General features: G+C 37.5%; 7 protein-coding genes and 1 non-coding gene across 10 annotated transcripts in view; 4 read left to right on the forward strand and 4 right to left on the reverse strand.

The window, feature by feature from the left end:
- The window catches only part of LOC112720293 (uncharacterized), a 7,147-nt gene extending 6,559 nt beyond the window's left edge, over window positions 1-588 (forward strand). Inside the window, exon 3 of the mRNA XM_025771182.2 lies at window positions 1-588. This exon is cut by the window's left edge and continues 40 nt beyond it. Coding sequence (XP_025626967.2) covers window positions 1-425 — 425 coding nt within the window. The 3' untranslated portion in view covers window positions 426-588.
- Window positions 589-13,829: 13,241 nt separating this feature from the next.
- Window positions 13,830-14,273, reverse strand: LOC112720993 (uncharacterized). Its single transcript, XM_025772085.1, has one exon. It carries the CDS (start codon window positions 14,271-14,273, stop codon window positions 13,830-13,832), a length of 444 nt encoding a protein of 147 aa, XP_025627870.1.
- A 2,190-nt stretch (window positions 14,274-16,463) lies between these two features.
- On the forward strand, window positions 16,464-17,314 carry LOC112720298 (uncharacterized). Its single transcript, XM_025771190.2, has 2 exons — window positions 16,464-16,801; window positions 16,923-17,314. Exons 1-2 carry the CDS (start codon window positions 16,604-16,606, stop codon window positions 17,226-17,228), a joined length of 504 nt encoding a protein of 167 aa, XP_025626975.1. The 5' UTR covers window positions 16,464-16,603; the 3' UTR covers window positions 17,229-17,314.
- A 107-nt stretch (window positions 17,315-17,421) lies between these two features.
- Window positions 17,422-22,228, reverse strand: LOC112720296 (uncharacterized). Its single transcript, XM_025771187.2, has 8 exons — window positions 22,091-22,228; window positions 21,752-21,929; window positions 20,801-21,653; window positions 20,640-20,708; window positions 19,491-20,554; window positions 18,500-19,393; window positions 18,206-18,394; window positions 17,422-18,128 (listed from the first exon to the last, which is right to left on the reverse strand). The coding sequence occupies exons 3-8, from the start codon at window positions 21,651-21,653 to the stop codon at window positions 17,664-17,666; spliced, it is 3,534 nt and encodes a 1,177-aa protein (XP_025626972.1). The 5' UTR covers window positions 21,752-21,929; window positions 22,091-22,228; the 3' UTR covers window positions 17,422-17,663.
- A 1,849-nt stretch (window positions 22,229-24,077) lies between these two features.
- Window positions 24,078-31,177, reverse strand: LOC112720299 (uncharacterized). 2 transcript variants are annotated; one of them, XR_003162112.3, is made up of 12 exons: window positions 30,716-31,177; window positions 30,599-30,629; window positions 30,487-30,500; window positions 30,308-30,358; window positions 29,877-29,946; window positions 29,623-29,692; window positions 29,437-29,504; window positions 28,605-28,710; window positions 27,449-27,488; window positions 26,774-26,841; window positions 24,600-24,684; window positions 24,222-24,426 (listed from the first exon to the last, which is right to left on the reverse strand). XR_003162112.3 is itself a non-coding variant. In XM_025771191.3 (11 exons), the coding sequence occupies exons 1-11, from the start codon at window positions 30,932-30,934 to the stop codon at window positions 24,414-24,416; spliced, it is 750 nt and encodes a 249-aa protein (XP_025626976.1). In that variant the 5' UTR covers window positions 30,935-31,177; the 3' UTR covers window positions 24,078-24,413. The 2 variants fall into 2 exon arrangements, 1 of the variants encoding a protein (XP_025626976.1); XM_025771191.3 differs by lacking the exon at window positions 24,600-24,684 and having other exon boundaries at window positions 24,078-24,426.
- Window positions 31,178-36,331: 5,154 nt separating this feature from the next.
- Window positions 36,332-36,437, reverse strand: LOC112725697 (small nucleolar RNA R71). Its single transcript, XR_003164787.1, has one exon. It is a non-coding gene; the product is annotated as a small nucleolar RNA R71 (small nucleolar RNA).
- An 18,744-nt stretch (window positions 36,438-55,181) lies between these two features.
- Window positions 55,182-56,156, forward strand: LOC140176031 (uncharacterized). Its single transcript, XM_072205876.1, has 2 exons — window positions 55,182-55,334; window positions 55,485-56,156. The coding sequence occupies exons 1-2, from the start codon at window positions 55,182-55,184 to the stop codon at window positions 56,154-56,156; spliced, it is 825 nt and encodes a 274-aa protein (XP_072061977.1).
- Window positions 56,157-69,333: 13,177 nt separating this feature from the next.
- LOC112720300 (mediator of RNA polymerase II transcription subunit 13) overlaps window positions 69,334-71,303 on the forward strand; it is a 15,586-nt gene continuing 13,616 nt past the window's right edge. For both annotated transcript variants that reach the window (XM_025771194.2, XM_072206483.1), the window contains exons 1-6: window positions 69,334-69,663; window positions 70,163-70,236; window positions 70,357-70,496; window positions 70,673-70,759; window positions 70,882-70,969; window positions 71,044-71,124. In XM_025771194.2, coding sequence (XP_025626979.1) covers window positions 69,640-69,663; window positions 70,163-70,236; window positions 70,357-70,496; window positions 70,673-70,759; window positions 70,882-70,969; window positions 71,044-71,124 — 494 coding nt within the window. In that variant the 5' untranslated portion in view covers window positions 69,334-69,639. The remainder of the gene's footprint in view (window positions 69,664-70,162; window positions 70,237-70,356; window positions 70,497-70,672; window positions 70,760-70,881; window positions 70,970-71,043; window positions 71,125-71,303) is intronic.

Genomic DNA, 71,303 nt, shown 5'->3' on the forward strand with positions numbered 1-71,303 from the left:
GGTGCGTTGGTGCTGATCAGCAAGAGGCTGTGAACAAGGTCTCTTCCATGGAGAAGTCATATACAGCTCGGATTGCTGATTTGGAGAAGGCTGTAAAGGAAAAGGAAGATGTTGCTACCAGTGCTGTGGCTAAAGCGAAAGAAGCTGAGGATGAGGTGGTTCGTTTAAGAGATCAAATCCGTTTGTTGCAGGCTGAAGTTATGGAGCACGACGTGGCCAAAGGTCGGCTTACTTCCCGTGTGCATGAGCTAGAGGAGGCTGGGATGGAGATGTTCTCTTATGATTTTGATCGTGCTGTGAGTCAGATTGCCCTGTTAGCTCCTAATTTTGATTGTGATAAGCTCGATATTACAAAGATAGTTGTAGGTGGAAAGTTAGTTGTGGATGGTACTGTGGAGGAGCACGATGAGAATGCTCCTTCTTAGTTTGTTTGTATTTGTGGCTTTTGTTTTGACTGTCTGAGCTCTAGACTGTTAGTTTTTTGAACTTTGTATGGTATTTGGCCGACGTTAGGCCGGTTTGACTATTAGGTGGTGGTATTTGGCCGATGTTTCAGGCCAGTTTGATAATATAATATATTTATATTAAGTGTTTTTGCTTTGTTATATTTTGTCATTGTCAGGCTTTATTTGAAAAGAATTTACCGCTTTTATTTGGATTCGGGGGGCGTCCGGCCTCATTAAAACCCTCCTTAGGCAAAACCCTTTAGTTGGGAAAAAAGCTCTAAGGGGAAAAAAGAGTACCTTCATTCGCATTTTGTACAAACTATGACATATACATTTTGAGTGATGAGATGTTCCAGTTTCCTGGGATGGCATTGCCTTGTAATGTTTGGAGTTGGTATGCCCCCTTGCCGAGCACTTGGGTAACACGGAAGGGGCCTTTCCAATTTGCGGCGAGTTTGCCATGAGCTGGAGGTCTTCTGGCTTCCTCTGTTCGTCTGAGCACAAGGTCGCCTTTGTTGAATATCCTCGGAATCACCTTCCTGTTGTATTTTCTTTCCATTATTCTTTTCTGGGCCCTTTGTTTGATAGCGGCGATTTCCCTGTCCTCTTCGGCTAGGTCAAGCTCGGCGCTCCTGGCCCTTAGGTTTTGTTGTTCATCGTACAACTCGGTTCTTAACGTCGGTAATCCGACCTCAATGGGGATCAGTGCTTCTGAGCCATAGACCAACTTGAAGGGTGTTTCGCCTGTAGTGTTATGTATTGTGGTGTTGTAACTCCACAGTACTTCGGGAATGAGCTCGGCCCATTCTCCTTTTGCATTGTCGAGCTTCTTCTTTATTGCCTGCAATACAACTCGGTTAGCAGCTTCGGCTTGCCCATTAGTTTGTGGGTGTTCTACCGAGCTAAAACGATGTTGAATATTGAAATTTTTTAGAAATAAACCGAGCTTATTGTCTGTGAATTGTCTACCATTGTCTGATATTATTTCCTTTGGTATCCCAAAGCGGCATATTATATTTCTCCAAATAAAAGATCGTACCTTTTCAGCTGTTATCTTTGCTAAGGGTTGCGCTTCTATCCATTTTGAGAAGTAGTCTATGGATACCAAAAGAAATTTTACCTGTCCTGGTGCTGTTGGGAAGGGGCCGAGGATGTTAAGTCCCCATCTGTAGAAGGGCCAGCTTACCTCCATGCTGTGTAGTACTTCGGCTGGCTTGGTTGAGATCACCTCGTGTTTCTGGCATTTGTCACATGTTTTGACTTTTGCTATGCAATCTCTCTTCATGGTCGGCCAATAGTATCCTGTTCGGATTATTTTTGCAGCGAGAGCTCGTCCTCCTATGTGGTTCCCACATACTCCTTCATGGACTTCGTTCATTACTTCTCTGGCCTGGTCTTGGTCTAGGCATCTTAGTAATGGTTGTGAGAAACCTCGTCTGTATAGCTCCCCTGATGTTCTCGTGTATAAGCTTGCCTTACGTTTAAATTGTTGAGGGTGGAGCTCGTCTCTGGGCACCGTACCTGTACATATGTATTCAAGGAAAGGTTTCCTCCAATCGTGGAAGTGGTTGATGTGTTCGATACACAATAGTTCAATGCTCGGTTTTGTGAGTGTGTGCTGTGATAGTGTTGATGTTTGCGTGTCCGCCCTGGTGGCGGCGAGTTTAGATAGTATGTCTGCCCTGACATTTTGTTCTCTATGCACGTGTAATATAGTGAATGAACTAAAATTTGAAATTAGATCCTTTGCTATGAGCCAGTATTGTTCTAGTAAGGGATCTTTTACCTGGAATTCTCCTCGGATCTGTTGGACCACTAGGAGGGAATCGCAATGTGCCGTTAAGTTCGTCGCTTTGTGGGTTAGGGCGAGCTTGAGTCCCGCTATGAAGGCTTCATATTCGGCCTGATTGTTGCTTGCCGAGAAGTGAAATTGGAGGGCTTGTTCGGCTATCACTTTATTTCCCTCTTTTAAGATTATGCCGGCCTCGCTCCCTTCTCGGCTTGACGCTCCATCTACGTGTAATTCCCATGTTTCAATGTGGTCGCCTGGGGTCATCTCCGTGATGAAATCGGCGAGGACTTGTGCCTTGAGGGCCGATCTGGTCTGAAACTGAATGTCGAACTCTGAGAGTTCAATTGACCATTTGGTCAACCGTCCTGCCAGCTCTGGTTTTGTTAATATTTGCCTCAATGGGTGATTTGTTCTTACTACTATTGTGTGGCTTTGGAAGTAGTGTCTTAGTCTTCTTGCCGTGACTACGAGTGCCAGGGCGAGCTGTTCTATCTTCGGGTACCTCTGTTCCGTTGGTTGCATTACTCTGCTGACGAAGTATACTGGCTGTTGGATCCTTCCTGTCTCAGTGACAAGGGCCGAGCTTATGGAATGATTGGAAATGGATAGGTATAGATATAGAGGCTTGCCGACCTCAGGTCTTTGTAGTACGGGAGGTGATGATAGAAGGGTCTTTAGCTCGGCGAACGCGGTTTCGCACTCTGGTGTCCATTGAAATCGTTTGTTTTTTAAGATCGTCTGGAAGAATGGATGTGACCGACTTGAGACCGCGGGTAGGAATCGGGAGAGGGCGGCTATCCGTCTTGCTAGCTGTTGTACTTCCTTTATCGTCCTGGGGCTTGTCATGTTGAGTATAGCCTTGCATTTCTCGGGGTTTGCTTCGATCCCTCTAGAAGTCAACATGAATCCTAGGAATTTCCCTCCTTGGACTCCAAAGGCGCACTTTTCTGGGTTTAATCTCATTTTGTATGCTCGGACCTGTTCAAATATTTCCTTGAGGTCGTCGCAGTGTGACCGATCTTCAGTGGACTTGGCGACCATATCGTCCACATAGATTTCAATGTTCCGACCTATTTGGTGTCGGAATACTTTGTCCATCAGACGCTGGTAGGTTGCACCTGCATTCTTAAGGCCAAATGGCATAACTCTATAACAGAAATTACCATGTTCAGTTATAAATGCTGTTTTGCTTTGGTCTTCTGGATGCATTAAAATCTGGTTGTACCCAGAGTATGCATCCATGAAGCTCAAGCTGTTAAAACCTGAGGCGTTGTCTACAAGTTTATCGATGCATGGCAGGGGATAAGCATCCTTGGGATACGCCTTGTTTAAATCTGTAAAGTCGACGCACATGCGCCATTTACCTGAGTTTTTTCTTACCATTACCACGTTTGAGAGCCATGTGGTGAAACGGATCTCTTTGATGAAGTTGGCTTTGAGGAGCTTTTCTGTTTCTTCTAAGGCCGCTTTTGACTTCTCTGTGCCGAGGTTTCGCTTTTTCTGGGCTATGGGTCGGCATGTCTTGTTAGTGGCTAGCTTGTGGCAGATGATGTCTGGGCTAATGCCAGGCATATCTGCCGGGGTCCAGGCGAACAAGTCAGCATAGTCTTGTAGTAACTTTATCAATTCCGATCTCTGTTGTCCTCTTAGTGCTTGGCCGATGTAAGTCACCTGTCCCGGGACTTGAGTTAGCTGGATCTTGTGCAGCTCATCTGCTGGTTGAGGTCTTTCCTGGGTATCTCCTCGAGGATCAAGCTCGGCCAAGGATAAGATTTCTGTGCCATTTATTGCAAGGACCTCCCTTTGTTTGTGGCTTATGTCCGATTTTTTTAAGCTAGCATTGTAGCATTGCCGAGCTTGTTGTCGATCAGAATGTATTGTCGCTATCTTGCTGTCTTGCGCCTGAAACTTAACACACAGATGATAAGTAGATACGACTGCCCTGAACATATTCAGGGCAGGTCGTCCGAGGATAATATTGTAGGGGTTGGGGCAATCAACTATTAGGTATTGTACGTCTAAGGTTTTTGATAATGGGTTGTTTCCCATCGTCGTCCTTAGCCATATGTAACCTTTGATTGGTACTCTCTCGCCAGAGAACCCTACTAATTCTCCGGACGAGGGCTGTATTAGTTTTTCGGATAGATTCATTTTTAAGAAAGTAGAATAAAAGAGAACATCTGCACTACTACCTGGGTCCAAAAGGACTTTCCTTACCAGAAGGTCGCCGGCTTGGATCGATATTACCACCGGGTCGTCCGAATTTGGAACAGCCGAGCATATGTCGGTTTGGTTAAACGTGATTTCTAAGTCAGGTATGTCCTTGTTGCTTGGTAGCGTTGTTCCTTCGATTGCTAACATGGCACGGTAGCTTCATTTCCTTGCTGAGATCGTCTCACCCCCTCATGTGAATCCTCCAGATATGCAGTTTATGATGCCTTTGGGGGGGTTATTGCTCGGCCACTTGTTGGTGTCTTTATTGGCCGAGGTTTGTTGTCGTTCTTCCTTGTTATTTTCTCTGTGTTTTCTACCCTCAATGTATTTGTCCAGGAGGCCCTGCCGCGCCAATCTCTCGAGGAGGTCTTTGGCTATCACACATTCGTCGGTCGTCTGTCCGATCCATGCACATAAATCCGAGCTGCCGCGAAATAGTCGATGAATGACCTGGCTAATTCCTCGAAAAAGGAGATTGATCCTGCAGACAGTTTCGAGAACACAATAGGGCAGCCCCATTGAGGTAAGTAGGGAAAGCTCTGCAAAGCACAGGGTCATTGTTAGGTCCGTTAAAAAACATCATGGATTGAAATTTCTTTAGGTGAGCCCGGGGGTCACCAATCCCCTTGTACGGCTCAAGAGAGGAAGGGAGAGTGAAATGTTTTGGCATTTGGTAGTTTGTGATCTCCTCTGAAAACGGGTTGTCCAAGGTCAGCTTTTCCTTGGGGGGTTAGCACAGATTAGATCGGCTCGACCTTGGGTTGGACCTTTGGAGTTGTTTTCCTCTTGCTTGCTGTTCTGCGTGGATAGCTCAGCTAATCTCTTGACTTCTGCTTGTAGTTCAGCCAGCTGGACCATGAGTTCGGCCTGACTGGGTTGAGGGACTCCATTGTCAGCCATGTCCTCAAATTAATGGGTCCTGCGTAAGAGAAGAAAAGAGAGTGGGAATAAAGTGGGGTTAGATCGGCCCCACGGTGGGCGCCAAATGTTCCGTCTGTGATGACCGAGGTTGGTGATCTCCGGCCGAGCACTTGGATGCGTGGCTGGATTATATGTTGTCCTCGAGTAGCAACGTGAGTTTAACCTCGGCCTTCTGAAACACGGCGGCGGGAGCACCTGCACAAAGCACTCCGACGCTCAAGTAAGTGGGAGAATAATTAATAAATAAAGAGTAAATAACTAGAAGTGAATGTGGAACCTGCCCCTTTCTGAATCAGGGGGGTAAGATTTATAGGCTCTTCGAGTTTGCTGGTGAGTTCCTGTTAGTTCCGATATTTCTGGTCAAGTGCCGTTATGGATATCTTGTGAAGAGACGTGATTGAGTGGTGTATTCAGTTTCGGAGGTGATTTATAAAGTTTGTTTGTTCTGTACTACTTGGTTCCGATTTTTAAGGTCAGTCTGCAACTGAACCTCCATGCCGATTATGGCGTGGTACGCATCAAAAAGTATACTTGACAATATAAGAGTAATATTAGAAATCTGTTTTTCAGTCCATATCAATTAATTTTTTAAATTATTTTGTTAATTTTAAATTCTAAATTCTATATCATAAATTTTAATAGTAAATTTTAAATTATAAATATAAACATTAATATTAGCTCACTAAAAATTAATTTTTTTATATTTTTATATAAAAAAAGCATTTATATAATTAAAATGGTTTAACTTTAAAATATTATATTTTAATTTTATGTTATATTTTCTAATAATGAATTTGTTCGGTGGATCGGTTTTCGGACGGTTCGGGTCAGGATCAGGGGTGAAGGAAGGGGCTCGTCTGGTCACAGTCTTCCAGTCCGAGGGCGCGAGGTCTCGAGCACTTCGTGTGAGGGGGGTGCCACCTGCAAAAACACTCCGACGCTCTTGTCAGAATACGTGCAGGCAGAATGAAGGTGGTGTAGGGATGTGACGTATCTCGGGGGAAGAGCCAGTCTTCCCCTTATATACATGTCAGTATTGGGTCCCTCTGGAGGGCAGGCCCATACTCCCAAGGACGCTGTCCCATAGCTGCGAGAGAGCCGTACGGGACGCGTGTCCGGGTCGGTTGAGAGGCGAGTAGTCGGGCCGGGTGGTCGTGAGGCGATCGGTGGTGCGTGATGTCCATGTTCGTGTGTTGTCGCCGAGTCGTCTGACCGTGGGAGAGGCGCGTTTCTTGTGCGCGTGTCCCTTGGTCTGCTGAGGTGTTCGTTCGCCGCTTCGTTCTTCGTGCTGAGCATTAAATGCTCATAATGGGTTAAAACTCCGTGCGTAAAGACCATTTTGCCCCTATCTCTTTTCGCACTCCTTGTGGTGGTTTTTAAACAGTTTCTTTCCCTTTTCCTCCTACCCTTGCCATTTTCACTTTCCTCTCTCCCTGATATCCAAAATTTCCTGTTCGAGCCCTCTCGTGCCTTCTTTTTCCTCTCAAGTTCCTGCAACCAATTCAGGTAATTTCTGCTTCCTCTTCTCTTGTGTTTATGCTATGTTTTACCGCTGCGTAGTTATTGTTTGTGATGGTTGCATGCTTGGTTTACTTTAGCCGAATGACCTTCCACTGGTGGGGTAGACGAATTAAGGGAGGGGTACCATTCCTGGGTAGGTTTTAGGTGATTTGCGTGATAGGCGTAGTTTTTAACTGTTCTTGGCCATGATCTGAGTTTGAAAAGGCGTAGTTTCTGGGTTTCTATGGACTCCCGACCTCATAGTCTAACGGAGTGGTACCCCGATGTAGGTATGCCTCGCATCGTTTCCCGGTCTTTTGGAACTGGCGCGGCCTACGACCCGTACGCCTAGGTGACCGACGATATAAGGAGCTCGCCCAACCAAATGGACCTGGAGGAGTTGACCGAGTTCCGGCAAACCGGCTACTTGTGTGGGGGGACTGACGAGGAGGCCAACTACGAGGCCATTGTCCCTGCCCCCCATGAGCGTATTTATGAGCTCAACTTCCACTCTCCTCGTGCCCCGATTGGATTTGGTTTTACAAGTCCATGTTCACACAAGTTGGCGTTCGGATACCGTTCTCCGACTTTCAAATGGCGCTGCTGAACCGGATATCCGTCCCCCCTTCTCAGCTTCATCCGAACAGCTGGGCTTCGATCCGCTGCTTCGAAATGGTTTGCGAGCACCTGGAGCTGCCGGTGTCGGTGGACGTCTTCCTCTTCTATTTCAACCTTACCAACCCTTCCAAACAGGGGAAGGCGAGGAAAGGGTTTCTCTCTTTCCGTTCCGCCCAAGGTAGGAGAATATTTGGCCTTTTTGAGGACTCCTATCATGGTTTTAAAGATAAGTACTTCAAAGTTCGTCCCGTCAAAGGTCGTCACCCCTTTTGGTTGTCGTTAGAGGGGGAGCGCCTTATCCAGACTTATTGGAGTTTTGGTGCGGGGTCGAATCCTTTCATCAAGGTGACGTACAAGAGGTTGTCGGCTGTAGATAAGCAAATAGCTGACGTACTTTTTGTCATTTTTGAAAAGAACCCCGTGAACCCTCATCTTCTTATGGGTGAACGGGAGGCCTCCAGGAGCTCTATTCGTGAGTTGTCTTCTTTGTTTGCCTATGTTTCTTTGTTGTTGTTTTTCTTTTCCCGATCTAACGACTAATGTGCCTGTTGTTTGTTGCAGTGGAAATGTCTGCCACCGTGACCGGTCTTGAAAATCTGATGAAGACCTTTTTTGAAGCAAGTGACGACGAGAATGCCGAAGAGAAGGATGCCGGTAAGTCGGAGGGTCCTTCAGGGGAGAAGGAGAATCAGGCTGTGCCTTCTCCCCAGGATGCCGACGTGTCGGGGAAACAGGCTGCAGGGGGCCAGGCTTCCCTTACTCGTGAGGAAGGGCCCGCTGAAGGGCACGCGTCTCTCACCCCCCAGCCGGATAGTGACGTGGAGCTCATCCATACTCCCAAGAAGCGAAAGATGTCTTCCAGCCCGGAAGGGGCCCTTACCATAATGGAAAGGAACTTTGATGCTACCAAATTTATTGACTCACAGTTGATACCCGGGACAGAGGAGCATTTTCACGAGACCGAACTGTCCGGGCAGGCGAGGTGGATGTATCGCACCTTGCTTCGTGGGGCCGTGATAGCTCGGAAGGCTGAATTCGAGTTATCGGGGATGGAGGCGCTCCGGAGGAAGCTTGAGTCCTCTGTTAAGGCGAACAATGACTTCAAGGCTCAAGTTGAACTCCTCCAGGGTCAGCTGTCCGAGATGGGGGGAAAGCTTAGCGCTGCTGAGGAGAAATCGTCGTTTGTTGCGGAGAGGTTGAAGGCGTCCGATGAGACCGTGGCCCGGCTTCTTGAGCGTGAGATGACCTTGGAGGGTCAGCTGAATGCCGCTCAGGGTCGGGTTGTCGCCTTGGAAAAAGAGCGGGAGCAGGCCGTCTCGGAGGCGAAAACCGCTAAAGCTGAAGCCGCTGAGCTTAAGAAGAAGCTTAAGGTGACCAAGGAGCAAGGGAAGAACGCCATCTCGATGACCGAAGATGCCCTGAAGGCTCAGCTAAGGATCGCAGCTCCTGATTTCGACACGTCGTCAATTGGCGTTTTCAAGACTATCCAGGACGGAAAGATTGTTGACATGCCGAGGAAGTGAGGTCTTGTAACTTAGGATATTTCGTAACGCGTTTGCTGAACAACTTATTGCTCGTTTTTTGTTTTGACTCTTTATAAGTTATACTTATTCAGTCGTTTGGCCGGGTTTCCGTTTGCTATATTTGTTGTCGTTGTTTCTTTCGGGGGTGGGCTCGCGCCCGTTTCCCCGTTTTATGTTTGTTATGGCTTGGATCGCCGTGGTCGTGTTGTCGTCGTAGTTGGCTTTGGCCATAAGGAAGATGGCCCCCGGGGTGATCAGTCCCGGTCTGCCGTTTTAGGGAGCGCTCGTGCGCGGCGCACGTAGGAAAGTAGTGGACAAGCACGAAAATTTTTGACAAGTATGAGTTAGTCGTTAGCTAAACAAATTAATCAATATGGCGAGCATTTGATAAAATAAAAAGACAGATCATCATGCGAACAAGGCGAATATTTACAATTTGTTTGGGTTCCCGGGTCGGCGAGTCGTCTGGTCATGAGTAGAACCTTCTTAGGCTACCCGTATTCCATGTTCTGGGTATTTTCTTGCCGTCGAGTCTCTCGAGCTTGTAAGCACCTTTGCCGAGTACCTCCCTTACCCTGTAGGGACCTTCCCAATTTACCGCCAGCTTGCCTTCCCCTAGGGTCGGGACGCCGATGTCGTTGCGTCGCAGGACGAGGTCCCTTTCCTCAAAATCTCGTTTGAGGACTTTTGCGTTGTAACGCAGGGCTATCCTTTGTTTCAGCGCCGTTTCTGATAGGTGAGCCATCTCCCTTGTTTCCTCAACCAGGTCCTTTTCGACCGCTTCGCTCATGCCCGCGAGTAGTAGTCGAGGGCTCGGTTCGCCGATTTCGACTGGTATTACCGCATCGGCCCCGTATGTTAGGCGAAAGGGAGTTTCCCCCGTAGCGCTTTGCTCAGTTGTCCGATAAGACCATAGAACGGAGGCGAGTTCGTCAGCCCATGTTCCTTTCTTATTGTCTAAGCGCTTCTTTAGACCAAGAAGGATGACCTTGTTTGTGGCTTCTACCTGCCCGTTTGTTTGGGGATGTTCTACCGAGGAGAACTTCTGCTTTATCCCTAGGCCAGAGAGGAACTCCATGAACTTCTTGTCCGTGAACTGGGTCCCGTTGTCTGAGATAACGACTTCCGGGATACCGAAACGGGTCATCACCTGCCTCCACATGAACTTCCGACAGTTGGAGGACGATATCGTAGCCAGCGGTTCAGCCTCCACCCATTTGGTGTAGTAGTCGATGGCGACAATGAGGTATTTGACTTGTCCTGGGCCGACCGGGAAAGGCCCCAGGAGGTCGACTCCCCATTGTGCGAAAGGTCGAGTAGTCGTCAGAGAGTTTAGCTCGGAGGCCGGTGCCTTGTGGAAGTTGGCGTTTTGTTGACACTTTATGCATTTTTTGATAAATTCCTTTGAGTCCTTCATCATTGTCGGCCAGTAGTATCCTGCTCGGATGAGCTTCCTTGCTAGGGCTTTACCCCCGATGTGGTGTCCGCAACACCCCTCGTGGACTTCTCTGAGCACGTAGTCCGTCTGGTCGGGGTGCAAACACTTCAATAGGGGCTGGCTGAGTCCCTTTTTGAATAGTTGTCCCTGTATGATTGCGTATTTGGCCGCCTCCCTTCTTAAGGCTTTGGCTGCTTTCTCATCTTCAGGCAACTTGCCGAGTTCCAGGAAGTTGGTGATGGGATCTAGCCATGAGGGGCTCGACTTCGTCAAGTGGAGGGCGACCGTCGGTTCCTTCACCATGCCTTGGATAAGGGACCGGTTACCCGACCCTGGCTTTGTGCTCGCCAGCTTAGACAGGAGGTCTGCTCGTGTGTTCCTTTCTCTTGGGACGTGTTGGACGATGACCTCCTGGAACTGACTCGTTATTTCTTTAACCTTTTCCAAGTATTTTTGCAGGATGGGGTCCCGGGCTTGGTAGCTTCCGTTCACCTGCGAGGTGACAACTTGTGAGTCGTTGCATACTTCGACCTTTGTCGCTCCGACTTCCCGAGCTAGTATTAGTCCGCCCAAGAAAGCTTCATATTCTGCTTGGTTGTTCGACACTGGAAACTCGAACTTAGTCGATTGCTCATAGATGACCCCTGCGGGGCTTTCTAATATGACCCCTGCTCCCCCGGACGTTTGGTTGGAGGCCCCGTCAACGTGGAGCCTCCACCGTGTGCCCGTTTCCTCGGGGGGGTCCCCCGTCACCTCTACCAGAAAGTCTGCCATTGCCTGGGCTTTGATTGCATGTCGGGGTTCATATTGTAGGTCGTATTGGGAGAGCTCGATGGCCCAGGTCATCATCCTACCGGCCAAGTCAGGTTTTTGCAGTACTTGGCGAATCGCCTTATCCGTCCTCACGACTATACGATGGCTCTGGAAGTATTCTCTTAACCTTCGGGAAGAGACTAGGAGCGCCAGCGCCAGTTTTTCCAGCTTGCTGTATTTCAATTCTGGTCCTTGGAGGACCGTGCTCACGAAGTAAACGGGTTGTTGGGTCTTCCCTTCTTCTCTAACGAGCACTGTGGCAAGTGCTTCCTCGGTTACTGATAAGTAGAGGTAGAGTGGTTCTTCGACCTTAGGTTTTCCGAGGACCGGTGGTGCCGCTAGGATCTGCTTGAAGTGGTTGAATGCCTCTTCACATGCTGGGGTCCATTCGAACGTCATTCCTTTTTTCATTAGATTGAAGAAAGGCAGAGCTCTTGCTGCTGACGCGCCGAGGAATCGGGATAAAGCCGTTAACCTCCCGGCAAGTCGTTGGACGTCTTTGATACAACCCGGGCTCTTCATCTGGAGAACTGCTCGACACTTCTCTGGGTTGGCTTCTACTCCTCTTTGAGTAATCATGAATCCCAGGAACTTTTCGGCCTCCGTGGCAAACGCGCACTTGAGCGGATTAAGCCTCATGCCGTGTTGCCGTAGGGAGGAAAAAACGCCATCAAGATCGCTCAGGAGGTCGTCGGGTCGTGTGGTCTTTGCGAGTATGTCATCCACGTAGACTTCTACTATTTTGCCTATAAGTTCACTGAATATCCTATTCATCAGCCTTTGGTACGTGGCCCCAGCGTTTTTCAGACCAAAAGGCATTACTTTGTAACAATAGGTTCCTCCTGGCGTTATGAACGCCGTTTTTTCCTCGTCGGGTCGGTGCATCGGTATCTGATTGTATCCTGAGTAGGCATCCATGAAGCTCAGATACCGGTACCCCGCCACTGCGTCGACGAGTGCGTCGATGTTAGGTAGGGGGTAGCAATCCTTGGGACACGCCTTGTTCAGGTCGGAGTAGTCCACGCACATTCTCCATCTCCCATTGTGCTTTTTAACCAGGACCACGTTCGACAACCAGGTCGAGTAGTCTAGTTCTCGGATGAATCCTGCTTCTAGGAGGCTGGCCGTCTGCCTGGCTACCTCTTCTGCCCTTTCTTGCGACATTTTTCTCCTCCTCTGGGCCACTGGCTTGGTTCCCGCCTTAACGGCCAGGTGATGTATATGAGCTGGGGATCTATTCCGGGCATATCGGCAGGCGTCCAGGCAAAGAGGTCGGCATTAGCCCTGATCATTTCCATCAAAGGCTCCTTCATCTCGTGGGGGAGGTTCCTGTTTATGAATGTAAACTTATCGTCTTCCTCGCCGACCCTGAATTTATCCAGGTCTCCTTCTGGCTCTAGTCTGGGTTTGTCGTCTATCCTGGCGTCCAGGTCAGCAAGGAAGACCCCAGATGCTTCTTTAGATTTTTTTCTGAGAGAAAGACTGGCGTGGTCGCAAGCGACCGCCGTTTCCAAGTCGCCTTTGATGGATCCTACGGATCCGTCATTGGTGACAAACTTCATCACCAGCAGCTTCGTACTAATGGCCGCCCCCAGGTCATTGATGGTTTTTCTGCCCAGAATGATGTTATAGGCCATGGAGTCTCGTAATATCACGAAGTCCGCCATGACTGTTCGTCGTTTTTGCCCCTGTCCTACAGAGGTCGGGAGTGAGATTATTCCATCCGGGTTGATGAAGTGGTCCCCCAACCCTACCACACCGTGCTGGTGGGTCGTCAGGTCGGCGTCCCTTAGTCCCAGGGCATCGAAAACGTTTCGAAACATGATGTTCGAGTCTGCCCCCGTATCTACCAGGATTCGTTTGACGAGGCCCGTTCCGACCTTGGCCGTGATGACCATGGGCGGACTTTCCGGTGCCTCGTCAAACCATTGGTCCTCTGGGCCGAAGGAGATGGGTGGGATACCTCGGGAACTTCTAACAGTCGAGGTGGAGACTGCTAGGACTTTGGCGTCTTTTTTCTGTACTGACTTTGACCTTGGGGCGGTATTTCTGGCCGTTACCACGTTTACCACTATAAGGCCGTGGTCGTCACCCTCTGGTTCCTGCCGTCGCCTTATTGACCGGGATCTGTCTTCGCTATCGTGGTCCCGGTTGCGTCTCCTTAGTTCCCGAATAAGGTGGGAGAAGTCGGCAAGTTTTCCGTCCCTGATAGCTTGTTCCAGGGCGTCTTTCAGGTCGAAGCAGTCTTGGGTCTTGTGCCCGTAACCCTTGTGGTACTCGCAGTAGAGGTTCTTGTTTCCTCCCGTCCTGTCCTTCAGAGATCGGGGCTTTGACAGTATCCCCTTTTCCGCTATCTGTTGGTAAACTTCGGTGATTGGTGCCGTGAGGGGGGTATAATTGGTGAACTTTCCAACTCGGGGGAACGGTTTGGGTGTTTTACTCGAGCCGCCGTCCCTGGCGTGTTCCTTTGGTCTTTCTCTGCCTTCATAGTGCCGTGCTTGGTTGTAGGCGGGCTGCCGTTTATTGGCAGCCACGACCCGGCTGACTTCTTCGTCATTGATGTACTATTTGGCCACGCACTGGATCTCTTGCATTGTCCAAACGGGCTTTGTGGTAAGGTGTTTCCTGAAGTCCTCATTCGAGAGCCCGTTCGTCAAGCACAGGCTTGCCACCGAATCCGTTAGACCGTCAATTTCCAGGCACTCGTCATTGAAACGGTCCAGGTATTTCCTGGTCGGCTCTCCGGGTCTCTGTGTCACCCCTAGCAAATTGATTGGGTGTTTGGCTTTGACAATCCTGGTCGTGAATTGAGCCAAAAAGGCGTGGCTGATGTCGGAGAATTGAGTCACCGAACCCTGCGGGAGGTTGTTGAACCACTGTATCGCTGGGCCCGCCACGGTGACCGGGAAGGCGCGACATCTGACCTCGTCTCCCACCCCTTCCAGGTTCATCCTGGCCTCAAAGGCCGTCAAGTGTTCCAGGGGATCTTGTGTTCCATCATACTTCATGTCCGTTGGCTTGTCGAAGTCTTTCGGCAGCCGGACCTCGAGTACGGAACGGTGGAAAGGGGTCGCTCCTATTATCACTGGTCCCCGGGTAGTTCTCCCCGGCTCGTCATTCTCCCGACGGGCGTCCTCTTCGCCTCTGTTCGACGCACGCCGTCTCTCGTGTCGGGCGTAAATGATGGGGTCCCGGCTTCTTCTTCTGGCTCGTCCCCGTCCCCCCGTGCTCTCCGACTCGTATTTGGGGCTGGGTGAGCGCCTTGAGCGGCTCCTTGAACGGAGCGGGTGGGGCTCTGCTCCGGGGTGCGTTGGTCGCGTTCTCTTTCGGCTAGCCGGCGTTCCAAGTCTTGCATCCTATGGCGCAACTCTTGTATTATCCTGGCGTAGTTGTCGCTAGTTCCTCCGAAGGGGCGTCTTTCGTGAGTCTGCGTCGTGTCCCTTGGAGGCGACCTCTGCTGTTGTCGAGTTTCTGTCGAAACGGCGCCTCCCCCAAGCACGGGAGGCGCGGCCTCGCTGCCGGTCCCAGTCTGGACTAGTACGAAGTCCATGGACGAGAGTCCCCACAGACGGCGCCAATGTTCGGTGGATCGGTTACCGGACGGTTCGGGTCAGGATCAGGGGTGAAGGAAGGGGCTCGTCTGGTCACAGTCTTCCAGTCCGAGGGCGCGAGGTCCCGAGCACTTCGTGTGAGGGGGGGTGCCACCTGCAAAAACACTCCGACGCTCTTGTCAGAATACGTGCAGGCAGAATGAAGGTGGTGTAGGGATGTGACGTACCTCAGGGGAAGAGCCAGTCTTCCCCTTATATACATGTCAGTATTGGGCCCCTCTGGAGGGCAGGCCCATACTCCCAAGGACGCTGTCCCATAGCTGCGAGAGAGCCGTACGGGACGCGTGTCCGGGTCGGTTGAGAGGCGAGTAGTCGGGCCGTGTGGAGCTCGGGTCGGGTTGACCCGCGGGAATCCAGGACTGTAACAGAATTATAGTTTTTTATTTTTAAGTTAAATTATAGTGTTATATTAATTTTTTTTTAAATATTTTAATCACTTCTCACAACCATTAAAAAAATGTTAAAAAATCATCAAAATTTATTAATTTTGGTCTTTATTTTTAGTCATCAATCTAATTCATTTAGTCTAATAATCTAACAATATATTTTAACATATTTTTTATTTTAATTAAACAAATGTTTTATTTATTGAACTAAGTAATTTTAAAACTAATACGTCATCTACCCTTATCTGGTTTACATAATAAACGAGATAATTTTTTATATACTTTGTTTAAACTGTAAACGAGATATATGTATTTGTAAATATAAAAATATTTTTTTAAAATAGTAAAAAATATTAATAATTTAAATTGGACCAAACTCTCAACAATAGAACATTTTCAAATAATAAAAAAGATAGACGATTTTATATAATAGAAAAGATAAACAATTTTAAAAATGGAACACTATCAATAATGGACCATAATTAAAAATAGTGGAAGAATCAATAGTGTTAATAGTGGATAATTAGAAAAAAAAGATAACAGTATTAATAATGAACAATTTAACGGTACTACTTAGGGTCTGTTTGGGAAACACCAAAAAACTATTTTTTTCAACTTTTGACTTATAAAAAGTTACATTAATGTGTTTGGTACAATTTTTTAGATAACTTTTCAAAAAGTTGTTTAAGAGTTTTTGAAAAAGTTAAAAAATGTGACTTCTATTTTCAAAAGCTATTTTATCACTCTTATTTAATGCACAACTTTAAAACAAGGACTTCTATAATAACTTTCCAAACTCAAAATAACTTATTTAAAAGTTAATATTAATAAAAGTCCTTATATTTTAAGCTCATTTTTCAAAAAAACTTTTTTAAGAAGTTTAGCCAAACTGGCCCTTAGTACTTTTACTTATTCTCACTTGTTTTCACTTGGGAGAAATAAACGTGTTATATCAAACCGTCTATTTGTCATTTAAAATGTTCCATTTTTAAAAATTGAGGTAATGACCAATTCGGTACCCGAAAGATTCAAACGCTGACATTTTGGTACCCAACTATTGTTATTGACAAAAAGGTACCTGAATGATTTAAAATTTTGCCAAGCGTGTCCAAGAGCTTGCCGGAACATATCTCCGGTGAGTACGATGCTTACGTGGTGGCCCGTTTTTGCTGACAAGGTTAGTGTTATATTAGATGGAATTTCTAATTTTAATTATTCTTATCCTACTTAGAAAATAAACTAAACCTAATTTGAACATTAGTTTTGCCCCAAATTAATTTTGCCCTAAAACCCAATTTTGCTCTCCTCGCTCTCTCGTAGAGCACGATCCCAATCTGGAAGATGCAAGCAGCTAGGGCTCGTGGAAAAGGTGGAATCGTGAGAAAGCACTCATCCATAGCCTTCGACGTTGATGGTGGTTCTGGAGTTGGTAGTAAAATCTACGATGGGTGTTGCTTTTGTCCCCTTCCGGTGGTTCCGTTGAAGTCGAAGACAAGTAGCAACCCTGATAGATGGTTTCTACGTTGCCCTCTGTGGAAGGTAAGGTTAAAATGTTGATGTTACGTGAGGAAATGATGCATTCTTCCTGGGTTTATTTTCTCCACTTTTCAGATTTACTTTCCGATCTTCTCTGATTCATGAAATTTTTGTGCCATGCTAGAACACACAAAGACGTTGTGGGTATTTTCAATGGTTGGATGAAATTGAAGAGCAATGTGTGGAAGGAGAAGTTTCTTCGGAGAATAGCAACATGGTGGGCATAGCAGACCCAAAAAAGAAAAGCAGAATCAACCAGGAGGGTAGTGATGGACGGGAAAGGGATAGGATGATGATGGTGTTTCCTATGGTTAATGACATGAAGGAGAAACTGAAGAGGGTTGAGTTCTTGTTGATTGTTATCTGTGTATTGCTTGGGTTAAATCTGTATTTGAGTCTGCTGTGTATGGCTAAGTATGGTCAAATTTAAGATTTTAGGAATGAAATTTTGTTTATTTGTAATGTTCTCCTAATTGTAATTGAGATGAATTAATGGATGCACTCTTATTTGTCTTCTGTGACTGAGTTATTGCTTTTGAATTGTGAGCAAGCCATATATAAGATAGGTTAGCCATTGATTAAAAAATGGCATAAACAGAAGCTGTATAAAAACACCTGTCTCATAGCATGAAAACATAATCTCATAGCATGAAAACATAATCCATAAGTATCCAGAGTAACATATCTCAGACCCAAAATAACAAAAGTTTTGCCCCAAAAAACCTATCATGGCATATTGATAGTAATGTTGATAACAAAATGGAACTAAAAACTAAACATGCCATAATGGCATTTAGTTGCATAGTATCTAGATCAAGTCCAACATGGAACTAAAAACAAAACGAAAACCCAAGAAAGAAAGCTATCACTTCTTGATGCTTGCTGAAGGCTTTTTCTTCTTCAAGGATAGGGTGGGCATGAAGCCTATGAACCTGCTCTGTGTGGCTGGGCTTGCTGCTGCCATGGTTTTCCTAGACACAGTTGGTGGCCTAGAGGATGCTGAATATTGGGCTTGCAGAGTGGGCCTACCCAAAGGACCTTGTGACATTGACCCAGGCCCAGTACTTGATCCTGCAGCATTGGTTGGTGTGGCTGGGATCTGACAATTAGACCCAGCATCATGGCTGGCAACCCTAGTTTGAGGTGCTGTTGGGGTTGGGGGTCTTCCTCTTCGAATGGTCCTGCCCCTCCCTCTTGTTGGTGGTATTGGTGGTGTTGGCTCTACTGGCCTTGCTGCCACTGGAGGTGCTGGTCCTGAGCTGGTTGCTGGTGTAGTGGCTGCATTAGGGGGTGCAGCAGTTGTTGTGGTAGACAAATCAGCCTCAGTGTTCTATATGAGTTGGGTGATTAGTTCCAGGTGCAACATTTTGAAAAGAACAAGGTCTGAATTAAAATACAAAAGTTTACCTCATCAGGTTGACTCTGTGGGTAGTTTTGAGTGAGGTTTTCCTCATCTGCAACATGTGCAGCATGTGCAGCCTCCATGGTCTCCTCCCAGTTAGCTTCTTGCTCTCTAGCTTCATCCTCATCAATTCCTTCTTCTTGAGCAGCTGCTCCATTTGATCTCTCAGGGCAAGTCCTACTATTATGTCCAACCTTGCAGCCAGGCAATAAATAAATTAAATCAGTATCCAAACAGTTTATGTATCATTGAATAATATTATGTAAGTAGATAGTAGATAATAAATTTGTTTCACTTACTCTCTTGCAGGTTTGACATGTTATCTGGCCATATCTTCTCTTGGCATGGTATTGGCTCCCAGAGTCTTGCTCGCTGCTGTCCTTCTTCCTTTTCTTGGAAGGTCTGCCAATAGGCCTCTTGTATGGAGGAGGCAAACAAGGCAACCCTTCATGGTGCTCCCAATACTCTTGGCTTGGTATGCTGTTAATGTGAAACTGGTAAGTCCTGTTGTATGCCTCGATGGTGAGCTTGTGATGGACATAGTCTTCAGGCTTCTCATTCTTCCTCTGGATTGCTGCAATACCATGACAGCATGGTAGTCCAGTCAGCTGCCATTTTCTGCAGGAACATGTCCTCTCTCTTGTGTTCACCCTGACTCTATGTTGCCACTTTCTGAGTTCAAATTCGTTATGTTCATCATCACCACACCACTGTGCCTCCCAATAGTTAGCTTGTTTTTTTTCCTTCTCTAATCTACTCACTTGTATTGGGGCTATAAGTCCAGTGTAAGCCATCAGTGCGTCCTTGTGAGTTGCCATCGTCTTCATGATATAGAATCTGAGCTCCTCAAGCATTGTCAGTATGCTTTTCCCCCGCAGATCCACAATGGTTGAATTAAACGATTCACAGTTGTTGCTAGTCAAGCTATCAACCTTTGGCCATTCAGAAAACTTGCTTCTTGACCACTGTTCTTGCTCAAATTTATCCAAATACTCCCATGCCTGTTTATTGATCCTTTTCACATTAGCCATTGCATCCTTGAATTCTTGATCAGTAGTTGCTTTTGCACATTGCCAGAATGCTCCCTTAAGCTCCTTATCCTTCCATCGTTTGTTCAGATTTCTCCACATATGCATACAACAAAATCTGTGCTTCACACCTGGCATCACATCCTGTAATGCTGGTATCAATCCCTGCATTCATGGGTAAATTCAGCAGTTAACATTAATACACTTAAGTTACTCAAGTAGGAATATAAGAACTATAATGATTGGATACACTGCATATTACCTTTTGCTGGTCGGACATGAACACCCAGCCATTCTCATTATAGTCCCCTATGTCAGTATGTAACTCCTCGAGAAAGAATCTCCAATTTTCCCGAGTTTCTGCATCGACAACACCATATGCAATTGGAAATAGCTGGTTATTCGCGTCCTGACCTACTGCTGTTAGTAACTGCCCTCCAAAGTACCCTTTCAGAAACGTCCCATCTAACACTATGAAGGGTCTGCACCCTGCTTTAAATCCCTGCTTGCAAGCAGCCAAACATACATACAAGTTCCTAAATCTAGGCAACCCTTCCTGCTGTGGAGTTGTCCCCATGTTGGCTCTTGACCCAGGATTAGCCTTGATGATCTCATTCAGATAGTCTCTAAGTCTCAGGTATTGATCCTTTTCCGTTCCTTCAATAACATCTTTGGCCTTATCCATAGCCCTGTACATCATCCTCTCATTAACTGAGATGTCATACTCCACCTTAAACCACTCCTGTGCCTCCCTTTGTAACATGTTAGGATGGATTCTGAGTTTAGGCACAAGCTCTTCAGCAACCCAGGCACAACTCACTGACTTACTCTTGTTGCTTCTCGGACAAGTATGCTCATCCACAAATGTTTTAATCTGAAACGAGGCTGGATAGTTGGTCCTAGAACAGTAACACAACCAAGGGCAGTCGAGGTCATAGCAAATCACCCTGCACCTCTTCTTCTCATTCCTAAGATAGAAAACCTGTCTTCCAATCTGTATGTTGTACTTTTGAACCGCTGCTTTAAAGTGTTCCATGGTCTCAAACTCCATGTTCAACTCCAGAGTAATTTTCCCAAAGGGTGTGTTCGGGTTATGTTGAGGAAAAACAGGTTCATCTTCATCATCAGATCCAGGAGGGCTATACAGTTCATCAGATTCGTATTGGTACATCTCAGGTCCCATCTCTCCATCTGCTCTGTTTGGGTTAGGCACCTCTACCCTTGGTGCTTCATCATCCTTTCCAGGTACAATCCTCTGTCCAGATGGTTGAGGCCTAGGATGATTTCTCCTAGAATTTGTCCTATCCTTTCTTTGTGTTTCTGTATCTGTTAATACATCAGGTGATACTTGTCAGCCATCATGCAATATTTATCAAAAAATGCTGTAACAAAACAGAAATAATATGTTTACCTGCTGCATTTTCTGTAGCTGTTTCCTCTGCCCTCAAGTCATCCACCACTGGTTCTTCAAGGTTAACACCTTCATTGGCAACATGTGCATCATAATCATTGGATTCATAAAACCAATACTTATCCAAAAATGATATAACAAAAAAGAAATAATATTTTTACCTCCTGCATTCTGAGTAGCTGCTTCCTCTGCCCTCATCTCATCCACCAATGGTTCTTCATTGTTAGCACCTTCATTGGCAACATGTGCATCATCATCATTCCTCTCATGTGTTTGTTCATTTATTGTTTCAGCTTCTAGAGGATCACCCTCAGGCTGTTCAGATTCAGCAGCTCTCCTTTCTTGTGATAAACCACTGGGTGGTGGTCTTGGATGCCTCTTTCTCACCCTCTTAACAACTTTTTCTGGAGCTGCAGGTTGCTCAGTCTCTTTATCCCCATTTCTGTGATTCACATCTTCATTCATAACACCACCCTCTCCGGCCTCCGACTCGTTAACATCAACACCCTTCTCAGTCACAACTTCATTCAAAGTCTTCTTCACAACAACTGTTAAAGCCTTACTCAACTGATTAACCTCGCCAGTTTTCTCACTCACAACTTCAGTTTCCCTCTCATCACCTGGTGGATTGACCTCAACCACACTCTCACTGCTACCAGAAGACACCACATCGTCATCAATGATTTCAGGGTTGGCATCAATAGGGTGATCAAAGTAGAGATGGACAGTGTTGTCGTTTTTAATTGCACTCTCACACATCATCATCACTTCAGCATCTGTCCTTAGTACTCTAAGACCCTGACCTAATTCGAAACCAGGTTCTAGCCAATACGCCTCATTATATCCAGGGTAACCCAGGTCTAAAAACAACCCCTCAACAAAAAATAAATTACATGTCTCCACATTCACCCTGTGTATCTCAGTGACTAAACCCCCTTCGTATATCACATTCCCATCTCTAACCTTTTTCAAGCAACCCATGTGATGATACACAAACGTAACTAAACGATCCATCTAAGAAATAGTAGAGAGAAGATACAATGAATAAACAAGATGTCACCAGCAAACGCAAAATACCAGAACTTAAACAAAGAACATGAAGCAGAACGTACCTCTTCGTAGGGTTGCTCCTTGCGAACAATGGTGATCCCACGATGCCACTTGAGAACCGTTACCCTTGATTCGATAATGCCTCTCGCCTTGTATCCTTCTTCTTCGCGCCAAGCTTCGAGACCAACGTCTCTCCCTCTCTATGTGACCTTTGATTTTCACTAGTGACACACTATGACACTAACCACAGTAACTCAGTAACTAGTAACTTGGTATATGCTAATTAGGTTTTAGGGCAAAATTAATTTGGGGCAAAACTAATGTTCAACTTAGGTTTAGTTTATTTTCCAAGTAGGATAAGAATAATTAAAATTAGAAATTCCATCTAATATAACACTAACCTTGTCAGCAAAAACGGGCCACCACGTAAGCATCGTACTCACCGGAGATATGTTCCGGCAAGCTCTTGGACACGCTTGGCAAAATTTTAAATCATTCAGGTACCTTTCTGTCAATAACAATAGTTGGGTACCAAAATGTCAGCGTTTGAATCTTTCGGGTACCAAATTGGTCATTACCTCTTAAAAATTTAGTTCAATTTAAATTATATATATATATATATATATATATATATATATATATATATATATATATATATATATATATATATATAAACGAAATACACTAAAAATTATCTCATTTATAGATGGCATATTTTTGTAATAAATTTTAAAATTATTTATTTTATTAAATAAAATATTTATTTAATTTATTAAAATAAAAAATTCATATTTTAACCCATATTTTTAAATATTAATAATTAAAATAAATAACACTGTTAACAAGTAAAAGCTCTATTAACACGAAACACGTTTATTTCTTATTAAAATTTACACTAAATTAATTTAAATAATACTTCAAAATTTTAATTTAGATATAATTTTATTAAATTTTTAATTGAAATATAATTTTTAACTGACAAAATTTTTAAATTTTTTTATGTACTTTCTTAAATATTAATATATATCATTTAAAGTATATATAATTTTACATACTCTCATACAATAAATAAAATTAAAAATATATAATTTAAATTTAAAAATTAATACTCAAAAAAATACATAAAAAATTTAAAAATATATAATAATGGACAATGGATAAAAGTAATAGTAGAAGAAGCAATAATATTAATAATGAGTAGTTAGAAAAAAAAATAACCATGTTAATACGTGTTAATATTTTTAAAACCGTCCATCTTTTTTATTATATAAAATCGTTCATCTTTTTTACTATTTGAAATGTTTCATTTTTAAGAATTTTATTCGATTTAAATTATAAATATTTTTTATTATTTTCAAAAAAATATATTTTATATTTATAAATATATAATATATCTCATTTACACGATCAACAAAATAATTTTTAATATATCCCTCAACAAAATAATTTTTAATATATTCCTTTTACACTATAAACAAAATATATAAAAATTGAAAAATAAATTTTAAAATTATTTATTTCAATAAATAAAATATTTATTTAATTTATTAAAATATAAAACTCATACTTTTAAATATTAATAATTAACTAATAATCTAAAACAATAAATTTTAATTAATTCCTCCAACAATTAATAAATAGGAACATGAATGAAATAGTAGAGTAGAAACAGAGCCACAGAGGGATGCTGGCGCCGAACATTTCAGACTCAACTATTCACGACAAATTATTGATACCCAAAAAATCAGATCATGGGCTGTTGAATGACAAATATGAATAAAAAAAGGGAACGTGAACAAATTAATGACCACAAGAAAATATGCAACGGAGGATTTCCAAAAGAATTTACTGTAGAAGTGTTGTCCAGAAGAATATAGGCGTGGCTCGACCAAACGAGGTCTAGTGAGGATTGACAGTTAACTACTCAAACATAAACTACCCTTATTGTTATCACCACCACCACCCTCTTCTCTCACCTGCCACCTTCGCACCCCATTGCCCCAAGTCATTAACCGAGCTTGAGCTTCACATAACTTGACTCGACTCAACTCACTTGCGGCCCAGACCAATAGATCATGGTGATGATAATAATATACCAAAAGGCAAAATTGAAAAAATTATATTTGACCACCGATTAACTATTTAAAAATTAACATTATGAGTATAAGTAAAATTTATTTTGAAATTAAGAGATAAATTAAATCCATTTAAACCAAAATATTTTTTAAAACTTTTTGAAAACTTCATAAACATACAATATACTTTTTTTTTAAGCTGGTCTTGTGTTAGATTTGAGTGTCAAACTTTAGTGCATATATAGCAGTATTGCAAAAAAAGAAATAAAAAAATAAAATAAAAATAAAAATCATGCCATCTCGGGTTCAGATCTTAAACAAAAATCCGTTATTTTATTGCTAGCCTACTTAACCTCATAGGCACAAAGAAAATTAAACTTAGAACTTTCTCAAGTGGTTTACTGTAATCCAAGTTTTCCAGAGCTTCCTTCCTCAATAACTGAACCAACAATCAGAATAAGCATGAAAACCAATTTAAAATACCAGCTACTAAATCGAGACCAGCTTATTATCAACGGGGGTTAAATGAGAAAAAATGAATAGAATACTCTTCCTGTAAGTCACATTATCCAATTCAAAACTCCACACCAGCACTGTATGACGGATGTTTGTATTATGCAGGTCTCTTCTCAAATCGTCATTGGAGTTGCTATGCTTTGGCCCTGAAAATGAGAAGATAATACAACTTATATTTACCATATCAAACTAAATTAGTCAACATTTCATAAGAACCTCCTCAAGTGATAGTGATTGCACATCAAAAAAAACAAACGCAAAGCAATTCCTAGCATAAAAATTAACATTATATATCAAATGATACAAGTGCAACTTTCACCTCTTATTAGCAATGGGTAGGGTAGGGTAGGGTAGGGTTTGAACCCAACCCTAACTCCAACTATAGCAACCTGCAGGTATCCAACCTGACCCGAGAGTTTTCACAAATATATAATATTATTATATAACCTAATGAGCATGCAAATTAAAAATTCAATACAAACAATACAATCATCCCACAAACAACACAATCGTTCCATAAACAACATAACCATCAAATGTTCAATTTCACATAAAAAGTCTTTGCTTAAATTAATAACACAAACGTAAATAAAATGATGTGCTATAATGTGGTATTTATATATCACTAAAAATAGAATTGGTTTTTATATAAACAAAAATGTTAAATTATCAATTGATGGTCTTGGCTCAATGGTAAAGATCTTTTACACCCACCTATAACATATTTTTATAACATATATAGGGGGCGGGTTGGTCGGGTGACTCAACCCGCTACCCGACCCGTGTTCAAACCCGCTTCGCACTCAACCCTACCTGCAGCGGATCAGGTTGAAAACCCTATTTGACCGGGTTGGATACCCGCAGGTAGGTTGCATGCTGCCACCCCTACCGCTTATGACCCTTTATAGGATATATCGATTTCAACTGTTCAGTTAAAATAACATATAGGGAAGATCATCAAACTTTCATAAGAGTGCAATTGAAGAGCTCTTGTTTACATATACTTTTAATATATTACACTGATTTTCAAATATATAAAGGTTATAACAAATGATTTTGGATTGACATAAAATCTTTTAAAGATTATTTACAAGATTTTTTTTCTGGATAAAATCTATAAGATAATATCTTCTAATCCAACTGTTAGATTTAAAGAAAAATTACACAAACAGGAAATTAATCAATGATGTAACATTTACTTAAAGTTACGCTAGTGTCATATGATCCTTAACTATTCATAATCTGGTTGACTAGATGGCAACAATATTTTTCAGTAACCATATCAAATACTATATTTCCCACAATAAAGTTTTTTATTCTTTCTCAATCTCCATAGCAAAAAGAGCAAATGTGAGGGTGGAGATAGAAACAGGAGACAAATACATCATTTTTTTTAAGTGTACCCAAGTGAAGATAACACGGAGAGATTGAAAGCAGTTAAATCAGTTAGAAAAGAGATTAGTAAAACAGCTGCTTTACCTTTTATTTACAATAGAAGAGTGAAAGAAAAGAGAGGTAAAAATGTAGTGTAGACCAACTAATGTAACAAATAGGACAGCTGACAGGGTTAATGGAGAGGATGTGAGAGAGGAATGAATTCTGTTACAGGAGGGTCAAGAGTATAAATAGGAGGAATGAAGAGATTGGAGGGGGGATCTTGGACTGGGCAAGACCTTAGGAGAGTGGTAGCTTTTTGAATGCTACCATGTTCTCTATTTTCCATAATTGGTTCTTCAATGAATTCATCAAGAGACCAAGAGAGAAACACCTTCTGTTTCTCATCTCCGTCTTCCCTTCCTTAATTGTATTCTTCATATTCTAAATTGCACCTGTCTCTACTGGCTAGTGGTTAGTCTTATACATTTCCATAAAAACTTGAAAAAGGAAAACAATATAAAACCAAAGTAGCATTTTGCACTTACTAGTAAAAGCATACCAATTTGAAATAAAGAAAACAAAGAAAGTAACCCTTAGGTGTTCAGATGATCCAGAACACAATCCAGTGAAGAACAACAATGAGAAACAACATGCAAGGATGATGTAATAATTTTGCTTCAACATTTTAGCAGGTCAGCAATTATTAAAGTTACATTAGGAGGAAAAGAATAAAAACTGGCAATAATTGCCTTGTATAAAATTAACAGAAAAATGTTTGTAATAACTTAATGCAAGTTTTAATTTAGGATTAAACAGATGGAGTAGTTAGAACAAGACTCTTGAATATCCTGTACTACAAAATGTTGTGTCTGACACTCTGGGATTCTGATTCAGCCAAGGTGACGTAAAATTCAAATTAATAATTCCATGTAAAATCAAAATCTGAAAACTCTAGATATATACAGCACCTAAAGTTCCAGTCAAAATTCACCATATAGGGCGGGTTCAAAAAGTAACCAATAATCCAGTTCATAAACACAACAGTGGATAACGCTTACCAAATAGAAAGTAATAATCATTTTATTTCCAAATGCTTTGAATTAGTTACCAACTAACCTTTCCAAGTAAGAGTCATCCTCTGTATTAATAACTATAGCATCACCAGCAACAATGTGTGGTGGAACCTGACAATTTTGTTCATACAATAAGCAATTTGTGTTACCAGCATTGAATGTTAGATCAAAACAATTGAACTTCCAAAACTCATGGTGGGTTATTCAAATGAAAAAGAACCTCAGACAAAGTAATCATAAAAGCATGTAAATATCTTATTTACTAGTTGTATCCATTTGATTTACATGGAAAGCATTTGATCCTTATCTTTATATTAAATCAGACTGAATTTGAGCAGTCAAAAATTTTAAAAGACCCTGTCACTCTGGCATATATTCCTATTAACAATAAAATAATAATTTTTATAATACCTATCATTTTTCACAAAGAACCATTCTGAAATCCCCCTAAAATAGGGGGATGAAATGTCCAGGATTGGTATTTCGTAATTTGTAGAATTTTTAATATAAAAGTCATGCCTCCAAATCTTTACCTTCATTTTAAAGGGAATATCATACAGACCCCAAGTAAAATAAGTCCAAAAGAAATTCTTGCATAATTATAGTACTTACATATAAAAGGGAAAAGAAAGTGCTAAACAGCAGTCATAAATAAAATATTACCAATTGTTTATACTATTAAGGAATAGAAGTTAAATGAAAGAACAATTTGACTTACTTCAACTATAATGCCATTCTCCAGTACCACCTTTTTGTTCCTTAAAAAACCATAGAGAAAATATTAGTACAAGAAATCAACATTTTGCCAGCCAAAGGGTGTGGATTGCAGAGAATTTTAATGCTCCATCTTTGAAGTCAATTCCATTATAAATATGTATGATGTATGATGATGTCATCTTGCAACGTGTCAGATTCAAGGTCCAAATAAAATTAGTAAGTAATATACTATAATAAACGATCAACATCTTCCCACAAAAAAATATCATATACTACTTCCATGAAACTTATAACTAGCTGTTTGTTATTGCATGACACACAGTACAAAATTTAGGGACTACCTTCTGACCAAATCTTTTGGAAGTCTAGAGCTCCTATTAATTACTAAATACACATAATAGGTTAAAAACTTGAAAACAAATTACTTAAACCATATTTGTAGACACATACAGTTCTCTCCCTTGACATGCATCTTAATTACAACTCAAGCTCTACAACAGTGACACTTATTCTTCAACTGAAAAGAAGCTTTTTGTTTTTCTTCATTTCCAATGAGCCTAAGGCACTTCTTTAACCTAAATTTGAATAAGGATAGGATTATACAACGAAAATTTTCTTGATCTATGGATTTTCATTGGTTACAAAGGTCAAGATTGGCAAAGGAAATGGTTGACATTATGGGTTTTAGGTAGAAACTGAAAGGAGAGAATAAAACCATTGGATATTGATATGAGAAATTTTGATGTGTGCCATGTGGTGTTATGTGAAATATAAGGCACTAAACTTTATTTATGTCCTCTCATTTGGTTGTATTATTCTTATCTTTGCCTTAAGTTATATTCTTCCTTTATGACAAAAATAATAATACTAGAATCCTAATCCGAATTCGAGAAACCAATCAAGACATGAAAGCCTTGAGACTCCTACATTGCTTGAGGATATGACTATACCATAATAATAGCCTTGATAGATATTTGGGCAACCTGTAAATGGTATCAGAAATAGGAAAAACGTTTGAATCTAACTATAAAAGCATACTTTTCATCAGTAAATGTTCCAAGGTATACAAAACGTAAAAGGGGAAAAGCAATAAAAAGTTTATGTTAACAAACAGATCTAGTATATATCTAACTTTGACAATAGATAATGTCATATACCTTGGAGTGGCTGCAATACCTTCTTTCACAGTACATGTTACCCGTTTAGGAACTGATGCAGATAAAGGTTTCTCATCAAAAAATTGCACCTTAACTTTCATTTCACCTGTTAACCAGGCAAGAAACCACACTTAATTAGTAATAGAAGGAAAGAAAGATCAAAATCAACTCGTAATAGATGGGAACATGAAACTATGTAGTAGTTACATCCATGAAATAAAGAAGTACCATTGCTACCTGATGACTGCCCAAAGACTACAATAACTTTTTGGATAAAAGAAATTTAATTAGAGACCATAGGAGAGAAATACAAATAGGGAAAACAATAAAACCCATTGAAAAAATATTCAAGAAAGTACAGGTAGCTGGAAGAGCCCTCAAAGTAGAAGTCTTAAAATGTTATAAAGCAACATTAACCCACAAAAAGAGAATAACAAGAGCATATATCATGACTGTGTAGACAAAGATAAGATGGAAAATGAAGACACGGGCAGGTCAGGTCAAAATGTCAAATTAAACCAGTCCCATGAACACCCGATAAATCCAATTAAATATAACAGAAAACATCAAAAGGTGGAATAGAATAAAACCAATGATGATCAATCAAGATTCAGGAGATAGTAAACTACATTGACAAGAAATCTACAGAGCTAAGCATTATGGTTGCACCGGATAAAGAAAGTAATGGAGGATTAATACCAAAAATTGCAGAAAACACTTCCACCATAGTATAATTGTAAAGGCACTAAGAAGTTGAAATTTTGGCGTTTCCCATATAAATAGATAGAGAAAGAGCAGTAACAAGTGATGGATCAGTAGTGCTTTTATCCACCTTGTAGATACGAAGCATTTTTGCCGAACAAGTCTCTGGAAACTTCTATCTGATCAAAGGTATTAGGGCTGACCACAATTATAAAGAGAATCCATATTAATCAACTTTTCTCATCCTGAAGGTTGAACCTAACATCATATCATGACACCATGACAGCACAAAAGGATGAACCGGATAAGAACTCACTCCATTAGAACTACAGTTCCATCATGATCCATGCACATATACATGAAGGTCTTTTCATTAACAAAAGCTCCTGCAACAATATATGATTTGCAAACACAAAAAAGAATTGAGTCAAATACATCAGGCATAAACTGTCCTAGCCATAAGACAAACAAAAACCAAGAGTGATATGTGGATTAATGACTACATTACTAAATATATGACAGCTACATTAGAAATTCAAATTTGAAATATTCCATATAATGAGGACATACTTTCAATATTGTCATCTGTATTCATTCGATGTGTTACCTTGTTCCCCTGGGCAATGTCACGAAGCTCCACCTATTATAAGAAATAGTACAAAATTTTCGGTTAGGCATGGAATTAGAAACTATATCCAATAAAAACAGCATGAATAAGTAAGGCATCTGCCAATGGCAAACTAAACAAAAATGAGATTTTCTTTAACCATGTACGCTTGACTAATATAAATTGGCATAAATATATCATGACAAAAAATTAAATTCATTATGTACAACCAAAGAATTGAATTTGATTTTGTAATTTACTAGTTTATCTCAAACTAAAGAATTCAAATAAAAGGAATTGAAATCCAACTCAACTCCTTGGTGAGGGGAAAATCATTTTGCATCGTCGAGTCAAAGAGCAAAGAAAGAAGAAATTTAAGAATAAATAAATAAACCTTTATTGTAGCTTTTCCTCTTCCTTCATGAGAATGATCAGCTTTAAGAACCTGATGATGTTAACAACAAATAAGTCAAAAGAGGCGAGTGACTTTTGGATAAACAATATTCAGAGTCAAATGAAGGAATACAAACTAATTGACAACGAGTTTAAGATATTCGAGCAATTCATAGGTACCTCAAAAAAGCGCCCTGGAATCAAAGCAAACCAAACCAATCGAACTTGTAAGTAAGGAAACTAACTAGCTAACTAACTAATTAATGAATGAATTCAAAAGGAAAAACCTAACCTTGCTTTTCAATGATGTTCCCGACTCTAACCTGGACAGAAGAACACACACACACACTCACAAATTGTTATTTATTAACTTATATGAATGATCAATGAAGTCGAGAAAATGGCTTACATCAGAAGCTGAGACTTTGATTCCGCGGGATTGAAGTGTGGACCATGGATTACTGAACAAGTCGAAGTTGGAGGAGGAAGCAAAAGAAGAAGAAGACAGTGGCAGTGAATTAGGGTTGAAAATGGAGAAAGAGGAGGAATAAGTAGAATAATGGGAATAAGATGAGAGTAATCTGAACAAGAGAGGGTTTGAAGGGAAAACCCTTTTGATCAGCCTCATCGAAAGATATTTTACTAACTCAGAAGCATCGATAGAGAAAAAAAATGGACCGACCGCCGACGGTGGAGTTGCGGCGACTGGCGGTGTGTGTTGAACGGAGGTGTGAGGAAAGATAAGAAAATGCAGGCTCAGGTACAGTATAGCAGGGAGTGGAAGTCGGCAAACTTTTTTTTGTTTGTGAAGTCCAGGTGTTCATGAATGGGATCCAATTCTTACGTCCGCGGTATTTATTGATAGTAGATTAGTAGTCCGAAAATTGTAGATAACTAGATATAGATCTTATTTCCAAGACTATTAGATCAGATTGAATCCATAAATCAATAGGATCCAATTACGAACTTTATATAAATAATAAATAATATTGTTGTAAAACAGGGGTGGCAAAGCGGGACGGTCCACTCCAATCCGTCCCGTTTCGTCTAGGTCCGCTCTATAAATGAAGTGGTCCGGTCCGTTCTACCAACTAAAATAAATTTAAAATGCTAGTTCGTCCCGTTTTATGACGGATTGGCAGGTTGCCGCTTGACTTTTTTTTTAAATAAAATTCATTAAAATTAACTAAAAAATAATAATTAAAAAATCAAATACAAATAAAAAATAGTCAAATTATAATATAATTTTTTTATTATTTTTTTAAAATTTTTAACTTCAATAAAATTGTTCAAAATAATATTTGTCAATAGAATTATCTTTATTTAAAAAAATAAGTCACATAATTTGAGCATATATACGAAATTGTAAAATAAAATAAATAAAGTTAATAACTAAAAGAAGAATAAAAACAAAAAATGAAAAAAAAAATGTTTAAAAATTCTATAATTATTAATTTTATAATAATAATAATCACTCTTTTATTTAATAAAAAAAAAGAAAAATAAAAATCTTCGGCCCGGCGGATCGGTCCGCCCCGTCCCGCCAATTTGGCGGTGCGGGTTTGACGGATTTTTTAATTTGGTAGGCTCCAAATCCTAACCCGACCCGCCTTTTTTAGCGGGTTTAACGGATCGACCCGACGGACTCGACCCGTTTTGCCACCCCTATTGTAAAATAACTAAATAAATAATTAAGGAGGAGGTAACAAATATAAAGTATGGAAATATAATTAGATAGCTATAGTAGTAATGTTCACTAGAATTACTATATTAATAGATATATTTAATAATATTGTAGTAAATAATATAAGAGAGAGAATAGTATAAGAGAGAGAGTGTGAAGAATATTTAATATTTTTATTGTTGTGTAACTGTGTGTTACGTACTGAAGTTTAACCTCTATTTATACATACAAGGAGGCTACCTTTTTCTACTATTATTAAATGCAAGGACTTTGGTAACATAGAACTTCAGTATGAAAAAGGTGAGCCGCCCCCATGGTCATCCATTTCATTCTTATCATAACACTCTCTCCTTAGATGACCATTTAGGATTATGCCTCGTTAAAACCTTATTAAAGAAAAACCCAAATGGAAAAAAAAAACTTTAGTGAAGGAAAAAGAGTACAAAATTCTTTGTGATGGGGACTGTCTCATTAAAAACCTTGTCAAGAAAAACCCAATGGAAAAAAAACCTGACCAAGGAAAAAAGAGTACAGTCTCCCCCTCTTGTCGACATCATTTAATGTCTCGAAATCGGCGCATCCCAATCTCATGTACCAATCTTTCAAAGGAGGATTTTGGGAGTGACCTTGTAAATAAATATGCCAGATTGTCACTTGAGCGGATCTATTGGACATCAATTGTCTCTTGATTTTGAAGATCATGAGTGAAGAAGAATTTGGGAGAAATATGCTTTGTTCTATCACCTTTGATGTATCCGCCTTTAAGTTGAGCAATACATGTTGTATTATCTTCAAACAGGATAGTTGGAGCTATCTTCTGATCAATCAGTCCACATGATGACAAAATATATTGGATCAAACTCCTCAGCCAAAAACACTCGAGACTAGCTTCATGTATCGCTAGTATTTCAGCATGATTAGAGGAGGTTGCTGTTATTGTCTGTTTCGTGGACCTCCATGATATAGCTGTACCACCATATGTGAATAGGTATCCTGTTTGAGATCTCTCTTTATGTGGATTAGACAAGTATCCAGCATCTGCATAGCCAACTAACTGTGACTTGGATCCATAGGGATAAAACAATCTCATATCAACCGTTTCATGAATATATCGAAAGATTTGCCTTATTCCACTCCAATGTCTTCTGGTTGGAGAGGAACTATACCTTGCTAGTAAATTCACAGCAAATGATATATCGGATCTTGTATTATTAGCAAGATACACTAGCGTTCCAATGGCACTAAGATATGGTACTTCAGGACCAAGGATATCTTCATTTTCTTCTTTAGGACGAAATTGATCCTTTTCCACATCCAAAGATCTTACGATCATTGGGGTACTCAAGGGATGTGACTTATCCATATAAAATCTTTTCAAGATCTTTTCTGTGTATGTTGTTTGATGAATAAAGATCCCATTTTTTATATGCTCGATCTGCAGGCCGAGACAAAATTTAGTCATTCCAAGATCTTTTATCTCAAACTATTCTTTTAGAGTTTTTATAATTGTTGGAATCTCTTCAGGAGTTCCGATGATATTTAAATCATCAACGTACACAGCAATTATAAGGAATCCAGATGCAGTTTTCTTTATGAAAACACATGGACAGATATCATCATTCTTGAATCCATTTTTGGCCAGATACTCAGTAAGACGATTATACCACATTTGACCAGATTGCTTTAAACCATATAAAGATCTTTGCAATTGGACTGAGTATAACCCCTGTGAATATTCATTGGATGATTTAGATATTTTTAGTCCTTCAGAGACTTTCATATAGATATCCCGATCTAATGGGTCGTATAAGTAGGCTGTTACCACATCCGTTAAATGCATATGCAATTTATGATATGCAGATAAACTGACCAAATAACGCATTGTTATCTCATCCACTATAGGAAAATATGTTTCTTCATAATCTATACCGGGCCTTTGTGAAAAACCTTGTGCCACAAGTCGGGTTTTGTAGTGCACAACTTCATTTTTCTCATTTCGTTTTCTCACAAATACCCATCGATATCCAACAGGTTTTACATCTTCTGGTGTATGTGATGCGTGAGCATCTTTCTTATCTTTTCCTAGTGAATTTGCATCTAATTTGTTGAGCTTAATTAAGAATTAATTATATTTTAGCCACTATGGATGCTATTTTGAGTTTTGTGCAATTTTATTTATTTTAGGTAGCATTCGGATGGATTTGATGAAGTTTCTGCAGAGAAAGAGAAGAAACCAAGGAGATGACCAGCGAATACCGACCCGGACGCATGGCTCACGCGACCGCGCGAAATGGAGGAAATCACAATGACGCGATCGCGTGCCTGACGCGAACGCGTGGACTAGAATCTGCACAAATGACGCGAACGCGTGGACGACGCGGACGCGTCACAGGAACGATCTGCAGAATTGACAGAAAATACTGGGGGCGATTTCTGGGCTGTTTTGACCCAGTTTCTAGCCCAGAAAACACAGATTAGAAGCTGCAGAATGGACAATTCAAGTGGTCTCCATCCATCAGCTGAAGACTTGATTATTTAAATTAATTCGAATTCAAATTCAAATCTTATTTTAGGAAAAGATATTATTTTAATTTTACTTTTAGAAATTTGATTTTTAAAAATTATTAGGATTAGTTATAAAAGGGATCCCAATAAGGTGATTCAAGAAGAACATTCCACAACATTATTCCATACAAATTTACATTTCATATTCCATGAGCAACTAATCCTCCATTGTTAAGGTTAGGAGCTCTGTCTATTGTATGGATTGGTAATATTATTTTTCTATTTTAATTCATGTTTTGATTTATATTTCAATAATTGTTTTCGTTCTTTATTTTATGAACCTGGGTGGAACGGAAGTATGACCCATGTTCTATTTGAGTTCTTGTAAAACTTGGAAAAGCTCTTTACTTGAACAATAGCTTGAAAACATATTATCCTGAATTTCTAGTTGTTTGTATTTAACGGAATACGTGACATATAATCCATTTATTTTTGGACAATTAGGATTCTTGTGGCATATAAACTGGAATTAATCATCACCCTCTAATTAGAATCAATTGACCAAGAAATTGGCAGTTGATGAATTTTAGAGGAGACTAGGAAGGTCTAAGGAATTAGGGTCTAGTCACAATTAGTTTGCTATGAATTAAATCTTGCATGATTAAAATAGTTAATAAGAAAAGTCAATCCAGAAAATAGATAACTCTAAAACCTTAACTGTCTTCTCCATATATTATTCCCATCTTAATTACTTGCCCTTCTTTAATATTTTTGCTATTGTTTAATGTCTTTGAACTCCCAACACTATTTTCTGTCTGTCTAACTAATCCTATCAAACGCTATTGTTGCTTAATCCATCAATCCTCGTGGGATCGACCCTTACTCACGTAAGGTATTACTTGGTACGACTCGGTGCACTTGCTGGTTAGTAAGTGTGGTTGTAAAATACCGCATCAAGTTTCTGGCGCCGTTGCCGGAGAGTGACTGTGATTAACAACTATTAGTTGTTTGATTGTTTAGATTAGGCTTTTTAATTTTAATTTTAATTAAATATTATTTTATTATTTTTCAAAAAAAAATTCATAATAGCACTATTTTTTTTTACTTTCTGAAATTAAGTTTGGTGTCACCCAGTTAATTTTATTTCAATTTTTCTGTTTATTTTTCTTTTAAATTTTCGAATTTTTTTAGTTATTTATTTAGTATTCTTATTTTATTATTTTACACAGGTTACCTCACAGGGACTTCTCTACACTCTGACGTAGAGAGTCCCATATTTTCTTATTTTTCTGATTGTGTATGCGCAGGAATAGAGACAAAGAACATCTCTTAGACTTTGATCCTGAACCTGAAAGAACTTTCAGGCGACGTTTACAACAAGCAAGACTTTACAAGGCTGCAGAATCCACTATGGCAAATAATAATGCTAATGCCAATGTGGTAAATCCGAATGGGATGATCAGCAGAGAAGAGTGCTTGGCTCTTATTCTGCCCTTACTGCGGATCTCTATGGAAAAAGCATTGTGGTGCCTCCTATAACTGCAAACAACTTTGAGTTGAAGCCACAATTGGTCACTTTGGTGCAACAAAATTGCCAGTATCATGGGCTTCCTCATGAAAATTCAAATCAGTTCATATCTGATTTTCTGCAGATATGTGATACTGTGAAGACAAATGGAGTGAATCCAGAGGTGTACAGACTCATGCTTTTCCCGTTTGCTCTGAGGGATAAAGCAAAGCTATGGCTAGATTTCCAACCAAAGGAGAGTCTGAATACTTGGGAAAAAGTCGTTACTGAATTTTTCACTAAATTTTTCCCACCAAAGAAGCTGACTAAGCTTAGGTTGGAGGTTCAGACTTTCAGACAGAAGGAGGGTGAAACTCTTTATGAAGCTTGGGAGAGATACAAGCTACTGACTAGGCAATGCCCTCCAGACATGTTCTCCAAGTGGACCCAACTGGATATCTTTTATGAAGACTTAGGAGAGATGTCAAAGATGAGCCTAGACACTTCTGCATGCGGTTCATTGCACAAGAAGAAGACACCAGAGGAGACTATTGAGCTGATTGAATTGGTTGCAAGCAACCAATATTTATACACATCTAACAGGAATCTTGTGAACTCTGAGGCCGCTCAGAAGAGAGGCGTGTTGGAAGTAGAAGCTGTTAATGCTCTTCTTGCTCAGAACAAGCTTATGTCTCAGCAGATAAATCTACTTACTCAACAGATGGGTGGCATGCAAGTCTCAGCTATCAACACTCAAAATCCACCCCAAGATACCTCCTATGACATGACAGGTAACATTATGCAAAATGATAATTATGATTATGCTCAACCCTCTTCTGAACAGGTGAATTACATGGGGAGTGGTCCTAGAAATCCCAACAATGATCCATATTCTAAGACATACAATCAGGAGTGGAGGAATCACCCAAATTTTGGGTGGAGAGATCAACCTCAGAGACCTCAGAACTTCAACAATAGTTCTCAGGGTGGTTTTCAATAGAACAACCATAATAACTACCAATTTCAGTCTCAGCAACAACAACCACCTCAGCAGGCAAATTCTAAATCCCAAGAAGATTCTAAATGGGAGATGATGATGAGTTTCATACAAGAAACCAGAGCCTCTATTAGAAACTTGGAGGTGCAAATGGGTCAAATGAGCAAGCAATTACTTGAAAGGTCTTCAAATACATTCCCTGGTGATACAGTGGTGAACCCAAGAGAAGATTACAAGGCTATTCAATTGAGAAGTGGTAAGGTGGCTGGTTCTGAGACCAAGGTCAATGAAGATCTAGTTGAAAAGGAAGCTCCAAAGGAGAAGAAGGAAGAAGTAGAGCACGCCCCTCCTAAGCGGGCAGACAACCCGTTCCCTGACTCTCTTGACACGTATCCCACCTTACCAAAGGCCCCTGAATACATGCCAAAAATGCCATATCCTCAGAGGCTTCAGAAGGCGTCCAAAGAAAAGCAATTCTCTAAATTTTTAGATGTCTTCAAGAAGCTGCAGATCAACATCCCTTTTGCAGAGGCTCTGGAGCAAATGCCTCTCTATGCTAAATTTATGAAAGAATTGTTGACCCACAAGAGGAATTGAAAGGAACAAGAAAAAGTGGTGCTAACCAAGGAATGCAGTGCTATTATTCAACACACCCTTCCTGAGAAGATGCCAGACCCAGGGAGCTTTGTCATTCCTTGCACCATTGGAGAAGTCGGCATTCAGAGAGCTTTATGTGATCTTGGAGCTAGCATCAACCTCATGCCACTTTCAGTGATGAAAAAGCTTCAAATTGAGGAGGTAAAACCCACTCGTATTTCTCTTCAACTTGCTGATCTTTCTATTAAATTACTTGTGGGTGTTGTTGAAGATTTACTTGTTAAAGTAGGACCATTTATTTTCCCTGTTGATTTTGTTATATTAGACATGGAAGAGGAGGTAAAACCCTCTATTATACTTGGTAGACCCTTCTTAGCTACAGGTAGAGCTCTGATTGATGTGCAAAATGGTGAATTAACCCTGAGGATCAATGAAGAACAGGTAGTCCTAAATGTTTTTGAAGCCCTCAAACACCCCAATGATTCTGAGGGGTGTATGAAAATAGATGTTATTGAACCACTTGTTCAAGAAGTACTGGAAACTGAGGTACTTGATGATGTTCTAGATCCTATTTCTGAGTGTGAATTAGTTGAAGTTGATGATTCACCACCCCAAAAGGAGCTGATGAACACGCCAATTAAGGAGGAGGAAGCCCCCAAGCTTGAGCTCAAACCCTTACCCTCTTCTCTGAAATATGTGTTCTTGGGTGGAAATGATTCATATCCAGTGATTATTAGCTCTTCTCTGAAGCCTGAAGAAGAGGAGGCACTTATTTCAGTGCTCAGGAGCCATAAAACAGCTTTTGGGTGGACCATTAGTGACTTGAAGGGGATGAGTCCAACCAAGTGTATGCACAAGATCCTTCTTGAAGATGATGCTAAACCAGTTGTGCAACCACAAAGGAGACTCAATCCAACTATGAAAGAGGTGGTCCAAAAAGAGGTAATGAAATTATGGGAAGCAGGTATTATTTACCCTATTTCTGACAGTCCTTGGGTAAGTCCTGTACAGGTAGTTTCCAAGAAAGGAGGGATGACAGTGATCAAGAATGAAAAGAATGAGCTTATTCCTACAAGAATAGTCACAGGATGGAGAATGTGCATAGATTACAGGAGGCTAAACACTGCTACAAGGAAGGATCATTTCCCCCTCCCTTTCATTGATCAGATGCTTGAGAGGTTAGCTGGTCATGCTTTTTATTGTTTTCTAGATGGATATTCTGGATATAATCAAATTGCAGTGGACCCTCAAGATCAAGAGAAGACAGCATTCACATGCCCCTTTGGAGTATTTGCCTATAGGAGAATGCCATTTCGACTTTGCAATGCTCCAGCAACTTTTTAGAGGTGTATGCTTTCAATTTTTTCTGATATGGTTGAAAAGTTTATTGAGATATTTATGGATGATTTTTCTGTTTTTGGTCATTCTTTTGAATCCTGCCTTAAATATTTATCTCTTGTCTTGAAACGGTGTCAAGAATCAAACCTTGTTTTAAATTGGGAAAAATGTCATTTTATGGTTACAGAAAGCATTGTTCTTGGACACCAGATTTTAAGTAAGGGAATTGAGGTTGACAGAGCAAAGGTGGAGGTAATTGAAAAATTACCACCACCAACTAATGTTAAGGCAATTAGGAGTTTCTTGGGTCATGCAGGATTTTATAGAAGATTTATAAAGGATTTTTCTAAAATTGCTAAACCATTGAGCAACCTGTTGGTTGTTGATGTTCCTTTTGTCTTTGATTCTGATTGTCTGCATGCTTTTGAAACTCTGAAGGCAAATCTTACCTCTGCTCCCATTATAGCTCCCCCTGACTGGGATTCACCATTTGAATTAATGTGTGATGCTAGTGATTTTGCTATAGGAGCTGTTTCAGGACAGAGGCATGGTAAGCTTGTACATGTCATTTATTATGCCAGTCGTGTGTTAAATGATGCTCAAAGGAATTACACAACTACAGAAAAGGAATTATTAGCTGTTGTGTATGCTGTTGATAAGTTTAGGTCCTATTTACTTGGTTCTAAGGTTATTGTTTATACTGACCATGCTGCTTTGAAGTACCTTCTAACCAAGCAGGATTCTAAACCAAGATTAATCAGATGGGTGTTGCTCCTTCAGGAGTTTGATATTGAAATAAAAGACAGGAAAGGGTCAGAAAATCAAGTAGCTGACCATCTCTCCAGAATTGAGCCTGAAGCAGGAGTGCAACCATCCACAGCTGTAACTGAGACATTTTCGGATGAGCAATTGTTCCTCATTCAGCAGGCTCCATGGTTTGCAGACATTGCAAATTATAAGGCCATGAATTTTATCCCAAGGGAGTACAGTAGGCAACAAGTAAAGAAGCTATTGACTGATGCAAAGTACTACATTTGGGAGGAACCATACCTTTTTAAAAGGTGTTCAGATGGAATTATCCGGAGGTGTGTCCTAGATGAAGAAAAACAGCAGATTCTTTGGCACTGTCATGGTTCTGAGTATGGAGGCCACTTTGGTGGTGAAAGGATAGCTATAAAGGTCCTTCAGAGTGGGTTTTACTGGCCGACTCTCTTCAAAGACTCAAGAGCATTTGTAAAGCACTGTGATAGATGTGAAAAAGCAACAAATCTCCCTGCCAACCATGAAATACCACAGCAGGGGATTCTTGAGGTTGAGTTGTTTGATGTGTGGGGTATTGATTTCATGGGACCTTTCCCACCCTCACATTCAAACAACTATATTCTAGTGGCGTCGACTATGTGTCCAAGTGGGTGGAAGCTGTGGCTTTGCCCACCAATCATGCCAAGGTGGTAATGAGCTTTCTTCAGAGATATATCTTCAGCCGGTTTGGTGTCCCAAGGACACTCATTAGTGATGGAGGAAGTCACTTCTGTAACAGACAGCTGGACTCTCTTCTGCATAGATATGGAGTCCGTCATAAAGTGGCAACCTCCTATCACCCTCAGACAAGTGGACAGGTTGAAGTTTTCAACAGGGAACTCAAAAGGATTCTAGAGAAGATCGTTAGTGTTTCAAGAAAGGACTGGTCTAGGAAGCTTGATGATGCTCTCTGGGCATACCGGACAGCATACAAGACTCCAATTGGCATGTCCCCATATCAGTTGGTCTATGGCAAAGCCTGTCACTTGCCAGTTGAGCTGAAGCACAAGACTTATTGGGCAATTAGGTATCTGAATCTTGATTCAGAAGCTGCGGGAATTAAGCGGATGCTTCAGTTGAATGAGCTTGAAGAATTCAGATATTCAGCCTATGAGAATGCCAAGCTCTATAAGGAGAGAACCAAGCTACTGCATGATAAGAAGATTGCCATCAGAATATTTGAGCCAGGACAGAGAGTGCTTCTATATAATTCAAGGCTCAAATTCTTTTCCGGGAAGCTGAAATCCCGGTGGTCAGGACCATTTGTGGTTACCAGAGCTTTACCATATGTCATGTGGAGATACAAGAAGAGAATTCTGACAGAAAATTCATAGTGAATGGCCAGAGGTTGAAGCACTATCTTAGAGGTGAGATTGATCGCCAGAGGTCCACTCATCTGCTGAACTAGCAGAACTGATCGTCAAGCTAGTGACGTTAAAGAAGCGCTTGTCGGGAGGCAACCCGATAATTTCGTATCCTTAAGTTATTTTTCGTAGTAGTAGTTTCCTTAGTTAGTTGATTTTTATTGAGTTCTTACTAATTCTCTGATCATGCAGCTATTTTAGAACAGAAACCGGACACTCAAAAAAAAAAAGGGGCACACGATGCACCAGCGTCATTGATGCGAACGCGTCAATCATGTGTGCGTGAACAATGAAAATTGACAGAGAGTTGCGCGGGAGTGACGTTGGACTCATGCCTTTCGCACAAACGATCCCACGCGAACGCGTGGCCAACGCATTCGCGTCGTTTGTGATTTTCGTCATTCACGCGGTCGCGTCACCGACGCGATCGCGTGACCTGCAAATTCGATGTAAAAGAGCGTTTGGGCAGAGAGTTATGCCAGCTTGGGGCAAGAAGTGTGCTAAAAGCACAAATTTGGTCACGCGGACGCGTGACTGACGTGTTCGCGTCAGTTGCACATATGGCCATCCACGCAAACGCGTGCCTGACGCTATCGCGTCATTATGAAGAATGCGCGACGTACGCGATCGCGTCATTGACGCGAACGCGTCGCTTGCGCCGCCCAGTTTTCTCTCTCTCTCTCCCAATCCTAATTCTCTCTTATTCTCTTATCCTTTTATTTTTTCTTTCATTTTAATATTTGTCTCTTCTATTTTCAGTTCTTCTTTGCTTGAGGACAAGCAAACCTTTAAGTTTGGTGTTGACGCTGTGCTTATAGGTTTTCTAGTATAAAAGGGAGGTGAATCATCTTCGCGAAGAAGCACAACCTGAAGAATAAAGCGACCGCTAATTAAGGTGGTTGAGTTCCTTTCATTTTTTATTCCTCCCCTCTTTTTCTATGTTATGTTCCGATTTTCTGTTATTTTGCTTTGTTTGTTGCATGATCCTTTATTAGTTAGAATCCTAGGCCTAGTTTAGTTTTCCTATTGCTTTAATTCTGAAAAGATGTCTCATGTATTACTCACTGAGCTTAAATCAAGAATAAAAAAAATATAGGAGTGATATATTGCATGAGAAAGTGAGTCTATATTGAATAATAGTCTTATTTACTTAAATGTGGTTATATTTTCTGTGATTCTGAATGCATGACATGAACAGTGCATATTTTTTGATAGTGAAGTTTATGAATATTAAAATTGTTGGCTCTTGAAAGAATGATGAAAAAGAAAAATGTTATTGATAATCTGAAAAATAAAAAAATTAATTCTTGAAGCAAGAAAAAGCAGTGAAAAACACAAAGCTTGTGAAAAAAAATTAATAAAATAAAAAATAAAAAATAAAAAAGAAAAAAGAAAAAGCAAGCAGAAAAAGCCAATAACCCTTTAAACTAAAAGATAAAGGGTAAAAAGGATCCAAGACTTTGAGCATTAATGGATAGGAGGGCCCTAAGGAATAAAATCCTGGCCTAAGCGGCTAAATCAAGCTATCCCTAACCATGTGCTTGTGGCGTGAAGGTGTCAAATAAAAAGCTTGAGACTGAGCGGTTGAAGTCGTGGTCCGAAGCAAAAAGAGTGTGCTTAAGAACTCTGGGCACCTCTAACTGGGGACTCTAGCAAAGTTGGGTCACAATCTGAAAAGGTTCACTCAGTTATGTGTCTGTAGCATTTATGTATCCGGTGGTAATACTGAAAAACAAAATGCTTAGGGTCACAGCCAAGACTCATAAAGTAGCTGTGTTCAAGAATCAACATACTGAACTAAGAGAATCAATAACACTATCTGAATTCTGAGTTCTTATGGATGCCAATCATTCTGAACTTCAAAGGATAAAGTGAGATGCCAAAACTGCTCATGATTGCAGTTGTAAACCCCACTATAAGAAGAGAAATGGGCTTAATCGAACTCTCATTCTCATGCAAATTCACATCCTAAGCTTATATTAGTTTTGGTTGCTTGAGGACAAGCAACAGTTTAAGTTTGGTGTTGTGATGCGTGAGCATCTTTCTTATCTTTTCCTAGTGAATTTGCATCTAATTTGTTGAGTTTAATTAAGAATTAATTATATTTTAGGCACTATGGATGCTATTTTGAGTTTTTGTGCAATTTTATTTATTTTAGGTAGCATTCGGATGGATTTGATGAAGTTTCTGCAGAGAAAGAGAAGAAACCAAGGAGATGACCAGCGAATACCGACGCAGACGCATGGCTCACGCGACCGCGCGGAATGGAGGAAATCACAATGACACGATCGCGTGCCTGACGCGAACGCGTGGACTAGAATCTGCACAAATGACACGAACGCATGGACGACGCGGACGCGTCACAGGAACGATCTGCAGAATTGACAGAAAACGCTTGGGGCGATTTCTGGGCTGTTTTGACCCAGTTCCTAGCCTAAAAAACACAGATTAGAAGCTGCAGAATGGACAATTCAAGTGATCCCCACCCATCAGCTGAAGACTTGATTATTTAAATTAATTCGAATTCAAATTCAAATCTTATTTTAGGAAAAGATATTATTTTAATTTTACTTTTAGAAATTTGATTTTTAAAAATTATTAGGATTAGTTATAAAAGGGATCCCAATAGGGTGATTCAAGAAGAACATTCCACAACATTATTCCATACAAATTTACATTTCATATTCCATGAGCAACTAATCCTCCATTGTTAAGGTTATGAGCTCTGTCTATTGTATGGATTGGTAATATTATTTTTTCATTTTAATTCATGTTTTGATTTATATTTCAATAATTGTTTTCGTTCTTTATTTTATGAACTTGGGTGGAACGGAAGTATGACCCATGTTCTATTTGAGTTCTTGTAAAACTTGGAAAAGCTCTTTACTTGAACAATAGCTTGAAAACATATTATCCTGAATTTCTAATTGTTTGTATTTAACGGAATACGTGACATATAATCCCTTTATTTTTGGACAATTAGGATTCTTGTGGCATATAAACTGGAATTTAATCATCACCCTCTAATTGGAATCAATTGACCAAGGAATTGGCAGTTGATGAATTTTAGAGGAGACTAGGAAGGTCTAAGGAATTAGGGTCTAGTCACAATTAGTTTGCCATAAATTAAATCTTGCATGATTAAAATAGTTAATAAGAAAAGTCAATCCAGAAAATAGATAACTCTAAAACCTTAACTGTCTTCTCCATATATTATTCCCATCTTAATTACTTGCCCTTCTTTAATATTTTTGCTATTGTTTAATGTCTTTGAACTCCCAACACTATTTTCTGTCTGTCTAACTAATCCTATCAAACGCTATTGTTGCTTAATCCATCAATCCTCGTGGGATCGACCCTTACTCACGTAAGGTATTACTTGGTACGACCCGGTGCACTTGCCGGTTAGTAAGTGTGGTTGTAAAATAACGCATCAGTACGCACTACAGCCTACAGGTGCAAAGACTTCACGTTTTGCAAGTGAGTCTAGCTCAGCCTTCATGACTTCTTCCCATTTCGGCCAATCATTTCTTTGTCGACATTCTTCGACTAATCTTGGCTCAAGATCCTTACTTTCATGCATGATATTTAATGCCACATTATATGCAAATATTTCATTGACAATTGTCTTATTTCGGTCCCATTTCTCTCCTGTAAATACATAATTTATCGAGATCTCGTCATTTTCACAATTTTTAGGTACCTGGACGTCTTCTGGCGTTAAAACTATATCAGAATTTTGGACAACTGCAGTTGTTTCTACTTTGTCTTTTTCAACAGGAATCGTATTTACCTTTTTTATTTTTCGAGGATTTTTGTCTTTGGAACCGACAGGCCTGCCACGCTTCTGGCGTGAATTTGCTTCAGTGGCTACTTGTCTTATTGGGACATCAATTCAAATTGGGGAATTTTCCACTGGTATATATGACTTGGTTATCCTCTTTGTATCGAAAAATGCATCAAGCAATTCATTTGCTATTCTTTGCAAATGTATAATCTTTTTAACTTCTAGTTCACATTACCCTGATCGAGGATCTAAATGCATCAACGATGATGCATTCTAATTAAGTTCCTTTTTATGAAGCTTATTCTCCCCCCCTAATATTGGAAATTTTGATTTATCAAAATGACAATCTGCAAATCGGGATTTAAATACATCCCAGTTTGTATCTCAAGATACCTTATTATAGAGGGAAAATCATATCCAACATATATCCCCAATTTTTTTGAGGTCCCATTTTGGTGCGATTAGGTGGTGCAATGGGAACATATATCGCACACCCGAATATTATTAAATGGGAAATATTTGGCTGCTGGCCAAAAACTAATTGCATAGGAGAGAACTGATGGTAACTCGTTGGCCTCAAACGAATAAGTGCTACAGCATGTAAAATAGCATGCCCCAAACCAAGGTTGGGAGATTTGTTCTCATAAGTAAAGGTCTAGCAATTAATTGGAGGCGTTTAATAAGTGATTATGCTAACCCATTTTGTGTGTGAACATAAGCTACTGGATGTTCAACACTTATTCCATTAGCCATACAATAAGCATCAAAAGCTTGGGAAGTAAATTCACCAGCATTATCAAGACGAATTGCTTTGATTGGATTTTCTGGAAATTGTGCTTTTAATCGAATAATTTGAGCCAGTAGTCTCGCAAGCGCCAGGTTGCGAGAAGACAATAAGCATACATGTGACCATCTCGAAGATGCGTCTATCAGGACCATAAAATATCTAAAGGATCCACATGGTGGATGAATAGGTCTACATATATCACCTTGAATCCTTTCTAGGAATTCAGGGGACTCAAATCCAATCTTTACTGGTGATGGCCTTAAAATTAACTTTTTCTCAGAATATGCAGCACAACAAAATTCACTAAATTAAAGAATCTTCTAGTTCTTTAGTGAATGTCCATGGGAGTTTTCAATAATTCTCCGCATCATGGTTGTTCCCGGATAACCCAATCGGTCGTGTCAAGTTATGAATTCATTTGGGTTAGTAAACTTTTGGTTTACAGTGGCATGTGATTCAATTGCACTAATCTTGGTATAATATAACTCAGATGAAAGTGAGGGCAACTTTTCTAATATAACCTTCTTATTTGAATCATGAGTTGTGATACTTAAGTACTCATGATTTCCCTCATTCATTGTTTCAATATGATATCCATTTCGGCGAATATCTTTGAAATTCAACAAGTTCCTCAGAGACTTGGTAGATAATAGTGCATTATTTATTATAAATTTTGTTCCTCCAGGAAATAAAATTATAGCTCTTCTGAAGCCTTCAATCACACTGCCTGAGCCAATAATAGTATTAACATATTCTTCTTTTAGCACAAGATGGGTAAAATTTATATCACTTTTGAGAATGGTGTGCGAACTTGCACTATCCGCAAGGCAAATATCTTCACTATATGTCTTTGCCATTCTCTTTAAAGACAATTAATAATAAAATGAGTAGTAATACATGCACAATCAAATTGAATACTTGATCGGAATTATTTTTCTAAGAAACACTGTACATAAAAATAATGTCATATACGAAAATTTTATTTTAAAACATGACACATTTAATGATTTCAAAATTCATGAATATTAATATTTCATTATTTATATAAATCATATTTGAAACTTAAATACATAAAAAATAAAACTTAACAATAAGTTCTTTACATTATTTATTTACATGGATACTTAACAATTTCACATATTAAACTATTCCATCATTGATCAAATGACCAATATTTCCTTCAAGATCCTCAAAGAAATCAGATACATCATAATGAGTAGTGGAATTTTCAGCATCATTTGAAACAAAATTTGTTTCCTTTTCTTTGTCGTCTTTTTTCAAAGATGCTTGATAAAGATCGACTAGGTGCCTTGGGGTACAACAGGTACGTGACCAATGGCCCTTTCCACCACAACGGAAACACTTATCCTCTGTTGATTTACTTTGCCCAATATTTCTTTCTTTATCCCACTTCTGGTGAGATCCTTTCTTTTGAATATAATTCCTTTTTCTTCCATAATTTTTCTTGTTACTAAAACCATGCCATTTATCTCTTCTGGGGTAATTTGCTGCATTTACTTCAGGAAATGGCGCGGCGCCAGCTGGGTACGCTTCATGATTCTTTAAAAGCAACTCATTGTTGCGTTTAGCAACAAGAAGGCAAGAAATTAACTCAGAATATTTTTTAAACCTTTTTTCTCGATACTGCTACTGCAGGAGCACATTCGAGGTATGGAAGGTTGAGAAAGTTTTCTCTAACATATCATTATCAGATATCTTTTTCCCATATAATTTCATTCGTGAGGTGATTCGAAACATTGCAGAATTATATTTATTTATAGATTTAAAATTCTGCAGACGCAAGTGCGTCCATTCATATCGGGCTTGAGGAAGTATCACCGTTTTTTTATGATTATACCTTTCTTCAAGGTCTTTCCAAAGATATGCAGGATCTTTTAATGTGAAATATTCATTTTTCAATCCTTCATCAAGATGACAATGAAGGAAAATCATGGCTTTGGCTTTATCCTTCTGGGATGCATTATTTTCAGCCTTAATGGTATCTCCAAGATCCATTGAATCAAGATGGATTTCGGCATCTATTATCCATGATAAATAGTTGTTTTCAAATATATCAAGAGCATTGAATTTAAGATGAGAGAGTTTCGACATAATGAAAATTTGTTACCTGAGGCTTCCTAAAAATTTGATCAGATTCTCATGCTGGTAACGTGTTGTAAAATAACTAAATAAATAAATAAGGAAGAGGTAACAAATATAAAGTATGGAAATATAATTAGATAGCTCTAGTATTAATGTTCACTATAATTACTATATTAATAGATATATTTAATAATATTGTAGTAAAGAATATAAGAGAGAGAATAATATAAGAGAGAGAGAGAGTGTGAGGAATATTTAATATTCTTATGTTGTGTAACTGTGTGTTACGTACTGAGGTTTAACCTCTATTTATACATGCAAGGAGATTACCTTTTTCCACTATTATTAAATGCAAGGACTTTGGTAACATAGAACTTCAGTATGGAAAAGGTGAGCCGCCCATGGTCATCCATTTCATTCTTATCGTAACAAATATCCGCATATTTGCATATTCATAAAAATAAATAAATAAATAAGAAATATTTTTGTATGTTTTATTTTAACTAATAATTATCATATATGTTATATTATTTTATTTTTATTATTTTAAAAAAATATGTTTAAGTTTATTATTTTAAAAGTAAACATGTTTAAAAGAATAGAAAAAGAGATTTTATTAATTTTTCTAAATAAAAATAAGCTTTTAAAAAGTATTTTTATGTTTCACGGATATATCCGATATTCCATCCGATTCAATCTGCAAATGTGCAGATCGGATAGGATCCAGGCTAAAAAAATTGCGGATATTGAATCTGATCCAATGATTTTAGTGCGGATCAGATCGAGATTTTGACCATATCCGATCCGATCCAATCCGCGTTCATCCCTAGCAAAGTTTGCAACTTCGATTTTCAAGTCCTAATGGTCAGGCCCACTCTAGTTTGGCAAGTCTGACCAGCAGATCCACCCGAGACGACATCAACATTTGTAGTGTTGCATCTTAGGAATATAGTTACATCCGGGCTTAGTTCAAGCAACAATTATGGGATCTTTTAATATGGTGTATTTGAGTGCAAAATTTGGCAAGGCCATCTACCCAAAAAAAATGGCAAAGCCAAATAGCCTCAGAAAATCTTTAAGGTAGCATTGATTTTCAAATACGAAATTGAAATTGGAATATTGAAATTTAGTATTATATTTAGTGTTTAAAGATTGAAATTAAAATTTTACCTTTATGACATAAAAATTTAGTTCCTTTAGTACTTTTAGAAAGTGGAGATACAAATAACTAAAATTTGAATTTTTTTTATTTAAATTAAATAAATATAGTATTTACCGATTTAAACAAACGTTGAAGAATTTACTAAAATATGTCGTTAGTCACATCTCGGATACAGATGGTCGCTCCTAAAAATGGCCACATCTCGTGTGCACTGACCCCGTTCTGTGATATAGGGTGTGTGAGTCATATCTCGAATGCAACCGTAATATAAATATGAGCATATATTGGATACACTGCATCCAAGATACGCTTGTATTCTAATTTAGGTCCGTGCATCCGAGATACGCGTGAGGATTCAGGCCAATTTTTTAGATATAACGTTACAATATTTTCGTAAAAAAGCTCATATCAAAATGGATAAACAAGTAGAGTCATGCATGAGTAATGCACTAAAAATAGTCTTACATGTGATGGAGGTCTAAAAACATAAGTAATGAGCAAAATACATAGTAATAATAGTAACTAACGCCGTTCGGCGGCAGGATCCAAGTGGTGTCCAGTCCCACATCCACGAGGACGAGACATCCTGGGAGGACGGTATGGACGAGGACGAATAACTGGCTGGCTGGAAGTGGGTGGTGGCCGCTAGTGTGGTGGCGGAGGAGGAGCTGCTACAATCATGGGAGGAGGCGTAAGAGGTGGTGGCCAGACAAAACCAGACAGAGGTGGCGGTGGTGACAGGGATGGAGTCTGATAGTAAGGTGACAGACCAGAACCAGACTGGTGCAGTGGTGGAGAAGGACTCTGGTAGCACCCTGGAAAAGCTATCCCATGCTGGGTGGATACGCTGCTCGATGTCCCATGTATGTTGGTATCGTCTCTCCGGTGACGATAACGGCTAGCCAAGTCATCCATCGCATCACCGGTCGCCCCGATGATTTGGAACATATCATCGATGCTTATCTTAACATCGGATCCAATGTCGAACCAGGGCTGCTCCCAAGCGGTGTCATCAGCCGGGTGGTGACTGAGGATGGAGGTACCCGGCATAAGCCTCGTAGCCACGTCAGCCTCATGGTCAGCAAAAAATACATCGAACGGCTACCCTGCATGTGCATCGGGAATGTCAACCTTGGGTATATCCTCCTGTCATGCGTACTCACCCTCCTCGTTTGACAATTGCTGGTCTCCGTCACCGTCCTTAGGATCTCCACCGTCCCTACGGGCACGCTGACCACGTGCCTGCCGTGCTGGTCTCCGGACATCATCGTGAGGTCGTTTCCTCGCCCGTCACCTCCAATCTAAGGCATCCTGTGGTAACTATATCTCATCTCTGTGACTAGGGGCTGTAAGGAGGATATCAGCCGGTGGGGCTGCTACTCTGGGATCGGCCAAGATGTCATCATCGGAGAGATGTCTCACTCTGCAGGCCTGCTACCACCATGTGAGGTACTCCTGTGTCAGGCGAAGGTCTGGATGACTGTTGATGGTAACCAAGTGTTGTGCCTAGTAACGGCCCTTGAATAGTTCGTACCACTCACGGTGCTGGTCTGGCCACCAGGTGTCATCTCCCCTGATCGTCTTGAAAAGGTACTCATCGACGTTCACTGGGTCTGCTGGCCTGTGCTGCTGCCCCCTAGCTGCCTCTTCACCCTGTCAACATGATGGAACTCGACAATGTGAAAGCAGACGATAGGGACGACAGCCCTCCATGTATAAAGCTCTGCGTCACTCATGAGCTTGTCCGGCTCAATCTGACGTAGCTCTACATTGTCGTACGGTGTACATCGAACTGTGGATATAACATTTAGGGACCTTCATTAATTAAACGATATACCAATGGTATATTAAAAAAATACATAAATAAGACTCTATCATACCTGCTCAAATGTCAGTGCATTGATACGATGATGCAAACTCAGTATCCTGTCATTATGACGATCTCTGCTCTGCTGCCCTAGCCCTGCCAACCTGCGCAGATCAAAGATAGTTTTATAGAATTTCATTAATTATATTCCAACATATATTATGTGTCTACTATATGGTAACTAACAAATTAATTACAACATACATATACCTGGAATTAAGTGGGAACTTGACAATGTCGTAACCTGCCAGACTAAAACATGGGAACCTATGGTAGATCAACGATACAAGAAGCGATATACACCCTGCAATGTCCATCACATTACGCGATGCCGCCGTGCACGAGTGGTAGGTATGATAGAGCAGTGCATACTCACATGACAACTGGCTACATCGATCGAAATCCTCCAGCAGTGGCAGCCATCTCAACGGCACAAGTGTAGCTGACTTGTCTGTGAATAGAAAACCCCCAATCAGCATCATCAAGTAGCATCGAGCATACTGACGGAGAGTCTCCGAGGCTACCCCATCAGGAATATGTGCCACTCTGTCCCTGAGCCACGTCATCCTGACCGCAAACACCTACTTCCCTCCCTCCGGCTGTGGTGGCGGCCTGACGCCTAATAAATTCTCAACCCACTCCTATGTCGGGTGGTGGTGCCACTAGTGGTACAACCCCAACAAGCTCTCCAGCAGTGTGCAGTCCAATATGGTAGGCAACATCTCGGAGCGTAATGCTGGCCTCACCCCACGGAAGGTGGAACGTATGGGTCTTTGGCCTCCACCGCTCGACAAATGCAGAGATCAAGCAATTGTCAAACATAAAATTCCTCAACTCTACTGCATGCTCAAATCCAGTCTCCCTTATATAGGGCAGCAGGATGGGCGGCATCGGGAGACCGAGTGTCACACGGCGTGACAAGAGTAACCGTGGTCGCTGCAATTTCCAAAACAGATAACTAGCGCATATTAGTTACATCTAAACTATTAATTGTCCCTAAACAGTACTAAAACTTATAACACACCTACATATGCATTTACATTAAATGTAACATATATATATATTATAAGTCATTAAAGACTAACACCCTAAACTTATTAAAAGATAACTAAAAAAATCTACAAAACTAAACCTATTATTAACTAACACCGAAAAAGGTTAAACTACTAACCTCAAAGTCCAATGCTCCAGTTGCATGCCAAGTATTATTCAGTCTATTAATGTCTCCTTCGCGGATATATTGTCGGGGGGCCGTATCTCGTGAAGAAGCTCGCTTTCACACGTGCAGAAGCTCAAAAGTTTGGGAAAACTTCCTCTAATCCACGTTCTTCCCAGATGTTGTGGTTTATATACGCCTCCGGGCGTATCTCGAATGCTGTGCCACCGTCTTGAATCCTCATGCTTATCTCGAATGCAGTATATCCGATATACGCTCATGTTCATATCACGGTTGTATCCGAGATGTGGCCATTTTTAGGAGCGACCCTCTGTATCCGAGATATGACTAACGACGTATTTTGGTAAATTTCTCAACGTTTATTTAAATCGATAAATACTATATTTATTTAATTTAAATAAAAAAATTCCTAAAATTTCTAAAAATAAAACTGAAACTCTAACAATATTTTTTTAATAATTAAGAATATTTTAGTAAATACTCTTATTTTATCTCTATATTTATCTTAAACCTAATAAGATATTAAGATATAACTTAGTCATATATATTTTATACCAAACATAATATAGAGACTTAATTTAGTTTCAATATCTCAGTTGTTGTCTCCCAATTTTTATCTTTTAATCTTTGTTTCTCGGACTCTTTTTTAAATACAATTTAAATATTATGTGTATAAATGAATTTGTGATGATATAATAATTAAGATTGAAAATTATCTAATTTATCTGAAAAAAATAAATATAATTATTATACGGGATCATCCAATCTTAAATTACGCATTACAGTTAAGAAAAGTTAAAGTTAAAATACTTTTACTATTGATGCAATTATGCTTGTCTTTTAGGTAGTGGTGTTTGTAACGAAAAAAATCTTAAGATTCTAGCAAAAATTAGAAAACACAAAGGCAAACATATTAACTAAGTAAGTAACTGTAAAATAGAACTTTAAATTAACAAAATAACTAATTAGCAACATCAAATTAATTTAGCTTTGTCAAGTGGTCAATTTACTCGTCCACTTAAGTAAGTATGGAGGTTTGAACTTTATCTTGTATATGCAGTAATTTATTGGTAAGTGGTACATCATTAAATAGAGCACATATTTACAATGAATTAACTTTTGGTTTATCAGATTGAAAGATGCCATAGCAACAAAAAAATTAATTACACCCAAAATTACAAATCTAAAACATTTGTTATCATACCTACCACCTTGGAATTCAATTTCATTATGAATGTTCATATTCAATTTCTAATTTTATGTCCAACTCTTTTCTTTTATGCTTTTAACTATTTAAATTTCCTTTCTATTTACATAAGTAATGTCTTCATTGGTACTTTCTTCAATTAATATATCTAACCACTTAAGATACTTGTAATGTAGGACTAGTGTTTGAAAATTAAAAAATTCAATTATAAAATACAAAAAATATATACATTTTCTAAGATTAGGCAAAAAAAAATTCAACTTCATGCAAAAAATATGAATAATTACTTATATTGTAATTAGAGCATTTTAAACTAGGTTTTCTCCTCTCTTTCCTCGTCCTAGATTTTCTCTCCTAGGGCTTGAAAAGTGTAGTGCAAGTTGTCCATATCATATCGTGCAACTCGTTCGTCAACGATCATGCACCCCAAACTGAAATAGGGAGGGTTTTAGTACTCTATCAATTATGTCCTGAAAATGCAAAACATGGAGAACGAGGAATAAAGAAAAATAAAAAGAGACAATAGAATAGTAGAAGAAGAGGAAATAATCACCTATGATGCAGAGAATATAACGAAAGTGGTCCAAGATTGTAAGACAAGCATAACAGAAAAACTAATCACTAACAAACGCATCAACATACAATGGATACAAACAACTATGTCTAACATTTGGGGGAATCCGGAGGTATTTAGAGTGAAGGAGATAAAAAGAAAGACATACCAATTTTTCTTCAAAAAAGATGCAGATCTAACTAGAGTCCTACAGGGAAGTCCATAGATGTTCAGGAATGCATGGTTACTAGTAAAAAGATGGGAGAGATCGGAAGCAAACCTGGAGGAAGGCCTTAACACAGCCGAAGTGAAGATGCAGATATGGGGGCTGTCTGAGCACTATAAGACATTAAAATTAAGTGGAAAATTGCATCTTGCATGGGAAAATTAGTGGAATGCGAGATATTTAAAGCTGGTAAAGAACATAAAGGTTCTTAAAGGCTAGAATTAAAATGAACGTGGATATCCCTTTCAAAAAAATGGTTCATGCAGGGAGCAAAGAAGATGGTCTATCTTGGGCTGACTTCAGGTTTAAAAATACCCAATCTTTTTGCTATTATTGCGGCAAAACTGGACATAATGAGAGCGGGTGTGTGGTGGTGAAAAAGCTGAAGAATGAAGAGAGCTAAAATCAAAGGAGCTAGGTCCCTGGTTGAAAGCAGAAGTGATAGGAAAAAGGATGTTAACAAAGAAGAATATTTCAGAAAATGAGGAGAGATAAACGGCTGAGAGGAAGTAGAAAATGAAGGAAAAGTTGACTGAAAAACTAATGGAGAAATTGGCTAACCTGATAGTTTTTGAGACAAATGTTCTTGAAACTGAGGAAGGTATGGGCCAATCCCTTGTGTTGTCAGACCTAAGACTAGTTTCCGAAGAAAAGAATGTAGAACTAGACAACAGAAAATGGATTATAACAGTTGAAAACAAAGATCCATTGGAGGTAGGAATAGAGGAGATCTCGAAGGAATATGGTAGGGTGGACAAAGGATCTAAAGATAAGTTAAGTAAGCAGGACCAAAGTTACACTAAGAAGAGAAGACAACCACAATTGCAAGAATAGAACAAGGAGAATGTAAACATGCTGATGGACATAACAAACAAAATGAGAGAAGGAGAAAAGATGGCAGGGAAGAAATGGAAAAGACAAGCACGGGAGGCAGCCTTATCTACGGAGAGGAATGAGGAAGCTGAATAGATAGAGAGGAAAAGAAAAAATAGCAACAACGAAGAGACAGAGATAGATGATGAAGAACCATGGGTTGTAGAAGCTGGATGGCAGAGGTTGTAGGCCAGCCCTGCCGAGAATTATGAAAATATTAAGTTGAAATTGTCATGGGCTTGAGAACCCATGGGCAATGAGAGCTCTGAATAAGCTCATCAAACAAAAAATTCTCAACCTAGTCTTCTTAATGGAGACAAGAAAGAAATAAGAGGAGGTTATGAGATTAAGGTATAAGAGTGGACTTCAAAATGTGGTGGGAGTTTACTGTAACGATGAAGGAAAGCAAAGGGGTGGTGGCCTAGCATGTTTATGGGATGACTCTATAGAAGTAAAGTTAGTATCAAAGTTAACAAATCACATAGATATGGAGGTAACTGAGAAGGACAGCGATCTAAAGTGGAGAGCCACTGGCTTCTATGGATGCCTGAAAAGCCAAAACAAAAAGTTCAATTGGAATATTTTAAATGTGCTTGGATGTAATTTTAGACTACCTTGGATTATTTTTGGATATTTTAATTAGGTGTTAAATCAAAATGAGAAGAAAGGAGGAAACCTAGTTGTGCTATCTCAAGCAGAGAGCTTCATAGAGGCCATACAATCAAATAGCTTGCTGGACCTAGGCTTTGATGGTCATCCATTTACGTGGTCAAATGGGAAGTCAGGTGATAGGAACATCCAAGAACGTCTAGATAGGGCCCTAGCGAATGTAGAATGGAAAGAACTCTTTTCAATGACAACAGTCCATCACTTAGAAATGTTCAAATCAGACCACAGTCTAATTCTAATAGACTCACAGGGCGAAAAGAGGAAAAGAAAGAGAGGTGACTACCATTTCAAGTTGGAGGAGATTTGTTTATTGAATAAAGAGTGTTACAAGGTTGTTGAACAATCTTGGAGAAATAGCACAGAAACGCTTAAAGAAAAGTTAGGGCAATGTGAGAGAAGGCTGGACAAATGGGGGGAGGAAAATTTTGGGAATATCCCAAAGATGATTAGAGAAGAACAAAAGGAACTAGCTCATTCAAACTCAATCCAGCAAATCGAAGAGGTTTTGAGGAACACCAGGGAAGTAGAAGCTAAACTGAATGAATTATTGAAACTGGAGGAAATTTGGTGGTCGCAAAGATCTAGAGCCAACTGGTTGAGACATTGTGATAGAAGCACGAAGTATTTTCACCAGAAAGCATCTTAGAGAAAAAGAAGAAATAAGGTCGAAGCAATAATAGATGATGCGGGAAGAAAGTTTGAAGATGAGGACAAAATTGAATGTGTGATGAGGAGTTTTTCTGAAGGACTTTTTTCAACGGAGGAGACAATAGGGGCAACAGAGATCTATGAAGTTATTGGAGACCGAATAGATGAGGAGAAGTTCCAATTTCTAAATAAGGATTTCTCTAGAGAGGAATTGATGCAAGCTCTCCAGCAAATGCATTTGACAAAGGCCCCCGGACTAGATGGTATGCCAGTCTTGTTTTACCAAAAGATGTGGCTTGTAGTGGGGTCAGAAGTAACTAGAATAGTACTCAAGAGTCTTAATGAAGGTGCTAATCCAAAACCGATTAACTACACCTACATCTGCATGATACCCAAGGTAGCTAAACCAAATTATACAATGGAGTTCAGGCCTATCTCATTATGTAACGTGATCATGAAGATAGCTACCAAGACAATAGCGAATAGACTAAAGAGCATCCTACCTCAGATTGTAGGTAAAAATCAGAGCGCCTTTGTTCCCGGAAGGCTTATTACAGATAATGATTTGGTTGCATTTGATATCTTCCACTACATGAAGAAGAAGACAGAGGGAAATAAAGGGTATGTGGGGATGAAGCTAGACATGGAGAAAGCCTACAATAGAGTCGAATGGACTTTCTTAAGAGAAGTCCTAATCTCTATGGGATTCCGGACAGGTGGGTTCAAACTATTTGGAAATTTGTGAGTACGACGCCCTTCTCTATATTACTGAATGGGGTGCTAGGGAAAGTCTTTCAACCAGGGAGACCCAATTTTCCCTACATGTTTATTCTTTTTGCGGAGATACTCTCCGGTAGTCTAAACAGAGCACAGGAGAACAGACAGATTCAGGGGATCAAGATAGCTAGAAATAGCCCAGAAATAAACGATCTATTCTTCGCAGACGATAGTATTTTATTCACTAAGGCCTCTGATCAGTCAATCCAAACCATGATGGAAGTACTGATTTCTTACCAGAACGCGTCAGGACAACGCATCAACTTAGAGAAGTTGGAGATTTCTTTTAGCCAAAACATTCCTACTAACAGACAGATTACCTAGAAGAAAGGAGGAAGAGAGGAGGTTACCTGGAAAGAAATCTGACAAATTAAAGCAACCCCAAGATCGAAGAACTTTCTTTGGCGTTTGATCCATGGATCCCTCTCTACAAACAAAAATCTCTGTAAAAGAGGAATGATGAAAGCTTCATTATGTACTAAATGCTGGAACAAAGAAGAGACAAAAAGCCACATAATTCAAAGATGTTGGTTTGCAAAGAAGTTCTGGTTTGCGACCCCATTGCTGCTGAGAACGGAAGATGAGGCTGGAACTACTCTAAATTAATGGGTTGCTATATTTTGGGGAATCTGGAAGAGAAAGAAAAAAACACTACTCTGCACCCTAATGCACCAGCTAATAAAAGAACCTTCGAAGGTAGAGAAGACATAATTAAAGCAAAAGTGGAACATGCAAAGAGAGCAGTGGACGAATTTTGGAAAGCTCAAGAACTAGAAAAGGAGAGAGGCTTTGTAATGACCACCACCCAAATGAAGCATAATTAGAAACCACCAACTGCCACTGTCGTTAAACTTAATGTGGATGCAGCCATATCCAATAATAATAATGGAGGAGTAGGGCGGTGGTTAGGAATGGTATGGGCCACATTCTTGCTGCAACAATTTGGCCCATAACACAACTACTTGAGGCCCATGAAACGGAGGTTCTTGCAGTATATTTGAGGATGAAGCTGGCAAAAGAATGTTGCTTTATGGATATTGTTATAGAGAGTGATTGCATGGAAGTGGTAAATGCACTCAAATACGGTAGATTAAACCCAACCTGCTTCGGAGCTTTTGTAGTAGATGCTTTATCTCTAATGTGTAACTTTAGATTTGTGATTTCCACTCATGTTAAAAGAAGTGAAAATAAAGTAGCCCATGAATTAACAAAAATAGGCCTTACCAATCCTAATACTGTGTGGATGGAAGAAGCTCCTAACCAGGTTCAAAATTTGGCTTGGCTGAACATCATAACCCTATGGAATGAAAGTTTCTCTTTCTTTCAAAAAAAAAAATAGAATATATTAAGAAGAACCTATCTAAATTAGGCTTTATGCAAGATTGGAAGAGAATTGCATAGGCACCACACTGATATTTTGGAGAGATAATTTTTTTCTCGTTAGCTACCTATCACTATTAAAAAAAAAAAAGTGTAACTCCTTCTGTACCCGCCAAAACTATAATTATGCAGAGTGCGACTCCTAGTTTTTGAAGTATGGTCTCCATGACTCATAGTAGTAGGAATGGTGACAGCACTGTTATAATTCTACGCATGAAGAAAGAGGCCGTTAGAATTCAATGATGGGAACTGTTCATATTTTTCTTCTTCAAGAAAAGATGAAGTTGTTTCTTTTAAAGAATTATTAGGAGGTTAGGTTGGGTGAATCATTAATCTATCAATCTAAATTGATAGTTATTAGATACATTAGTAATTTAATATATTATGTAGTCATATTCTATTAATTCTAGAGAAATTATTGATAAAGGAACTAACTAGTTTTCCATGATTAAAGATCAAAGGCAAAAAAAAAATTTATTTAGTCAAGGCCTCAAGGTCCTTAAAGAAAATTATAGAATGAGTATTTAGTGTGTATATTTGCAATTTCCTTAAATTCATGCAAATATATAGTTCCTGCATTTCATTTGTTTGCAAAAATAAAGGAGAAAAGAAAGAAAAATATTAAGGATGATATAAGGAATGATAACACTATCTGAATTTGTGCGTATCCACCCCTTTCTTTACTCGTTTGAGATTGGGTCTGAATTTGTGCGTATCCACCCCTTTCTTTACTCGTTTGAGATTGGGTGAGGCAGGACGGGATCGAATTTATGTAGTATCCGTCTTACCCGTGTTTGTTATATATAAAATATATGTAAAAATAATTAATAAAATGTTTAATAATATTGTATCGTATTTAAGTTTTTACTTTAATTTATGTTATATATATGATGGCTATATGAATTTTAAAATTTTATTTTATTTGCTCTATTTTAATAAAGGGTGAGACGGGTTAGGGTTTAATTTTTTATTGCTCATAAATAGAAACGAGACAGATTCTATACGAATTATTGTAGAATGAAATAAAATTGAATAGGACAAAAATTCACTCCTATCCATTCTATTGCTATCCCTAGGGCTGCGTTTTTGTGGACATGACAGAATATGACACTAAGATATAAACAATATAATAGAGACACTAAAAGTTTTTTTTGTTTATTGTGTTTGGATATAATATACAAGACACTAATGTAATGTCCATTATTATGTGTGGGTAGACATGGAAAAGACTAAAATATTATACAAAATGACTAAAATAGTCATGTATTTTATACCCTCTTTCCCTTTCCTCTGTCTCTAACTCCTTCCTTGCCGCCTGACAGTTATCTGTTAAACTCTATTTCTGCCAATTCAGTCTCTCTTGTCTAACTCAACGTTCAAAACTTTTTAGGCAATATTCATTTTCGTATTTCTTTAAATTTTTTATTGTGTAAATTGAAAGATTCAATAGATGTTGAATTTTGTCTTTTTATCCCAATTGAAAGAAGAAGAAAAACACATAGAAAGAACAAAAACAGATATAGAAAAGGAACAGGAAAAAGAGAGTACCCCTGAATACTTATCTGAGAATCTTTCTGAGAACGATAATAGAGAGAAGAAGCTCAAATTAAAATTTTTTCATAAGAAAATAAAAATAGGTAATTATTTATTAACAATATTTTTTTATTCAAAATTCGTGTCCATTCTCTCAAATCTTGTGTTTATTATTGTCCTTTGTTTAAGAATGAACACAAAAAAAAAAAAAACTGTCCTAAAAACACTGTATTTATTATCTATGTTTCTTTATCTAAATACGTTTTAAATATTTAATGTCCATATTTTTGTGTCCTGTCCATACAAATAAATACAGTCTCAATGATATTTTTCTTATCAATTGTTTAATGTAGAAGATAAAAGAAATTACGACAACTATGTTATTTGTAAGAAATTCATAGAAACCAAAATAATTTTTGTGAGACCGAGTAAAATAGACGAAAATATTATTTCTTGAAAATTATAAACAATTCGAAAATCTTAAATTTGAAGTAATAAATGAAAAAATTAAATCATCTATTCTCTATTCTTTTCTTTTATCTTCTTATAAAAAAGTTGACTATTATATTCGACCGAAAATATGCATTGAGTAAAAAAAAAACATTTCAAAAAATTTTAAATATGAAAATTTTCCCATTTAAAATTTTAAAACAAGTGCACCTATGATATTATTTCAAAACTTAAATCTTAGGGTGAAGATTAATGTGGAAAAATCTAAAGCGTTTTACTCTAAGGCTTGGTTTGGTAAAGTTTTTTGAAGAGGTGTTTGTGCTTTTTAAAAATTCAAGCTCCTCATTTTTTGTTTGGTAAATTAAAAAGATCATGTGCTTGTGCTTGCAGCTTTTAAAAGATCTTGGTTTGGTAAAGCTTTTGCTTTTTAAAAGTAGCTTATGAAAGCTGTCTTTTAAAAGATAGCCTTTTAAAAGCTGCAGCACTTGCGTTTGTTAAAATCAAATTAAAAATGACTTTTAATAAGTACAAGCACTACAATTATGTTTGGTAAAACAGCTTTTAAAAGTTGAAAAAATTATAATAAATATGTTTATAACAAAAAATATTTTTTTTTTCAAATTTTTTAAAAATTTATATAATATTTTAAAATAAAATAATGTTAAAATAAAAAATTCATAATAAACATAATATAATAAATAAATTCTTTTATTTTTTAACTTTAAAATTTTATATAAGTATCATAAAAATTTATTTTATCCTAAATATCATCACTAAAAATAAAAAATAAAAAATATATGAAGACTGTGTTAGAATTTGTGAAGGTTAGGATGAGAAGTTATAAATATTTGAGGATTTCAATGGCAATATAATAGCGAGAAATATGTGCGGAAAAATGAAAAAAATTTGGTAAGTATAAGCCAGCTTTGAAAAGCTCCCTCCTAGGTGCTTTCAAAAGCACCCCTAACTTTTAAAAGCCGTAAGCACAAGCACTTGGGCTTTTTAATTTACCAAACGCAAAATGACGTGCTTGTGCTTTTAAAAAGCACAAGCACCTCTTGAATAAGCTTTACCAAACTCAGCCGTAGAGCTTTTCAAAGTTGGCTTGTGCTTTTCAAAATTTAAAAGTCTAATATAACCTCATATGTTAACTAATTTTCAAATTTAATGCTTGCATTTATGTCTATTATAGTATTTTTAAATTTTAAAAGCTATTTTACCAAACGCAATTGTTGTTACTTGTATTTATTAAAAGCTATTTTTAATTTAATTTACCAAACATAAATGCTACAACTTTTAAAAAGCCATCTTTTAAAAGTTAGCTTTTATAAGCTACTTTTGAAAAGTAAAAGTTTTGCCAAACCAAGCCTAAGAATATCTCTACAATAAGAAAATAGGTTTTTATTGGAGTATCATCTATCAAATTTGTCCAAGACTTGAGCAAGTATCTTGGAGTTACTCTTAGCCATTCTAGGGTGACCCGTTCAGCTTTCAATGGTGTCCTGGATAAGATTCAGGATAGACTAGCAAACTGGAAAGGGAATTTACTCAATCGGACTGGTAGGCTCTGCTTGGTTAATTCTGTTGCAGCCGCTATTCCCACGTACCAGATGCAGGTCTCTACTTTTTCCAAAGGAATCACTAGTAAATTTGAGTCTATGATGAGAAATTTTCTTTAGAAATGACAAGTTGATGGAAGATGATTGAATCTTATTAGTTGGAAGGTACTGGTTACTCCAAAAAAATATGGAAGTTTGGGGATTAGAGATTCTTATTGTGTGAATATTGCTCTTATTGGGAAGCTAGTTTGGATTTTTTTTCCAGCAGCTAAACAAGTTATGGGTCCAATTGTTGGATGCCAAATACCGATCATCTCTATATGACTGTTTTAGTTGTCCTAAGAACGAGGCTCACCCATTTGGAAGAGTCTTTGCAACGCTTGGAAAGTGTTGAATGATAGGTTTTCTTGGCGTATTGGGAATTTGAACCAAAATTTTTTATTTTCTAACTGGAGGAGAGAAGGACGATTATCTAATGAGATGGATTATGTTCACATTTCTGATTCGAATATCTGGATACAAGATATTTGATCGGTTGGTAGATGGCATTTGGATACTCTTTATTCTCCTTTATCTCAAAATCTGAAAGGTAACAATATTCTTTTTTACAATCCAGATGTGCAAGCAGGTTCGGAAGTAGGTTGGTATTGGGTTGGGTCTGCTGCCATTAGGTATGAAAAATAATAAACAGAAAAAGAACTATGTCTGAGGTACAAATTTTCTAGATGATAAATAATTGTTACAATTCACTATTACTCCTTATATATATATATATATATATATATATATATGCACACACACACTCATTGTACATGGTAATAATTAGCTAATATTTTTAATGGAGATACTTGCTACAATTAGGTAAAAATTATGCCATTATCTTTTATTAACCTTTATGATTAATTCAATGGAGATACTTACTCGGTATACATGTTATCTACATTAATTATATGCCAATATTTTTAGGAAAGAACTAAAAAAAGAGATATATAAATATATATAATATTGTTGCTCTATAGGAAGCAGATATAAATTACTACGTTCTTTTTTATTATATTATATAACTTAAAATTATAGTATCATGTTATTATTAATTATAGATACTTGTTACAATTATATCAAATTTAATTATGACTCTAAATAAATAAAATAGATAACAATTAATATTATTTTGTTTTCTTTTTTACATTCAATATTTATTATAAATATAAAAAATAAAATAACTAATGAATAAAAATATGAGTAAAAAATAAAAAATAATAATTAAAATTCAATTTGTTAACTAATTAATCTTGTGTCCATACAATATTAATATTATTATTATTGTTATTATTATTATTATCCACTAATTAAAGCAGAAGATAAAGAACTATATAATTAACAACTATTATTAGAATGAGTGAAAATTATAGCATGAATTATTGTGGATACAACTATCTACTAATAAAATTATTGCACATGAATGAGAATTAGAACTATATCAATTAATATAATTAGAATAAATACAAATATCGATGATTGATAATTAGTTTAATAATGCATTGAATATTGATTTGATATAATTATAATAAAGATATTTTCGTAAAATAATATAATTATACATTATTCATGAACTAATTGTAATATAATTAAAATAAATTCATTTGAAAAAAAATCATGTGTAATCTTCATAAATTACAGTAATTTTTTTTATTTATGTATACGTATGTATTAATTTTGTTAAATAATTCTAAATATTTTCTTATTTATACATACATATATATTAAATTATACATAAAAATATTTAAATCACATATATTAAATATTTTTTGTTATAATTATTATTATTATATATATATATTTTTTTTTTTATTCCACAATACGTGCAATAAATTTTTATGTTTGATATCGATCGATATATAGTTTCCAATCCTAACTCCATTCATATGCAAACTATATACAATTTTTTTAATAGAGCAATTTTATTTTTTAATGGAAATACTTGCTACAATTAAGTAAAAATTATGTTATTATCCTTTATCAACCTTTATGATTAATTCAATGGAGATAATTGCTCAATATATATGTTATATATCTACATTAATTATGTGCCAATATTTTTAGGAAAGAGCTAAAAGAAGAGATATATAAATATATATAATATTATTGCTATATAGAAAGTAGATATAAATTGCTACGTTCTTTTTTATTATATTATACAATTTAAAGTTATAGTATCATGTTACTATTAATTATAGATACTTGCTATAATTATGTCAAATTTAATTATAAATCTAAATAAATAAAATAGATAACAATCAATATTATTTTTTTTCTTTTTTACATTTAATATTTACTGTAAAAATAAAAAATAAAATAACTAATGAATAAAAATATAAGTAAAAAATAAAACATAATAATTAAAATTTAATTTGTTAACTAATTAATATTGTGTCATACGATAATAATAATAATAATAATAATAATAATAATAATAATAATAATAATAATAATAATAATAATAATATTATTATTATTATTATTACTATTATTATTATTATTATTATCCACTAATTAAAGCAAAAGATAAAGAACCATATAATTAAGAAACCATTATTAGGACGGATGAGAATTATAGCATAAATTATTGTGAATATAAGTATCTACTAATAAAATTATGGATAAAATTAATTATTAATATATACAACTATCTATTAATAAAATTATTGCACATGAATAAGAATTAGAACTATATCAATTAATATAATTAGAATGAATAAAAATATTGATGATTGATAATTAGTTTAATAATGCATTGAATATTGATTTAATATAATTATAATAAAGATATTTGCTTAAAATAATATAATTATACGTTATTCATGAGCTCATTGTAATATAACTAGAATAAATTTATTTGAAAGAAAAAAAATTCATGTGTAATCTTCATAAATTACAGTAATTTTTTTATTTATGTATATGTATATATTAATTTTGTTAAATAATTCTAAATATTTTCTTATTTATACATACATATATATTAATTATGCATAAAAATATGTAAATCACATATATTAAATATTTTTTGTTATAATTATTTTCTTATATATATATATATATATATATATATATATATATATATATATATATATATATATATATATATATATATATATATATATATATATATATATATATTCCACAATGCGTGCAATAAGCTTTTATATTTGATATCCATATATAGCCTCTAATCCCAACTCCATTCATACGCAAACTGTATACAATTTTTTTAATAGAGCAATTTTAATTTTTCGTTTTATTTTCTTTCACGTACATTTTCTTTTTCCTTTAAATAGTGATATTTTAATTTTTTTCTTTTTGTTTTAAGTAAATTTTTATTAAGAATTACATTACTAATCTAAAATACAAAAAGAAAAAAAAAGGTGATACATATATTCAAGAAAAAAAATTAAATATAAAAAAAAAGAAATCTTATATTAAAATATTTAAAAATAACATATCCAATAAAAATAGTCGTAATATATAAATTGAGGCAACAATTTAAATTTAAATTAATGTAACACGAATTTAATCAAATACCAATATTAGAACTAAATTACTTAAATAATATTTAATCTATTCTAGTTCTTAGACACATATAAATTAGAGTCATTTTCGTAACGGTAACCAACTTAAACATCATAAGTTTGGACATTTAGAATTCGCGCAAATTCAGACCATCCTCTTGTTAAATAAGCTTCATCATCCGTTATCCCATGCAATACTGCAAGATATAGAATTGCTACACTGAGAAACTAAATTGACCATTTATTCTCCTCAATGATATTGCATTGATGCAAAAGAAGGCCGGTAATTTCTGAAAAAAATCACAATATATTATAAAATTATTTTAATAACTAAAAACTTAAAATAAAAAAATTTAAATATATTACCAATCATTAAAATTGCATATCCGAATTCGACACGAATTTAGCAAAACTGACTTAAATTGAGGGAATTCAATCTCATTATGTGCTCTACTTCGAAGATCTTCGGACAGACGTATAAAGCATGGAGGGGATGGAACTTGAACTTGGCCTACAAAGCTCCGTGGAAATAATTCCTCAATCAAAAATCGAGTTCTTTCCAAGAAAACTAATTTTACCCACATTCCATTAGGTTGGTCATAATATGTAAGTAGATCCAACCATCCTTCGATAAAATAGAGTTTACTGCCTCTCCTTTGGACGCTTACATCCATGTAGTTAGAAACCGAATAAGTGAATACAACTGGATGAGGTATTTCATAAATGTGATGCATTGTAAACGATTGCGGCAAAAGACAATTGCAATGGAACATTAGACGAAAAGAATAAGTTGGAGTAAGAACAATCATTAAATTATCAAAAGAATAAGAGTAAATAACCATTTCTAACCACGAAAGATATAAACACTGACAAATCTATCCATGAAAAAACAAAACTAACGCTGTAACCATAAAAGATAGACTACCGTAGATAAAACTAACCAAAACTTAAAAAACTATTCAAATTCCAAAATTACCCCTTCTTTACCAAATTTAATCTAATCTATTTATGTCCTGCAGATCTCTCTACACATGAAATGCTACTTTTTCTTCTCTTTCTATCTCTCTGTCTCTGCATAGCAGTAACAATTTATTTATCTATGTATTCATTTATTGCTAACATATACTCAAAAGTACATTCAGATTTGAAGGAATCTGTGTTGGATTTGTGAAGATAGAGAAAAATCAAGAATCGTCATTTTGGTAATTCAGAGACCAACTTCATGTGTAGGTTTCGAATCTGCCAAACCTGTATTTGAACGATTCTATTTGGAGCAACAATTATAGTTCAAAGAGGCCTGATGAAGGAGGAGCTTCGACATCAAAGTCAGCGGTGAAATCAACTCATCACCATCACCTTTACCATCACCCGCTTCTCTACAAGTCAAAAGCACCTCTTTATGATTTCAACGATGGCTGGAAGCAGATCAACAACAACACCACCAATGGATCTCTCTTCACCATGCCAGAGTCAATAGCAACGGACCAGAACCGACAGAGAAGCTGATGGCGACGGAGCTAACCCAGAGTGGCACCACGACGGGATCTTTGACCTCGCGTGAATCACACCCTCGTTTCTAGAAGGTTCCAAGGGCCTCTTCTTCCGCTTCGATTTTCGCCACGACGGTACTCTCTTCGGCAACAAGCTCATCGACAAATGCCGCATTCCGGTGGCTAATCTTGTCCACGACGGCGAATGCAATTCGATCTGTTAGCTACCGCCTACCAGGTTCGGTCCGGCGAGGAAAAACCTAACGGGATCTTTAATTTTTCGTATCGATTGAAAGGAATTGGGGATAGGTACAATCGATATGAATCATCGCAAATTTTAGAAGGGAGAATTTTTTGTGGGTGAGTTGATGTAGGACGATGAAGGTGAGTTTATCAAGTTGAAGTTGAGTGCGGTGGTGGAGGTGGTGGAAGAGGAAGAGGAAGAAGAAGAAAAAGAAAGGTTGTGGGATTAAATTTGGTAAAGAAGGGGTAATTTTGGAATTTGAATAGTTTTTTAAGTTTTGGTTAGTTTTGTCTACGAGGGTCTATCTTTTATGGTTACCGCCTTAGTTTTGTTTTTTCATGGATAGATTTGTCAGCGTTTATATCTTTCGTGGTTAGAAATGGTTATTTACTCAAAGAATAATATAATAAAATGAGTATAAAAAAAATACTATACAAAATTATAAATTGTATCTCAAAAGGATCAACTTCGATGAAAAACGAAAAATACATTCTATGAAGTAGTAAAAGAAGAATAATAAATTTAAAGAAAATGAGTTGACTCTCAGATTTAGGCTCATGTACCACAAAAAAAAAACTCTATATACAAGTTTTATTTAAAAAAAATATGTAAATTAGTTATTATTAAGGTAATTTTTGATTATTTACGTTAGTTATACATCATATATTTGTTTTGTTAAAATTATATGATTTTATCATATCATATCATGATTATAATTATTGTTTTTTTTATCACGAATAGAGTAGTCGGGGCCAACTTCATATTATTATTAAAAATATTTTTGATTGATAATTGATAAGTTGTTTAATAATACATTAAATATTGATTTTATATAACTATAATAAAGATATTTTCCTAAATTAGTATAATTGTGCATTATTATTTAAATGCTAATTATAGTATAATTATAATAAAGATATTTTTATAAAATAAACTTAGAAGAGAAAATAGTGCATTTATTTTGGCGAAAAAATGAATTCATGAGGAATCGACACCTCACTTCTATTAGTTGGGAGAAACCCAGTTTTAGTATATTAAATAAATAAATAAATAAATAAATTGAAGTAGATAGATAGACAAGTACATCTTATGTTTGTTTGGGGCTATTAAATTAATAAAAAAGATATTTTTTAATAAAAAAGATATTTTTTAATAAAAAAGATTTTTTTATTTTTTTAAATTATTTAATAAATTTATAGTAGTAAAAGTAAAAATACTAAAAAATAAAATAAATATATTTTTTGAGAAGTTACAATTTATATTTTTTTAAAGATTTTTTCTTAAAAAAAGATATTTTTCACATAATAAATAAATAAAAAGTACTTTTATATTATTATTTTCAAATATAACTGATAAATAATTTTCTTTATATGAGATATCTAAACATAAAATTATTTTTATTTTTTTAAAAACTCACCCAAACAAGATCTTTTATCTTGTAATACTATTTTACTTTTTGAGTTTTATGTTTATGCTTTTGAAAAAAAAGTAACAAATAAGCTGTTGAAGAGAGAAAATTTGAAATAAAATGGTATTACAAATTTATTTCTATATATTTTTAAAAAGACAAATATAGTAAAAAATATAGCATATTAAAATAAAATATTTTTAATTAAAATATTATTAAAAAGATAGCATAGCTAATATTTTATTAAAATTTTATGTAATTATTTTATTATATACTAATAAGTAAATACATAATAAAATAATTATAACTTTTTTTTAAAAACTATATTATGAAAATATTTTTTATTTATATATTTATTTTATCTAAATAGATTATTTGATTCTTACTCTAATAATATAAAGTGCTTATATAAATATATTTAAAAAAAAATTTAATTTTACTTCTATTTTTCAAACATAAAAATAAATAGGTAACGAGTTATAGCTCAAATAGTATAGTATCTTCATATTCACTTAAGAAGTTGTGGGTTGGAGTCTCCCTATCTTCGGTAGAAAAAAAAAAGATCATTATAATTTTAAGTAGCCTTATGTTTATTAATATTGGATATATTTAATAAATAAAATGATAATTAATAAGACATGAATTCTATTTGTTCATGAAAAAAAGATATGTATAAAAAATTAAAAAAATCAAATTAATAATTGTATATTTATTTTATATATTTTATATTTTAATATGTATTTATTATTTGTAACTGATTTTTTATGCACTTAGCATATGTGCACTTAGCATATGTGTTTAATTGTTTGTTTATTTATACTTATGTTGGCGCGTCCATGTGAGTGGTTCCGGAGTTAAGTAGGATCGGCGGTAAGAGGGTGCTGAATCTGATTCGGGAATTTGTAAATTGAAAAAATTGGAATGCAGAGTTAACCACTGCTGTAGCTCCAGCTGCATAGCTGAACCACGTAAACGTCAATTTCAACAAAACAAATCATAAACCCTCTTTCTGCCGATCGAGACGCTGCTCAAACCCTAATTCCCCAATTCCTCCCAAAACCTCATATTCCAGTTATGTGGACCAATGTCTTCAAAATCGTATGTTTTCTTCCAATCCCTCTGATTTTTTTTTTTTTAATAATTATTTTTTGTCTATAGCTGTTTCCTTGCTATGGTCCGAAACAGAGAGTCATAGATGATGTTATGTGCTTTTCATTCTCTTCAATGCTGTTTTTGGATGAGTGAATAGCTTCATCTGGTGCTTTGATCCTGATTGGGTGGACAAGACCAAAGAGTGGCTTTTGGATCCTGCAAATAACTTATTTGCTCTATCTTGTCAATTAGTGGCATTAATGCAGTTCTCATCCCTGTCAACCTTTTTAATAAAAGGATTGCCCGAAATAATTGAGAATTTAAACTTGTTTCTTTAGTGGGAGAACGGTATCAGTATAGAAACTGAGAGTGAATGGTTATGGAGTGAAGCTTGAAATTTAGTTAGCTTTTGTTATAAACTAATATATATGTAATGATTTCTGCTTTGTTAATAATTGCTCATATTTCTTTATGTAAGTTTACATGCTGTTGCAAATTTGTGCAGGGAGGTCTGCATCAACTATCATGGTTTCAGTTCCTCCCTAATGAACCTGATCCGTGCTTTCTACCTGATAAAAGGTTAAATTTGCATTGTTTCTCCATTTTGATTCATTTTGTTTAGATTTGCCCATAAGTTTTCTAATCTTTTATGTTTCTTTATCTTTTTACTATCACTAATGCTGTCTTGTGTTCGAACAGCAATAAAGTGGACCAGAAGGATGCTGCAATGTTAGCGGTGATTTCATCGCATCTTCAATTGCAGAAGGAAGGATTTCTCAGCGCATGGACTAATTCTTTTGTTGGACCTTGGGATCCATCTCAGGGTTTGCATAATCCTGGTAGAGATTGCTGACCGAATGGTTTTTGTAATAATGTGCTATTTGTTATTTGCTTTGTGGGCATGAATGCAACTATCTACATGTTTTCTTTTTCTTTTTTTTTTTTTTGGTACGTTATGTACCTGTTTTCTAAGTATGCAAATATGTCCTTGATACCTTCTACATCAAACATGCAGATGAAAAGATTAAGCTTTGGCTTTTTATTCCGGGGCGTCACTCTTCAGTTATTGAGACTGCTCAGTCAGCAGTATCTGGATTGAGAGGTATCAATGCTACTAAACTTTGTTGTGCTCACGTCTTTCCTTTAGAGGTAGTAGAATTGTAATTATATGCCCTAACATTTTCTAATTATTATATTTTTTTGGGTAAAAAATATTCAATGAAGTTGTTGCTTCTGGGCTCTGGTTAGCTCCTGGGGATGTAGAAGAGGTTGCTGCTGCTCTCTCTCAGGCTTTAAGGAATTGTATAGAAAGGTTTGCGTCCCATCCCTTCAAAGTCAAATTATTCTTGATTAGTTCCTGCCATTTTATCTTATTTAATTTTGTAGGGCACTTAATGGGCTTTATTACATGAGATTTGGAGAAGTATTTTCAAAGTTTCATCATTTTCAAAGTGAAGAGCTATTTAGGTATGTTTTATCCGCATTCATTCATTGTTGCATAAAATAATAAATTGAGGTGATAGGCCAAATAAATTATTCAGGTTAAGTGGAAATTGTATGTAGTTTGTCGTTCTCTCTTTAGAACTTCGACTAGAATACCTGGCTTGTAATTGTAAAGTTACTTACCATATTGTGTTACCCCATGA

Source organism: Arachis hypogaea, chromosome 11 (genome assembly GCF_003086295.3).
Source record: "Arachis hypogaea cultivar Tifrunner chromosome 11, arahy.Tifrunner.gnm2.J5K5, whole genome shotgun sequence".
Lineage (NCBI taxonomy): Eukaryota > Viridiplantae > Streptophyta > Magnoliopsida > Fabales > Fabaceae > Arachis > Arachis hypogaea.

Coding starts and splice junctions, on each gene's coding strand:
- LOC112720296 (XM_025771187.2), bottom strand. CDS start 21,653: ATGGATCGTTTAGTTACGTTTGTGTATCATCACATGGGTTGCTTGAAA. Junction 20,555..20,639: donor AGCTACAGAAAATGCAGCAG/GTAAACATATTA, acceptor ATGTATTAACAG/ATACAGAAACACAAAGAAAG. Junction 18,395..18,499: donor CATGTCAAACCTGCAAGAGA/GTAAGTGAAACA, acceptor CCTGGCTGCAAG/GTTGGACATAATAGTAGGAC.
- LOC112720299 (XM_025771191.3), bottom strand. CDS start 30,934: ATGAGGCTGATCAAAAGGGTTTTCCCTTCAAACCCTCTCTTGTTCAGA. Junction 29,505..29,622: donor GGAACTGTAGTTCTAATGGA/GTGAGTTCTTAT, acceptor AATTGTGGTCAG/CCCTAATACCTTTGATCAGA. Junction 27,489..28,604: donor GGTATTGCAGCCACTCCAAG/GTATATGACATT, acceptor TGGTTTTTTAAG/GAACAAAAAGGTGGTACTGG.
- LOC112720298 (XM_025771190.2), top strand. CDS start 16,604: ATGCAAGCAGCTAGGGCTCGTGGAAAAGGTGGAATCGTGAGAAAGCAC. Junction 16,802..16,922: donor TACGTTGCCCTCTGTGGAAG/GTAAGGTTAAAA, acceptor GTGCCATGCTAG/AACACACAAAGACGTTGTGG.
- LOC112720993 (XM_025772085.1), bottom strand. CDS start 14,273: ATGAAGTATGATGGAACACAAGATCCCCTGGAACACTTGACGGCCTTT.
- LOC140176031 (XM_072205876.1), top strand. CDS start 55,182: ATGAGATTAAGGTATAAGAGTGGACTTCAAAATGTGGTGGGAGTTTAC. Junction 55,335..55,484: donor CAAATCACATAGATATGGAG/GTAACTGAGAAG, acceptor TATTTTAATTAG/GTGTTAAATCAAAATGAGAA.